This window comes from Cupressus sempervirens, chromosome 2 (assembly GCF_028749045.1).
Source record: "Cupressus sempervirens isolate cs-2001-9-10 chromosome 2, ASM2874904v1, whole genome shotgun sequence".
Lineage (NCBI taxonomy): Eukaryota > Viridiplantae > Streptophyta > Pinopsida > Cupressales > Cupressaceae > Cupressus > Cupressus sempervirens.
The window spans coordinates 654,439,102-654,511,190 of NC_143119.1; the positions used below are offsets into that span (position 1 = coordinate 654,439,102).

A 72,089-nucleotide genomic window follows, 5' to 3' on the forward strand; every position below is an offset into this window, starting at 1 on the left:
AAAACAACTAATAATAAAGAGCCCACTTAGCTGTTACGCCCATTTTCATAATAAAACGTTTTTCACCGCGTTTCTCTCTCCATGAGTGAAGTAATCCCAGGAACACGTTTTCAACGTACATGTTTACACCACAATTTGCTCTCTCAATATTTTATTTGAGCACAAGAAAAGAAGGGAAAAGAAAAGAAAGGAGCCCAGCGGCAGCCATGGAAGCCGAGCTGAAGCTTTACAACATCATATTTTCATTCGCACAGCCGATGGCTCTGAAAGCCGCCGTCTTGCTGAAGATTCCGGCCATTCTTTCCAATTCCGACGAGCCTCTCTCCATTCCCCAAATTGCCTCCCTCATTTCTTCCTCCACCGGAAAATCTCCCATTAACTCCGACTACCTCGCCAGAATTCTCAGATTCCTCTCCTCTCATGGAGTCTTCTCCCAAACTCCAATCCTCTCCAAGAGCGGACAAGATGTGGAAAATGCATACAAATACGGATCGACGGGAATCTCAAAATTATTGGTGCAAGAGAAAGGGAGAAATTACGGAAAATCAAAATCGAAATCTTCTGCGGCGCTTCTGATGATGGAGACGAACCGCGATTTCCTGGAAGCGTGGCATCATTTGTACGACTGCACTGTCCATGGCGGATCTCCGTTCGAGAGGGCTCACGGATCTCATATTTGGGATTTTGCCAATTCAAACCCTGATTTCAGTGCCATCATCAACGACGCCATGGCCAGCAACTCCCCACTGATAATGAACGTCTTCTTTGCAAATTATGACGGATTTGAGGGCGTCAAATCTCTGGTGGACGTCGGGGGAGGCGTTGGATCGGCGGCTTCCATGATTGTTCACAAATTTCCTCACATTCGTGCCATTAATTTCGATTTGCCGCATGTCATTGCTTCCGCTCCGAAAGACATTCCTGGTATGAAAAATCCAAACTTTTTAAATTTTCAACAATCTACAGACATTTTAGTTTCCATATAAGTGATCAATCATGAAATTGTTGCAGGGGTTGAACATGTTGCTGGTGACATGTTTGAGAGTGTGCCTTCTGCTGATGTGATTCTTCTCAAGGTAAAATAATGTGTGTGAAAAGATTATCTATAGCTAATATAATGAATTTAATTGATTAATTATGGTTTCTTTGGTTTATGGTTTATGGTGAAATGCAGTGGGTTTTACATGATTGGAGTGATGAGGAGTTTGTGAGATTGTTGAAGAATTGTTACAAGGCGATTCCGGAGAAGGGGAAGGTGATAATTGTGGATGCAGTTGTGGAAGAGAATGGATGTTTGGGGTTGGCTTTTGATCTGTTCATGATGGCTCACACTCATGGTGGGAAGGAAAGATCTGAACATGAGTATAAGATTTTATCTCAAGCTGCTGGATTTAAACGTTATAATATTATTAAATTGCCATTTGTTCAGGCTGTTGTAGAACTCTTTAAGTTCTGACTGACTTGGGAAACTTTCTCAACAAGATGGTATTGTAAAATATTATATATGAATAAAGAATTAGTAAGATGCACAATCTAAATAAGTTCATTGAGAAAGTCGAATTTTATTGATTCTTAAATTTCTTAGTTTAGATTCATAAAAAAGAATCAACATTAAAAACATTTTTAAGTTGAGAGGCTTTCTACAGTGTCTACAATTGTCTTCAATTTAAACATTTGTCACTTATGTAAAAAATGACAGTTGTTTCAACAATTTAAACATTTGTCACTTATGTAAAAAATGGATTGTTGTTTCAAAATTTTAAAATGAGTGTAATTTGAGAAATGTTTGTAATGTTTTGAAAAATAAATCGATACACTTAGAAATGTTTTATACATTTTATTACAACATAATAAAATGGAGCACCATAGTTACCAAGCGTTACTCCATTTATTCACCTCTGTCCCCACATATTCAAGAGGAAACTTCTTCACACTCATCATCTCCTGCAACAAATGAAGTGAAAATTAATAACAAGTGCCACGTAGTGGCTTCTATTTGCCGTAGATTATAATAGTTTTAGTTAATTAGAATAATAATTTAAAAAATTAAAAATATTAAATATAATTTTATTACTAATTGATTAATATTTGATATATATTTTAGATAAAACTTTAATATAAAAAATGTAAGTTTCACATAAATGCAACGATACTATTATAACTACTTAATTGTATTTTAGTATATCTGTATATTAATACATTAATATTATTTTTTACTATAGATAACTAAACATTTATAAAATGAATAGTATTAAGATTAGAGATTTTGGCCCTAGATAATCATCAAATAATTGTAGTAGATTTTATTCTAATAACAAAGTATTTTAAGAAAGATATAATTATTTATATTATATTTTTACCTTTTCCCTATCAATAGCATTTTCATTCATTACATGTTTTATATAAGATAGAAAGGAAAGAAGGTCACATATTTTCTATGGCCATCATCAAATTAGAAGGTATCCTTCTTTTAGATAATTTAGATTTGATTTTTGTTTGCATTTAAGGCTTTTGAATATGAAATGGACATGATTATTCCATTCCACCAGTGCAAAAAAATTAACTTTGCAGTATAGAGTTCATATTCACATAACATTTGTTAGATGCTAGGTTCGTCATGTACAAATCACAACTATATTCTTAGTGCCTAGCTCAAATCATATTTTTTAACTGTGTATAAATGTAGTTTTAATTCATAACAGTTACAAATAATTTGAGAAAACAAATTTGGCCTTCCTCAATTTTTTGTTGATTGGGATATTATCCAAGAAAGGTATAAAATAAATCAAATAAACAACTTATATTTAGTGTTGGTAGATTAACAAATATATTATACCAATACAATTTGTAATAAGAGCTCAAAATGATTGAAATTTGCTATTGCAACGAATAAAGAGATATATTATTTCTATAGGCTATCTCCATGCTGTGTATAAATATATCATGTATACACTTAAAGTGTGTGTCTGAGTCAAACACTCTCCATCATTCATATCTTAACACACTGTGTCTTCATTTCTATTGTCAACTCTTAATACATTCTGGTTAATTGTATTTTTCTTTTGACTAAGTGTTTGATATTATCTCAATGTTCTTGCTAGCTGGTTGAAATCTACTAGCAACCACTGAAGTGCTTGTCATGGGAAGTGCCATACAGAATATTAAAGAGCATCTCCACCAGAAAACTCCAGCAATTTTGTTTGTTGCTTATTTCAAGTTTATAGCTTATTCATAGTTTAATATGGCTCACACTCATGGTGGGAAGGAAAGATCTGAACATGAGTATAAGATTCTATCTCAAGCTGTTGGATTTAAAAGTTATAATATTATTAAATTGCCCTTTGTTCAGGCTGTTGTAGAACTCTTTAAGTTCTGAATGACTTGGGAAACTTTCTCAACAAGATGGTATTGTAAAATATTATATATGAATAAAGAATTAATAAGATGCACAATCTAAATAAGTTATTTGAGAAAGTCAGATTTTACTGATTCTTAAATTTCTTAGTTTAGATTCATTAAAAAAAACCAACATTATGGTGGGAAGGAAAGATCTGAACATGAGTATAAGATTTTACTCATATATTTTAAAGAAATTTACATGCTAAAAATTCATATATAAAAAATCAAAAAAATTAAAATATAAGATTAATTATTTTGAAGACAAATAAGAAATATCAGATTTTTTTTTGTCTTTAATCAATCATTAGTTCTTTGAACCAATAATAAATTAGTAATTAGTTGCTTGGGTACATGATTATCTAGTTGTGTATGAATGCAATCCATTAGCTTCATTATAGCTATTTGTATAGAAAATTGTGGAGAATTTTTAAAGAATGTCCATGATCTGGCCAACCAAACGAGAAAAGTTACATATCCACAAAAAAAGGGTTGGGGGATACAAGTTTTTTATTTTCACAATTTTAATGAACGTAATATTTTGATAAATTATAATCATATGAAATTAAATTTTTTTAAATTATATTACTTAACTTTTGTAAAATAAAATCTCTCTCTCTCTCTCGCTCTCTCTCTCTCTCTCTCTCTCTCTCTCTCTCACACACACACACACACACACACACACACACACACACACACACACACACAATTTTAAAAATATAGCAAAAATCTAACTTTACACTTATAAGGAAACCATCAAACACACAATCCATATATTTAAAAATTGAATCCATTTAAATTTGCAGAGCAAACTAGCACATTAGATTTCATTTTTGGAAAAACAAGTGCTTGACTCTTCTCTTTTGCAAAAGGTAGGGACTCTAGCTCGAACAGAGCTCTTGTTAATAGAAGATTGGCAAGAAAAATTTGCTCAGCTTTATACCTTGTGGCATTACTAGACTTCTTCTACAGGTTTTTATTTTTCCATTGCCTCCATTTTTTTGAGCTTCAAACAGATTACAATTTTTTTCCCTATCAATAGCATTTTCATTCAGTACAAATTTTATATAAGATAGAAAGGAAAGAAGGTCACATATTTTCTACTGCCATCATCAAATTATAAGGTATGCTTCTTTTAGATAATTTAGATTTGATTTTTGTTTTCATTTAAGGCTTTTAAATATGAAATGGACATGATTATTCCATTCCACTAGTGGACAAAACTAACTCTGCAGTATAGAGTTCATATTCGCATAACATTTGTTAGATGCTAGGTTCATCATGTACAAATCACAACTATATTCTTAGTGCCTAGCTCAAATCATATTTTTTACTGTCTATAAATGTAGTTTTAATTCATAACAGTTACAAATAATTTGAGAAAACAAATTTGGCCTTCCTCATTTTTTTTTTGATTAGGACATTATCCAAGAAAGGTATAAAAATATTCAAATAAACAACTTATATTTAGTGTTGTTAGATTAACAAATATATTATAAAAATACAATTTGTAATAAGAGCTCAAAATGTTTGAAATTTTTTATTGCAACGAATAAAGAGATATATTATTTCTATAGGCTATCTCCATGCTTTGTATAAATATATCATGTATACGCTTAAAGTGTGTGTCTGAGTCAAAAACTCTTCATCATTCATATCTTCACACATTGTGTCTTCATTTCTATTTTCAACTCTTAATACATTTTGGTTAATAGTATTTTTCTTTTGACTAAGTGTTTGATATTTTCTCAATGTTCTTGCTAGCTGGTTGAAATCTACTAGCAACCATTGAATTGCTTGTCATGGGAAGTGCCATACAGAACACTAAAGAGCATCTCCACCAGAAAACTCCAGCAATTTTGTTTGTTGCTTATTTCAAGTTTATAGCTTATTCATAGTTTAATATTTTAAATTTTTAACAAAATACTTTTAAAAAAAGATCAAAGAATTAGTGTATCACTTTCTTTGTTGCTATGTCAAGAGTCATATATTTGGATAGCTAGGAGAATATTTTATTATTTTAAATTGTGTTAAAATAGAATAAGGTTTTCTATTAACAAATAAAATAATAAAATAATGAACTATTTTCTATTTTATCTTCAATAAAAATAAATAAATGAAAAATATTTTAAAGATGTTTTACAGAAAAATTTCTCATAGATTTTAGTTACAAAGAATATTAAAACCATATTTGAAAGTTGTGGTAACTATATTTTTGATCTTATTGTATTTGTTATAGGCAATATACTATTGCAACTAGTTTTGCATATCTAATGATTAATTTTTTCAATTCTAACTAATTAGATGTAAGAATTTTTATTTTTTATTTTATGTTTTGAGCTTTCTAATGTTTACATGTGAGATTTATAATTTCTTAAATCATTTAAATCATTTTACTCAAACTTGATTGGCTCATACAGTTTTGGTGTTATAGGAGTGGATTACAAGGAATCGTTACCCGATTTTTGAAGATGACTACATATAAAATACAAAGCATATAAAAATATCTCATAATTTTTCAAAATGGTTGTTCTATCAATCTCAACAATGATATGTAAGATGATAAAATTATGGTAAGTTTAAATTTTTAAGAAATCAAAATTTTCTAATAATTTCTTTTCTTTTCTTTTACCAAAAATATATTTTCTAACTACATTAGGAAAAAAAAATATGGACATAATGACATAAGATAATAAAATTTATAGTGAGTGACAAAATTTAACTAAGAACATTTTTTAAAAAAAACAATAATCAATAAATCCTAATATTACTAATATGTTGCATTAATTAAATCAAAGTGATAAGAAAATTTCATAGCATTAACATAAAAATATTAATAAAGTAAAGCTAATCAAACTAAAAATTGTAAACTAAATAAATATAAACTTCATGACTATAAAATGATATATAAAACAAACTATAATTATAGAACATGCAATCTCCTCAATTGAATATTATAAACTACATAGTTTGTCCACAACAATGTCTAATATAATTTCTATATTATACAAAACAAACATTTTTAAATACTTGCTCCATGTTAATACTATTGTATCAAGGAGCACTACTCGATATCGATATACTAGCTTAGATATCTTTATATGTCTATCTAAAACACACCGAGAGATATCGAGCTTGAGTCACCTATCTATTTTCAATAATATTTTTATTGAAATAGGTTCCTCGAGCTTGATATCTCTTGGTGTGTTTTAGATAGATGTATAAAGATATCTAAGCTAGTAGCATCTGCAATGCAACATGTAAAACTGAAATCTATTGAATTATTAATTATAATTATTCTTTTAAAGCGTGATGCTTATTATATCAATTATGTTTTATGGATATTGAAATATAGTATATACAATGCATACAATTAATCTTTTTCTAGAGATTTTAGTCGTTCCTCTTGTGCTTTCCTTTTCACAACTTGCTACCCTGTCTTCATCTTTTCATAACAATCATAAGAAAATGGTGGTCAAATTTGAAGTCCATCCAAAGACTTAACTTGTGATATAGAAAAAAATATTAGTCCTATCCTTTCTCTTGGTCTAATGTCAACTGTTGCCTTAGAAAGTGTTAATTCCTATTATTTATGGATAGTTAATTCCCAAGCCAAACGTAAAGGCAATTGACATGTGTGGCCTCTTTGTATTGGAGAAATAGTAATTACTTTTGGAGCTACATCTTCAAATGGCATTCCAGAGTAATTTTCAAATTCAACCATAACATATGTTAGTGGATCTGGTGGGGCATTTTTAGGTTTGTATATGATATTTCGAATGTATCCCAAAGCTCCATTGATAAGTCCTTCTTCAATCCATAAATTAGATGTTAACATGACCCTTCCATCCTTAGCAAGTAATAATTCAATATCTAGTTCATCATTTTCACCTCCCCCTAGATTAGTACATCCTTCTTTTGATGCAATGTTGCGGGCAACTAGTTTTTTCACTGAATGCAATTTCTTTCTATTATGGTTATGAACATTATCATTTGTTGAAAATAGATGAATATTATTATCAAATTCCTGCTTAACATTTTGGGGCAATGAAACATATGTCCTTGTCATTAGTAATTTCCAATCATCTATAGTTGGAGTTGCATCTCGTATATTAGTGAGTAATTGGAGAAACCTTTGTTGGTCTTCACTTTCACCTTTTCGTTTGAACACTTTATCCAAAGTAACAATAATCTTGAACTCTTCCCATGATAACTTTGTATGAACATTACTATCATAAGGTGGTTTGTCACTAATAGGAGGTAGTTCTCCCAAATCTCCTCCTAAAATAATCAATCTTCCTCCAAAATTCATGTTTGAATTTTTTGGAAAAGCTTGACATAATCTCAAATCTATATTTTGTAACAAATTTTGGCCAATATAACTCATTTCATCAATTAATATGTACCTAATATGTTGAATTTATTCTTGTAATATTGTGAGCCTTGTGCCCTATAAGTCATAAAATTTTGTAAGAGGAATTCTTAGAGTTAAATGAATTGTTGGTGCACCAATGTTAAAAGCTGCAATTCTAGTTGGTGCTAATAATAATAGGGGAGAAAATTGTGGTGTTGATGCATCATAAAGAGCTTGACGAATTTCTTGAATTAGATATGATTTCCCTCTTTGAGTTGTTCCTTGAATTATCATACATAATGGCATGACATGTTCACCTTGATTATACTATGTCATAATAATATAAGGTTCCTTCTTTTGCTTAGCACTTAAAGTTTCATATGATATACTCATCATCATATCTTTAGGTATAAGTAAATAATTTTGTTTCATAGCATTGATAAAATGCATTGCATTAATTGTGTATTCTTCTCATCGATATTTTGAACTCCATAGATTTTGTCTGTTGATATCTCTTCTTCCCAGCATATATATTTCTATTAGATCCATCATTTTTCCATGATGTAGTCTTGATATTATCTCTCACTCATGTTCAATTATATTTTGATTATTTGGTAATTCATTTTCATCTTCAGAATCATCATGAGCTTCAACATTGTTTTTAGATTCATTTTCAATAGTCTACCTATCCACATGCCATGGATTATAATTAAGGGACTCTCAATTGGATACAATTGTAGTATCATTTATTCCAATATCTCTTTGTATATTAAAAAATGGTTTGTACAATAATAACTTTGACTAACAAAAATCAACCCATTTTTGTGAGTTTTGTGAAGGAATATTTGTAAATCTTGGAAACACTTTCACAATAGCTACCATTGTCCTTCCTTGCCATTTATTATCTCATTTTCTTCTAGAGTTATAAGTCCAAGATCTAGTTGAGTCTATTAGTGTGAAACTTTCCATTGCATATGGTCTATCCATATATCCTTCAATGAAATGTTTTAGGTGAGCTTCATCATCATTTTCTTCACTCTTTATCACTGGTTTGAACACCTCTCTTGAAACATTTAATATAACAAATACTCTGCTAGATCCTACTAATGGAAACTTTAATAACATATGACTCATTTCTTGTGCACCAATGTCTCTTTCAATTAGGGTTTCATCTAGTAGTCTCTTATATGCCTTTGATGCTGCTTCATTTGGATTTTCAATATTTGCAAGTCTTACCAACATTTGATGATATGTCTCAAAACTCTTTTTTGCTTTTGCTACATACTTCGCAATATAATTCATTACAACATGTCTTGAGAGAACAAGTTGCCAATCTATATTTTCTCTCCATAATTTAAGTATCGTACGATTATGTGTGTTTACTAGATCATCATTTCTTTCTGGTTCATATATTTCATCTCTTGTTGTTGGATCTTCAAATAATCTTGATCCATCCAGATGTAATGGCCATGATGCATTGTGCCTAAAAAATAAAGAAAACTATTAGCTTGTACACTATTTTTTCATTTCTTAGTAAAAAAAATGTATGAATCTATATAATTGTCTCACCTACAAACCATTTTCCCTCTTTTTTTAATGAAGGCAAGCACCCTCTTTGCATATTCTATGGCATTGAACACAATTGAGCAACTCTTCATAATCATGTTCGAAGTCTACTTGGTTTAGTTGTTGTCTATTTTGAAGACATGGATGTTGTGTAAAATTTTGTAGGACCTATTATTTAAGATATAACATATTTTATTAAGTAAAATAAATAAATAAGTATAATTTCTGTTGAATAGCTATAGAAGAATTGGTACCATACCTATATGTTTTGTTTATGTGGATCTCCCCTTGGATTCCATGCATATATAATAGAATTAAAATATTTTTTAACTATCTTGATTTCATCATAATTTCTCCAATTAAGGCTGTCTATGTTAGGCGATCCCTCTAACCATATGAATACATGCACATGTGGTGATATCCTATGTTGTTATTCATATCTTGACCAAAAATCTTTTAGTACTTCCTTTTAAAACATTGTATATCTTAGATGCCTATAATATGCAACAATATGTGGCTAGTCAATAATATTTTGTTCTTGTCATTTTTATGCTTCTTATAGATTAGATGATTTTGATCCAAGCATTAATGCATGTAAGTCGGGCCAATACATGTCTGTTGCACTCAAAGTAAAGAAAATTGTTGGTGTTCTAATTTGATGCAAGAGATCACTTAATTCAGCTTGACATTTTGCCCAATAAGACCTTGTATCGCTTAGAGTTGTACCAAAATGCATGAAGCGATCCACTAGATGTGAGTGAGGGACATTTTGTATATGCTCTTGTAACTCATTGATTGTGATTTGCATATCTTGCAAGCTCTTTTTGGCAAATACTACAGATGAATTTTGTGCACGATGTCACATGATCATATCCATCATATAATACGTAAATCGTGGGCATCGTGCAAAGAGATGATCTGTATATAGAAGTAAATTCTTAACAAATTCATGAAGATAAACTCTTCTCAATCTTGGTTTGATCCAATCACATTGTTCATCCGAAAATAGTGTTGGAAAAGCCATATCAAGTAATCCTTCTATGACATACTCATTCACTAGAGATGTTCCAATTCCTAGCCAAGCAATTAGTGATCTAGGACCTACATTTGGGTTATTTATCCATGCATGAATTAGTTCCATTTCTCTTCATGCATTTGGTAGTTTAAAGGCCATTGATGTAGTATGATTAATAATATTTCCTTGATCCATCTCCATTATTGGACCCACTAATACATATTCATTTGCATCCAAATCAAATTCCATATAAACTGAGTTTATCTTATCAAAGATGTTATCATCTAAATTGGATGTAAGCTCACTAAGTGCCTTTTCATCAATTTGAACATCCCTATATAACTTATCATGATTTATTTTAAATTGAAGTGCTCTGTAAACCCTCTCTATATTGACTATAAAATTATAACTTGTTCCACGTTGATCCTTCTTATGAACAATGATAATAGGTAAATATTTTATGTGACGTGGTAAGATTTTTGATATTTCTCTTATTTCTTGTGGAAAAATTATGGTATGCCCTTTATATTTAAATTGACCTCCAGTTCTGTGTGTAACTTGAAGAATGGGGTTGATACGTGCTATCAACATTTCTTCTATTTATGTTAGATTAGAAAGTTGTAATGGTTGTAGACTGGGATCTATGATGTTTGATGCTAAAAATCAATGTTCATAAATTTCTTGTTGACATCAATGACAAATAGGGCCTTTAGTAACCCGTGCAACGTTAACCGAAAGATAACTTTCTTGAAAAATGTAGCACATACCGGGCATAGCAAGTTTATCTAGTCCATTTCAAAATATTATTTGTAATTTCCTCAAGTCAATCCCATTATTTTGAATAGTATTGATTGTCCCCCTGTCCATTCTTTTTTGTGTTCTTTTCAATTGTCTTTGTCTTCTTATTTGTGATGTGAACTCCTGTTGTAAATTATAATTAGCCAAATCAACATTCATAAGATCCTCTACTCAATCAGTCTGTGTTTGTAGAACACAATCTATTGTCATAGAACTCATCCCGTCAGAACTAAACCTACCATTTTCATGAGATTGAGCTTGTCCTTGATTTGAGTCACATTTACATAGTTGTATTTGTTGTATTTCTCTTTCATTCAACTCGTCTAGGCTCATAGACCTTTTTGTTCGTCTTCTCACTATATTTTTGTTATCTTGAGATGTTTTTATATGATGTGCTCTCAACTTATCTACATGTTGTCTCATTTCTTCTTCAATCTCTTCCAGTGTCATAGTTGCCCTACACTTGATATTTCTTTCTCTAGAAAGTTGGTTTTGATGATTCCTTTCTTCTTCTCTTTTTGCATTAGGCATTTGTTCACATCATTGTCTCATATAATGTCATGCATATTCTTTGTGTTGTATTTTGTCCTTATCATTTCTAAGACTTTTAGCTTCCTCTCTTTGAGCATTATTCATTTGTTTACATTGCCGTCTCATATAATTCCGAGCATATTCTCTTTGATACTATCTTCGTTGCTCTTCATTCTTAAAATTTTGTTTTGGATGAGGCATTCTAGAAAATCTAAATGTGATAACATTAAAAGTAATAGGGCTTAAATTAGTAATATTTCACAAACAAATAAAGCATAAAATATATTGAGCCATATATTATTAAAAATTATGGAAGTAAAGATTAATATATTTCATAAATAAATATAATTTTCTCATATTAAATTATGGACAAAACCTATCTTTGTATTATAATTATAGACAACTGAAATGGAGATTAATATAAATTTTAATCTAAATCTATCATTGTTTGAAAGACATAAATAATTTTAAGATACACAAAACCCTAAACTATACTCTAATTTTATTCTAAAATACTAACATTAACACTAATTCAACTAAAAAATAAAGCTTAACTTAAATAAGCTATAATTATACTTGGGGTAGTAAATTTAAGCTTTCTCACCCATAATCCTAAACTAATTAAACCCTAATAATTCCTGATAGAGTACTTGAAACGTACTCTTTAGCCTTTAATTATACACATCTTAGCAAGAGAAACTACTCTACCTTAGCACATTTTAGTCCATCACAGTCTACTCTTAGCTATCCATCAAGGCACCTATGCCATGATAGGAACATCTGAGAAGATTTTTGAAACTACAAAGGTCCAATTGTGATCCCAAAATTTAAAAAAGGCAAATAGAAAACTTGACTATTATAGGTATCATTTCTCTACTCATGGATTTGAAGCATATGCTTTGTAATAATAATAATGTTTTAGTTTTGTAGAGATTGCATGCAGACACTAGTGCACACAAAAGAAAAGATAGAAGTGGATCTGGGGTTCAATAACTATGGTAGTCACCATTGGCACAATAGTTTTACTCTAGTCGTACCTATCACAAAGTGAAAACAGGGATTATAGATCTCAATGGGCCACCAATACTGACAATCATGGAACTACATTTGATAATTTAGAGATCTGAACCACATTATGCTTCATATTATTTATTTAAAATTTTCCCCAAACTATTTTTTTTTGTTCAACAAAACTTGATGCTAATAGGCAGTTATTAGTGATTCAGTAATCTTTTAGATTTGAGCGGAGAGAGTATATAGAGTTGTATCATTGAGTGATAAATAAGAATTGTATCATTGAGTTGACATTTTGTTGAAAAGTTAAGATTAAAAGGTTATATTGTCAATTATGGTGTCAAATGATTGGGTAGAAATCTAAAATAGATGTATAGCAAAGAGAAAAGTAAAATTATTTGGAAAACTGAAAAATAATGTCTAGCATTGACATATAGAAACCTTCTATAAGTAATAAAGTTTTCCAGATTATGAGTCAACATGTCTTGTTTCCACCTACTCAAAGTGGGAAAGGATCCACCCTAGATAGAGAGAGACTAAAAACTATTGTACATGACTGAAAAAGTTGAAGTGAAGTTTCTTCATTAATCAACCTTCATATTCACAAAAGATAACTTTGGCAAAAGAAACAATGTAAAACCGATCTTGTTGGCATGAAAAATACTACAAATAAAAAATTAGCTCTGAAATACAACAAAATGTTACAGTGGAGACACACATGAGCATCAAGATTTTGGGTTGTTCCCTTTACAAAGAAATATTTATTCTTCAATGAACTCATGATGAAGCTATGGAATTTAAATGGCCTAAGTGAAATCGATAATTTTTCTTACAATAGTGATGAAGTGAATATAATCACAAGAAGCAACTTTTTGAGCCAAGCCTTTGAAGGAAGAAGAATTCAACTCACAAATTAAAGTAAAATTGAATGAAAGTTGGTAATTGTACAAGATATAGAAGGTATATTTATGTATTAATTTTACTTAGTCAGCTTTCAATTTTTAATATTAAAAATATAACATTAACACAGTCACACCACTTTAGATCCCCCATTCTACCACTGTAGGTTATGCCTCTCAGTACAATAAGAATATGAAATATGAAAGATATGATTAACGAAATAAGAAGATATCCAATGAATAAAAATAAAAATAGCTACACATGAATTTTTAGTAATTTACTTTTTAAAGAAAATATAATATTTAACATTATATTTATATATCAAAAACATTACATTTACATATTAAATTAGAAACTATTTTTTATCATAATTATCTTTCTACTAATCATATATTAATTAAATTATGTTAAATATTATCATGACAAGTAATTAATAAGTATTAAATATTTAATCTTTGTCATTATATCTCTATAAACTATTATAACTTAAGGCAAATACAAGCCACTATGTGGCACTTGTTTTTTCTATCAACTTGTATACTTGCAATTTTTTTCACATTATCATATCAATTTAAGGTTGTTTGTTCTAAATAATATTTTAAGGCTTGAATAGTATATGATATTCTATGTTTAATTAAATGAAGTGAACAAAATAGTAAACACTTTTTCTTTAATTAAATCTATTGGAGGAATAGATTTTATTATAACTTTTCAACTCAATATTAGTGTTTATAGATTTATTTATTTTTAAATCAATTTTTATATTGATTGTATTATATTTTTAACTTTTAATTTGAAATCTTATTTTTGTTTGTTAATTTATTCTATTTTTATATATTGACTATATTACACTTAAAAAATTTAAATCAAAATCCTGTTTAGTTTATGGATGTAGTCATGGTAAATATATATTTTTATTTGTCTAATATTTGTTTTTTAAAATAAAATACTTGTTTTTTTTACCTATATAGTTAATTTTAGTAAAAATATTGATGATATAATTTATTATTATTTTGTTTTAAAATTATTTGTGAATAATATTTTTATTTATTTTAATAAAAAATAATTTTTAATCTAAGAACTTTTTTCTATGTTTTCCAAATATTATTTTCTATCACTAAAAAAATTATTTTGTTATAAATCTTATTTTATTTTGTGCTCCTTAACGTTGCTACATTGATTATTATTTTGTTTATATTATGATTATTTTCTTTATGTTATGATGCTTTAGGCATTGATTCTACCAATAATTCATATGATTTGCTAAATGTTGCAAAAAATAAAGGTGTTTCAAAAATCATTCCTATTGTAGAATTGCATCCTTATAGAAGTGTATGGACAATCAAGGCTAGGGTTGTTGGAAGATTCTAGAGATGTGTGGTAATTTATACCACAAAAATATAAAATTATAAATTATTGCTAGTATCCTCTACATATTATTGGTAACCTAACATTCTAAAACATACTAGCAATAATTTATAATTTTATATTTATGTGGTAGAGATTACCACACATGTCTAGAATCTTCTAGCACTCCCCCCTGATTTCTACCACAATCTAAATCATTAATATTTATAATTCCCAATGCTTCTCTTAAAATCTCAAACTGTTCCTATGCTGAAGCTTCGATGAAAATTTTTGCAAGTTGCTCGTCTGATCTGGCCCACAATTCACATATACGCTTTTGGTGCCCACTGTAATTTTTCTAGCGTCATATACACCTTAGACACTCTTTGTTCATTCCCATTTGAAAAGAGTATAGGCTTGCCTCCTTTAGATATGAAGACAACTTTACACCAAATATTCTTGAAGCGAAAACACTTGATATCTTTATTGATAACGTCCTACCTGATTTTGTATATAGAGTTCAACTTCAAGGTCCATGCACCTTCGAAGACATGGTCACACAAGCTATCCATATAGAGGAATTCATGGTAAGAAAGGATGAACTAACCCTTCAAAAGGAAAAAAAACAAGGATCCACCTCTAACAAGGACAAACCCAAGCATGTGAACAAAAACTGAGAGGTAGTGCATGATGGAGTTGTTGACAATATTACTCCTAAACTTGCTAAGGCAACCTTCAATCTTACAAACAATCTCAAAGCCTCCAAGAATGTTGAGAAACCTCCTTCTAACAATAAGATGTTTGGAAAAAAATCGAAGAACACCTCTTGGATCTCATGCCCAAAATGAGAATATACAACTCTTGGTGAACCTTTGGATGTGGTCTGTAAGACCTTGCTACAAAAAAACCTCGTTTCTCCATTAGATAACTCTCATCCTTATGATCCAAAACCATGATCACCATGGTGGAACAAAACTACAATTTGCAAATATCACGAGAACAAAGGTCACAAAACCATCAATTGCATCAACTTGCATCACAACTATATTCTTAGTGCCTAGCTCAAATCATATGATTTAACTATGTATAAATGCAGTTTTAATTCATAACAGTTACAAATAATTTGAGAAAAAAAATTTGGCCTTCTTTATATTTTTGTTGATTGGGATATTATCCAAGAAAGGTATAAAAATAATCAAATAAACAACTTATATTTAGTGTTTGATATTATCTAACTAGATTAGGGCAAGAATATATGGACATAATGACATAAGATAATAAAATTTATAGTGAGTTACAAAATTTAACTAAGAACATTTTAAAAAAAAAAAAATCAATAAAACCTAATATTACTAATATGTTGCATTAATTAAATCAAAGTGATAAGAAAATATCATAGCATTAACATAAAAATATTAATAAAATAAAGCTAATCAAACTTAAAATTGTAAACTAAATAAATATAAACTTCATGACTATAAAATAGTATATAAAACAAACTATAATTATAGAACATGCAATCTCCTCAATTGAATATTATAAACTACATAGCTTGTCCACAACAATGTCTAATATAATTTCTATATTATACAAAACTAACATTTTTAAATACTTTCTCTATGTTAATACTATTGTATCAAGGAGCACTACTCGATATCTATATACTAGCTTAGATATCTTTATATATCTATCTAAAACACACCAAGAGATATCGAGCTTGAGGAACCTATCTATTTTCAATAATATTTTTATTGAAATAGGTGCCTCGAGCTTGATATCTCTTGGTGTGTTTTAGATAGATGTATAAAGATATCTAAGCTAGTAGCATCTGCAATGCAACATCTAAAACTAAAATTTATTAAATTATTAATTATAATTATTCTTTTTAAAGCATGATTCTTATCATATCAATTATGTTTTATGGATATTGAAATATAGTATATACAATGCATACAATTAATCTCTTTCTAGAGATTTTAGTTATTCCTCTTGTGCTTTCCTTTTCACAACTTGCTTCCCCGTCTTCATCTTTTCATAACAATCATAAGAAAATGGTGGTGAAATTTGAAGTCCATCCAAAGACTTAACTCATGATATAGCAAAAAATATTAGTCCTATACTTTCTCTTGGTCTAATGTCAACTGTTGCCTTAGAAAGTGTTAATCCCTATTATTTATGGATAGTTAATTTCCAAGCCAAATGTAAACGCAATTGGCATGTGTGGCCTCTTTGTATTGGAGAAATGGTAATTAATTTTGGAGCTACATCTTCAAATGGAATTCTAGAGTAATTTTCAAATTCAACCATAACATATGTTGGTGGATCTGGTGGGGCATTTCTAGGTTTGTATATGATATTTCGAATGTATCCCAAATCTCCATTGACAAGTCATTCTTCAATCCATAAATTAGATGTTAACATGACCCTTCCATCCTTAGCAATAAATAATTCAATATCTCGTTCATCATTTTGACCTCCCCCTAGATTAGTACTTCCTTCTTTTGATGCAATGCTGCAGGGAACTGGTTTTTTCAATGAATGCAATTTCTTTCTATTATGGTTATGAACATGATCATTTGTTGAAAAGAGATGAATATTATTATCAAATTCCTCCTTAACATTTTTGGGCAATGAAACATCTGTCCTTATCATTAGTAATTTCCAATAATCTATAGTTGGAGTTGCATCTTGTATATTAATGAGTAATTGGAGAAATCTTTTTTGGTCTTCACTTTCACCTTTTTGTTTGAACACTTTATCCAAAGTAACATAAATCTTGAACTCTTCCCATAATAACTTTCCATGAACATTACTATCATAAGGTGGTTTGTCACAAATAGGAGGTAGTTGTCCCAAATCTCCTACTAAAATAATCAATCTTCCTCCAAAATTCAGGTTTGATTTTTTTGGAAAAGCTTGACATAATATTGAATCTTTATTTTGTAACAACTTTTGACCAATAGAACTCATTTCATCAATTAATATGTACCTAATATGTTGAATTTCTTCTTGTAATGTTGTGAGCCTTGTGCCCTATAACTTAGAAAAATCTATAAGAGGAATTCTTAGAGTTGAATGAATTGTTGATGCACCAATGTTAAAAGCTGCAATTCTTGTTGGTGGTAATAATAATAGGGGAGAACATTGTGGTATTGATGCATCAAAAAGAACTTGACGAATTTCTTGAATTAGATATAATTTCCCTATTTGAGTTGTTCCTTGAATTATCATACATAATGGCATGACATGTTCACCTTGATGATACTATGTCATAATAATATCAAGTTCTTTCTTTTGCTTAGCACCTAAATTTTCATGTGATATACTCATAATCATATCTTTAGGTATAAGTAAATCATTTTTTTTCATAGCATTGATTAAATTTATTGCATTATTTGTGTATTCTTCTCATCGATATTTTGCACTCCATAGATTCTGTCTGTCGATATCTCTTCTTCCATGCATATCTATTTCTATTAGATCCATCATTTGTCCATGATGTAGTCTTGATATTATCTCACTCATGTTCAATTATATTTTGATTATTTGGTATTTCATTTTCATCTTTAGAATCATCATGAGTTTCAACATTGTTTTTAAATTCATTTTCAATAGTCTACCTATCCACATGCCATGGATTATAATAAAGGGACTCCCAATTGGATACAATTGTAGTATCATTTATTCCAATATCTCTTTGTATATTACAAAATGGTTTGTACAATAATAACTTTGACCAATAAAAATAAACCCATTTTTGTGAGTTTTGTTAAGGAATATTTGTAAATCTTGGAAACACTTTCACAATAGCTACCATTGTCCTTCCTTGCCATTTATTATCTCATTTTCATCTAGAGTTATAAGTCCAAGATCTAGCTGCATCTATTAGTGTGACACTTTCCATTGCATATGGTCTATCCATATATCCTTGAATGAAATTTTTTAGGTGAGCTTCATCATCATTTTCTTCATTCTTTATCACTGGCTTGAACACCTCTCTTGAAACATTTAATATAACAAATACTCTGCTACTTTCTACTAATGGCAAATTTAATAACATATGACACATTTCTTGTGCACCAATGTCTCTTTCAATTAGGGTTTCAGCTAGTAGTCTCTTATATGCCTTTGATGCTGCTTCATTTGGATTTTCAATATTTGAAAATCTTACCAACATTTGATGATATGTCTCAGAACTCATTTCTGCTTTTGCTGCATAAATTAGAGAAGTAAAGATTAATATATCTCACAAATAAATATGACTTTTTTATATTAAATTATTGAAAAAACCTATCTTTTTATAAAAATTATAGACAATCTAAATGGAGATTAATATAAATCTTAATCTAAGTCTATCATTGTTTGAAAGATATAAATAAATCTAATATACACAAAACCCTAAACTATACTCTAATTTTATTCTAAAATACTAATGTTAACAATAATTCAACTAAGATCTAAAGCCCAACTTAAATAAGCTATAATTATACTTAGGGATATAATTTAACCTTACTCACCCATAACCCTAAACTAATTAAACCTTAATCATTCCTAAAAGAGTACTTGAAACGTACTCTTTAGCTTGTAATTATACACATCTTAGTAAGAGCAACTACTCTATCTTAGCACATTTTAGTCCATCATAGTCTACTCTTAGCTATCCATCAAGGCACCTGTGCCATGATAGGAACATATGAGAAGATTATTGAAACTACAAAGGTCCAATTGTGATCCCAAAATTAAAAAAAGGCAAAGAGAAAACTTGACTATTACAGGTATCATTTCTCTACTCATGGATTTGAAGCATATGCTTTGTAATAATAATAAAGTTTCAGTTTTGCAGAGATTGCACATAGACACTGGTGCACACAAAAGAAAGGACAAAAGTGGATCTAGGGCTCAATAACTGTGGTAGTCACCATTGGTACAATAGTTTTAGTCCAGTCGTACCTACCACAAAGTGAAAAAAGGGATTGTATATCTCTATGGGCCACTAATATTGACAATCATTGAACTACATTTGATAATTTACAGATATGAACCACATTATGCTTCATATTATTTATTTAAAATTGTCCCCAAACTATTGTGTTTTGTTCAACAAAACTTGAAGCTAATAGGCAATTATTAGTGATTCAGTAAACTTGTAGATTTGAGTGGAGAGAGTATATAGAGTTGTATCATTGAGTGATAAATAAAAATTGCATTAAATAACATTTTGTTTAATGCTTGACCTATATTAGTGATGTAGGAATTTATTAGAGCAGTTAATAAAAGATGTAGAAAGAGTTGGTATCTCAAAGTTGAGTTGACATTTTGTTTAAAAGTTAATATTACAAGGTTATATTGTCAATTCTGGTGTCAAAAGATTGGGTAGAAATCTAAAATAGATGTATAGCAAAGAGAAAGGTAAAATTATTTGGAAAACTGAAAAATAGTGTTTAGCAATGACATATAGGAACCTTCTATAAGGAATAAAGTTTCCTAGATTATGAGTCAACATGTCTTGTTTCCACCAACTTATAGTGGGAAAGGATCCACCCTAGATAGAGAGAGACTAAAAACTACTGTACATGATTGAAAGAGTTGAAGTGAAGTTTCTTCATTAATCAACTTTCATATTCACAAAAGATAACTTTGGCAAAAGAAACAATGTAAAATTGATTTCGTTGGCATGAAAAATACTAAAAACAAAAAATCATCTCTAAAATACAACTAAATGTTAATGTGGAGACACACATGAGTATCAAGATTTTGGGTTTTTCCCTTTACAAAGAAATATTTATTCTTCAATGAGCTCATGATGAAGCTATTGAATCTAAATGGCCTAAGTGAAATCGATAATTTTTCTTACAATAGTGATGAAGTGAATATAATTAGAGGAAGCAGCTTTTTGAGCCAAACCATTGAGGGAAGAAGAATTCAAGTCACGAATTAAACTAAAATTAAATGAAAGTTTTTAATTTTACAGGATATAGAAGTTATATTTATGTATTAATTTTACTTAGTCAGCTTTCAATTTTTAATATTAAAAATATAACATTAACACAGTCACACCACTTTAGATCCCCCATTCTGCCACTGTAGGTTATGCCTCTCGGTATAATAAGAATATGGAATATGAAAGATATGATTAATGAAATAAGAAGATATCCAATGAATAAAAATAAAAATATCTACACATGAATTTTTAGTAATTTAGTTTTTAAAGAAAATATAATATTTAACATTACATATATATATCAAAAACATTACATTTACATATTAAATTAGAAACTATTTCTGATCATAAATATCTTTCTACTAATCATATATTAATTAAATAATGTTAAATATTATCATGACAAGTAATTAATAAGTATTAAATATTTAATCTTTGTCATTATATCTCTATAAACTATTATAATTTAAGGCAAATACAAGCCACTACGTGGCACTTGTTTTTTCTATCTACTTGTGTACTTGCCATTTTTTTCACATTATCATATCAGTTTAAAGTTGTTAGTTATAAATAATATTTTAAGGCTTGAACAGTATATGATATTTTATGTTTAATTAAATCAAGTGAACAAAATATTAAACACTTTTTCTTTAATTAAATCTATTGGAGGAATAGATTTTATTATAACTTTTCAACTCAATATTAGTGTTTATAGATTTATTTATTTTTAAATCAATTTTTATATTGATTGTATTATATTTTTAATTTTTAATTTGAAATTTTATTTTTGTTTGTTAATTTAGTCTATTTTTATATATTGATTATATTACATTTACAAATTTTAATTCAAAATCTTGTTTTGTTTATGGATTTAGTCATGGTAAATATATATTTTTATTTGTCTAATTTAAAAAATATATCAATAATTAAAAAAAAGATATATTAAATAAATAAATTGTATGTAAAGTTATATATTTAGTGAAGTTTAAAATTTCATTTAGATATATAATTTGATTTTGTACAAAATTAACTAGTTATTTTTAGAAATATTAGATTTAGTTTATATTTTAGATTTATTTTGTTGATTTAATATAGCTATACTTATCATTTACATTATTTAAATATGAAAAGTTTAGATTTGCTTTGGATTTTTATTTAAATAATTCTTATATAAAATGTTTTTGTATCTTTTAATTTATAATATGAAACAATAACTTTTTAAAATAAACTAATTGTTTTTTGTACTTATATAGTTAATTTTAGTAAAAATATTGATGATATAATTTATCATTACTTTGTTTAAAATTATTTGTGAATAATATTTTTATTTATTTTTATAAAAAATAATTTTTAATCTATAGAATTTTTTTCTATGTTTTCCAAATATGATTTTCTATCATTAAAAAAATTATTTTGTAATAAATCTTATTTTATTTTAAGTTTCTTAATGTTGCTACATTGATTATTATTTTGTTTATATTATGAATTTTTTTTTTAATGTGATGATGCTGTAGGCATTGATTCTACCAACAATTCATATGATCAGCTTAATATTAAAAAAATAAAGTTATTTCAAAAATCATTCCTATTGCAGAATTGCATCCTTATATAAGTGTATGGACAATCAAGGCTAGGGTTGTTGGAGGATTCTAGAGATGTGTGGTAATTTGTACCACAAAAATATAAAATTATAAATTATTACTAGTATCCTCTAGATATTAATGGTAACCTAACATTCTTAAACATACTAGCAATAATTTATAATTTTATATTTCTGTGGTAGAGATTACAAAACATGTCTAGAATCTTCTAGCACTCCCCCCTAATTTCTACCACAATCTACATCATTAATATTTATAATTCCCAATGCTTCTCTTAAAATCTCAAACTATTCCTATGCTAAAGCCTTGGTGAAGATATCTGCAAGTTGCTCGTTTGATCTAACCCACAATTCAAATATACACTTTTGGTGCCCATTGTAATTTTTCTAGTGTCATGTACTCTACTTTCAATTCTTTTAATGGTTATGTCACATTTGTCCCTACAGATTTCTAGATTTCCACATGAGAAATGTTGAAGATTTTGCCCCTTTCATTGCACTTTCTTGTGCAAAAAAGTGCATAATTGCATAGTTTCTCGTGTGATGCAAAACATTTTCTCACATGGGCCTATGTAGGATTTAGGGCAAAATTTTGCAACAACATGGAAATTAAAATTTTCCAAAATTTAGTTTATTATTATGTTCAACTAATCTAAAGCATTTTCTTTCGGATTTCTAGTTTTTTGCAGCATAATAGTGGTTTTCAGGATGCTTGACAAAGATACCTTTATCAAAACAACTTGAAACACATATTGACTATGTGATTGTAGGGTGATTTCCAAAGAAACACATGTTGAAGACCAATTTCAAACCCACTTTAAATGTCACGTCTTCTTTTTTCTTTCCACACATAGTATAATTAGGGCTTGTGAACTTCATAGGGTGCAAGAGACGAGAATAGGGGAGTATGCTCTTTACAACTTGGAAGTCACGACTAAGGGTAAATTAGAAACCTAGAAGCCTCTAAAAGATGACCTCCAAGGGAGGAAAGCAAGTTAGTTGTTCTCTAGTACGAGTCCAATTCTATGAAGGGATGATGATTTCCTTCTAGGGAATCAAAATATTGAGAAAGGGCAAGTGTAGATTGATTAAGCTAACTTGGTGATTAACATGTCTTGTGTGTTTTGGCAAGGTGATGGGGTAGAGGACTATGCTCTTTCCCCTTGAGGGAAATTAGAAACTTGGACCGTTAGATCTGAACCACTAGTCTAAGTCAACCCATAGAGGGTCTACCAGAGCAATCCAATCTCTGGGAATAATCCAAGTGAGCACATTCCTTTTGCCAAAGATTCCAACTCACTATAATAAATAAGCTTTGTAGAGAGAAAGACTCCAAAGCCATGTTAATTTCTTCCTCTTGATTCTTGATATAGCATATCAAAAGGAGGCTTTGTTTGTTGCACTGGCCAGTGTTGGCCCTAGTCTTGCTAGTCAAGTGTATACACTTTAAGATGTTGATGTGGGCTGCTAGTCTTAACTTTTCTTTTGAAGCCACCAGGGATCAATATGAATGGAAGCCAAGTGAAAACTTCTTAGTTAGTTGCTACCTAGTTCACCTCCAAAAGGGGACATAAATTTTGTGCAGGGAGGGGGAAGAATCTCTCCTATAGAACTTAGAATGGGCATGTACTTGGGTGTTGGAAGGTGGTATATGTGCTTGACCTTTGCCATGAGGCTGTTCATTCAGCATATATGTTATTGATTCATTAGAATACACCAAAAAGATGGGCACCCTTTAGTGGGGTGACATAGCTGTGCGAGGTGAATGTGTGCACATAAGTTGTGGGACAAAGATTTTGCTTCCTCTACCATTTTTCCTTTTAGGGATAAAAGCATGTTTTTTATTGAGTCTTAAAATTTTCTAAGCCTATCAAAACAAATTGGAAGTCAAAACTCCCCCATACCTCAAAGTTGTTCTTTTCTCAGTTGGATTGTTTGCAACTACTGTTGGCTTCCTATGTCTTTCTGAAAAATAACTATCTTGTTCAAAACCAAAATGCTCTTTTGAAAACCATCTTGCTATCCATCTAAAATATATCAAAACAACCAACAATCTATCCAGAACTATCTAAACCTTCTAAATCTCTTCAAAATTCAATCTCAGTTATTAGTGTAGTCTTTGTTTTCATGCCCAATTTGGCAAAATTTTGCATGCAAGTACCTTTTTGGCCATCACTTCTTTGCACAACCCTGTCCAAGTTTTTGCGTGGTCCTACGCAAATCTCCATGAAAAATCATTAAAATTGTGTCCTTTTTGTCAGAATCTTATATTCTAGTCACTCTAGCACATCCTTGTGTGACCCTATATAAGTCCTTGCATGAGAAACTTGGTCTGAGATTGTTGTTCTGAGTCTTCTCTTGCTTTATTGCACCTTTCTACGTGGCTCTTTGAGAATCTTTGTGCAAAATCTTGTCTTAAAACTATTAAAATATTCTGTCAGAGCTATCTACCCTTTAAATCTAGTCTATTGCCTCCGATATTTTTCCACTTTTCTATTTGCAAAAAGTTCCAAATAGTGGCATTTTGCTTAGCTAATAACTTGTGATCTATACTAAACCTAGTCTTCTCTCTTGGTTATCTTGTTCTTGTTCTTTAGTGCTTATCATACTCTATGTCATTATAGTCATAATGTTTGGCTATTCTAGCCATTACTCAGATGACTCATACCTTAGTATACAACACTCTTATCTTGTTTCTTTAAGATTGCATTCTAGTGTGGTCCTTGTCTAGGTTTTTACGTCTTGTCCTTGTCTATGGCTATAGAAACAAGAAGTAGAAATGTGTTTTATCTTCTTAGACTTAGATGAGGTAGAGCTAGGGGTTGTAATCATGCTAGGGGTCACTTTCCAATTCATACATGGTATGTCTATTTCCTCTAGTGAGGATTCTTCACTATCTCCTTCACCTATTAGATCACCTCATGTTTAGAGAATGTTCTCTATTAACTTACAACAAACTAGGAACCCCTTGTATCAAGAGGATCCCAAAACTAGAAAATGTTATACATCTCCTAACAACACAACAAAATTCTTATTTAGAGGACCTTTCCAATCAAAACATACTGAAACCATTCATATTCCTAGAATGGCTAATCAAGGACCTAAATAGGGAGAACATAGTAGAGACCAAGATCAAAATAGAAATGAAAAACATAAGGAACTTCTTCTTTCTAATGAGAATGAGGAAGAGGTAGAAACACTCCCTGAACACATCAAAAAGTGCATAAGGACAAAAACTTCTAGAAAGTTATGGAAATCTTGCTTAATGAAGAGAGAGAAATAATTTCTCAAACTTTCCCAAGAGGGAGCTAAGCTACCTCATCACTTTAATGTTGAAACTATCATTACACCTAAAGAAGAAACTAAATCATCCAAATTGCAAAAATAGTTGAAGATTATGCAAGACCAACTAGCCCAAATGATGCGTGATAAAGTAAAACATACAAAAACATACACCTTAGACACTCTTTGTCCATTCCCATTTGACGCGAGTATAGCCATGCCTGCTTTTCCAAGAGGATTTGAATTACCTAAGTACGATAAATACTTTGGAACTAGCAATCCCCAAGATCATTTGTGGGAATTTGGGGCCTTGTCTATGAAATTTATGCATAATTAGACATATCTCATGTGTCTATTCCCAACAAGTCTAGGTGATCAGGCTATGGAGTGGTTCTCACACTTTCAAACTAGTATCAAAATATCCAATGATATTGCTAACATATTTTTTGAACAGTACTCTCACAACATCCAACACCTGATTAACATTCAAGACTTGTGTAACCTTAGATAGAATGTTGGGGAACCATTCCTCACATTCCTTCAGAGATGGAGACAACTTTACACCAAATATTCATGAAATATTCTTGAAGTAGAAAAGCTTGTTATCTTCACTGATAACCTCCTACCTGATTTTGGGTACAGAGTTCATAATCAAGGTCCATGTACCTTCAAAGACATGGTCACACAAGCTGTCCATATAGAGGAATTCATGGTAAAAAAGGGTGAACTAACCCTTCAAAAGGACAAAAAACAAGGATCCACCTCTAACAAGGACAAAACCAAGCATGTGAACAAACATTAAGAGGCAATGCATGATGGAGTTGTTGACAACATTACTCCTAAACCTACTAAGGAAACCTTCAATCTTATAGACAATCTCAAAGCCTCCAAGAATGTTGAGAAACCTCCTTCTAACAATAAGATGTCTAGAAAGAAACCAAAGACCACCTCTTGGATCTTAAGCCCAAAATGAGAATATATACCTCTTGGTGAACCTTTGGATGTGGTCTATAAGACCTTGCTACAAAAACACTCATTTCTCCATTAGATAACTCTCATCCTTGTGATCCAAAACCATGACCACCATGGTGGAACAAAATTGCATTTTACAAATATCACCAGAACAAAGGTCACAAAACAATCAATTGCATCAACTTGCATCATAAGGTCCAAGACTTAATTGATGATGGTGATATTGTTTTTGATAGACATAACAAGAACACAAATCACAAGGCTTTCAAAGAGCCATTCTAGTCTAATGAAAAGGAGAAACCTCAAAACAAAAATCTCATAACAAGATCAACTATACATACTCTAATGATGATGATGAGATATTCCACATGGTTTAACCCATGGATGTTGATTAGTATAGTTTTATCACCATCAAGAGAAAACAAGAAAAAATTAAAACTAAGACACCATTTGTCTTAAGGGGCCCTTCTTACAATACATTTGACAACAAACCATTGCAATCTTGTGCCAACACTATTACACATTCTCATGCCAGTTTGGTACTCAAAGACCTTGCACCTTCTGCTCTCAATCTCAAACAACATAAAGACAAACCTCTTGCTAGTCCTTCTAGCAAAGGAACAACACTTGCGACAACTTTTTTGGCTACTAGCTATAGTATCCTTGATCAATTATAATGAACTGATGGTCAAATCACAATCTTTGAGCTGCTCAAAATATCACATGCTCATAGGCATATTCTCGACAAATCCCTCACTGAGGAAAATGTACCTTAAGATCTTAATCTTGAGAGATTCCAATCTATGATAGGTCATCTAACCTCACTTTACTATATGTCCTTCTCTGAGGAGGATGACAATTTGCAGAGTCACCCACACAATCAACCTCTACACATTGAGGACGTGCTACACTAGAAATGTGTCTGTGATGTGCTTATTGATAATGGAGTTGGTTTAAACATTGTTTCTAGTACTTTTCTTAGGAAATTGAACAATTCTAAAGAATCCAGTGATTCCCATTGTAAGATAACTATCAAAGCATATGATGCAGTTGAGCATAAATCTTTAGATCTTGTGTTATTTCCTCTCTGTGTTGGTCCTATAGAAAGGGATGTCACTTGTTAGGTCCTTGACATTCCTTTAGCTTACAATATTCTTCTAGGAAGATCATGGATACATGAGATATCAGTTGTGCCATCTACTTATCATCAATGCATAAAATTCTCATTTCATTGCTCTAAAGTCATAATACCTACAACTACTAGCTATAATTGTAACATGCTAAAAACTTCTGAAAATTTTGTACCTACTAACAAGGAATCTATAGACCATCATAATAACAAGCTGAAGCAAATTGAATAGTCACTGAAGATGAAAGAAATTGGAATGAGTGAATATCACATAAAACCAGTTCTATCTTTGACATCTCTTCTCGAGTCTCCTTGTCATTATGCGAGACCCTCTAAAGTGAAGAGACCTTTTGTGTTGACACTTGAAACTAAGTATGATGGTACTTTTTTTGAAGCTACTATTCATCTCAAGTAGGAAGCTAAAAATAGAGTTATTGCTACATGGATCTACAAAGAGGAAACTCCATTTGACCTCATTGAATAGTCTTGTGAAATTACTCCTAAGAAGTATGGTTACGGTATCAGACTCATGAAACACTCTGGCTACAAAGGGACTAGCCCTATTGGATGCAATAATTTTTTTCTAATTGATCCTATCAAAGACATAGCTAGAAGGAATTGAGACACATCTTTTCTAGGCTTCAAGAAGATTCCCTTCCATCTAGGTAGTAACAAATTCATACTAGAACTTGAGAGTTCATCTAAAAATGAATCACAAGCTGAGTCTGATGAACATGAAGACAATGTAGAACTAGATGAATTTGTACCATGTGTCAATGCCATGGATAGCGATACTGATTCTTTTGAGGATACTACTAGTTCACATCATACCCAACAAGAATAGGGAGAGTCTAGTCATGCCTTACACATTGAGTACCTTGTTAAAAATCTAGATGATGAAGGAGAATTTGTTCTTATCACTATTGTGGAATTCTATAGTCTATGTCCATTTAGTATGGATTCTCAAGAGTATGAATTTGACTCTCTCTCAGAAGTAACTAAAAATAAAGATAGAGATCCAATTCATGTCTATGGAAACATCCTTGAAGTAGGTGAATCATCTAGGATTAGGTTGGGTGAGTCCTATCCAACTAGTGTCCTTAAGTCTTTGATTAATGATGTTAGTGCTCAAAGGCATTCGAACATGCTTGTGGATGAAGCCACTCTAGGTCTCAAATTTCTCATCCAAGCATTTAATGATTATATTGTGAATGTAATTGAACCACCACATCTCTTTCACTCACCAATCCTAAGCTCATAGATTGGAATTCCAATGCATCTATGAAGTTCTCACATTCTAGAATGACTATGCTCTTGCTTGCTACTTAATCATTATCGAACCAAGAACTTCCTTCACCAACAAACATAGCATTAACATGACTAAAGCTGACATCAAATATCTCAGTTATACAATCAATAAGAAAAGAAATAAAAGGTCTGATTGTGAAAACCATTGTGGTAGTAACAAAACCTAAAAAAGTAAAAATAAAAGATATATCCAAGTGCGAAAACCTCTCTAAGGTGCCCGTGGATGAGATGTTTGATGCACTTCCTAGTCTTTTTTAGGAAAGATCATCAATGTTAATAGAACCAACATAGTTAATCAACTTGGGAATAGCGAAACAACCTCACATGATACATCTTGCACAATCACTATCTCTAGAAGAAAAAGAGGAATTCATTGCTTTCTTCCAAGAGAAAAAGATAAAATTTGCATGGACATACTCAAACATGCCAGGATTAGATCCTGATCTCAGTATGCATCACTTGTCTATTGCACCAAGAGTTAAATTAGTCAAACAGATTCTTAGGAAAATGCATCCTCGTGTTGCATTGCTTGTCAAAGCTGAACTGGAGAAGCTTTTGAAAGTTGGTTTCATCTGTGCTATTGATCACATTGAATGGATATCAAACATTGTTCTAGTCTCCAAGCATGACAAATCTATTAGAGTCTATATAGATTTTTGAGATCTAAACTTAGCATGTCCAAACGATGATTTTCCACTCCCTAAAATTGATATGATAGTGCACATGACAACATCATATGAGATGTACTCACTCATGGACATATTTTCTAGTTATAATTAGATCAAAACTACAACAAAAGATTAGGAAAAGACTGCTTTCACTTCTGTGTGGGGAACTATCTTTTGGAATGTGATACTATTTGGCTTGAAAAATGATGGTACTACGTATTAGAGGGTAGTTACTACAATTTTTCTTGAAATGATGCATAAAATAATGGAAGACTATGTCAATGATACTCTGTTTAAGAGCACAAAATAGAACACTCACCTTCAAGATTTGGGACCTATCCTAGATCACACGGAGAAATTTAGTCTAAGACTTAATCCTAAAAAATGTGTGTTTGGTGTAACATCTAGGAAATTACTTGGATATATCATGTCGACAAAAGGAATAGAGGTTGATCGAGAGAAAGCTCAAGAAATGATGGACATGCCTTTGCCTTGAAATATTAGTTTAATAAGGGTCTTACAAGGATTACTTCAATCCATTCACAAATTTATCTCACAACTAGCAGATAGGTCATAACCTTTTACCAAGACTCTGCATAAAGGTGTCAAATATAATTGAAGCCAAGATTGTGATCAGAATCTAACATAGATAAAGAAATACCTTGCTAATCCATCGTTCTTGATGCCTTCTAGTCCATACTAATGACAAAATGTAGCTTGGAACTCGGTAACCATTGGTGAAGGATTGTTCAAGATTGCTCAAAATTGTAGATAGCTCTACCTGGTTTATAGCAATGTGCTGAGCAATGTGCTCAAGCACCTAATTATCAAACTTCTTCTTTGCCTTCTCTATGAGCTTTTCTTGGCCAAAGGTATCCTAATTGAAATTATTTAAAACTTCTTCCAATTATAACAAAATGTGTTTAGATGAGTCAACATCAACACCTATAGCCTCAGTTATTATATTTTTGGCATTTTAAATTATGGTGAACTCTTTATCTCTCTCATTTCTTAATTATCTCTACCTTGCCTTTTTCTCTAAAAGCTAACTGACCAATACAATTAGAGAACTGGCAGCTATGCATACTGCTGAAGTACATTGCTTAGGAGCTGATGAAGAGGGTTGTATCTCATTAGACAAGGTGGCTGACACTTCCATTGTAGATACTTGGAGCTATGAGCTAGCAATTGCAGATGATATATTTGAAGTGGTGGAAATCATACTTGCTGAAGCTATCTCCAACCTCGATGATGTAGCAGTTTTAGGTGGAGAATGAGGAAGCGACGTAATGACTTCTATTGCTATTTTCATAGGATAATCTTCTTCATCTTCTTCCTTGTCTTCCTCTTTCACTTCTTCCTCCTTCTTTTCATCATCAACCATTAATGTCTGATAAACTTGAACATCAAAAGTAACACATGCTGTGTTATTCTCTTCATCATCATCACTGTCACCATCATCATCCTTCATTTCCACTGGATCATCACTAGGCTTATGTAGATGAACATCTTTTCTCCACACAACATAACCTTTAGATGGGAAAAAACTTTGCACATAAAAGAAAAGACATGTCAAAAAAGAACCAAATTTGCAAGGGTTGTTCTTTGAAGTCCTAATACTGTCCATATTCTTGTTCAATTATTTTAGCAACTTAACTCTGACAAGTCAAATTGCATGTTTTTCTTTACAACCTTAAATGCTAAGTCCGATGCCTCACATTGAACATTGTTCAATCGACTAGAGCTACAAATCTTTTCAAAAATTACATAAATACCAAATCTCAATTCCACATTAGAAACAATGCTAATTTTAAAACCTCTTCCATCCCAATCAGCAAGGGTTTTCCTCTGGAGTTCATCCCAACTTGGGGGTTTGGTAGATTTTGCTTTGTTTAGCATGGGGAGACCAGTACTCTTATGAATCATCTTCTTGGTTATTAACACAGGCTACTCTAACCATAATTGACCATTGTGCACATGACTAAGAATGTATCTAATCCACTTAATTTGAAAACTTCTTGGCAGGTGTGTGATATGAGTTAACCCTTTTGTTTCTAGGTGCTTATGCTCGAGTTTTAATGAACCATGAATACACATCTCACCTAAAGCACTATCCATTTCTAGGGTTCCAATTTCCTAAATAGAGCACTTAAAATGAGTAAGAATGTTGTTAATTAATAGTACCTTTTGTGGAATTTGAGATTGTGCACCATTAGGGTCGAGTGCTTTCGTAGCTGCTGGAACTAGCTTGAAGTTTGGTGCTTTCCACTCCACACCCTTAACCAACATTTCTAAACCTCTTTTTTCCTTGCTAATGCTAGTGCTTCTAGATGCCATCATTACATGGTAAGTGAAAGATTTTTTTTGAACAAATTGTTAACTGGAAATTCTAAAATTGTGGTGAAAAATGAAGTCAAATTTTTCCCTTTATGATGAAAATTCACCATTAATGCTAGGTACCATAATGACATAGTGCATGAGAGACTGTCATCCACTCACTAGCTAAGTAGAAACTTATGATTTGGTGATCAAACAAACTTTCATTACTCCCGACCTCACTCGGTAAAACCTGATTTCATGTGATTCCTTTGTATGTGAAATACTGATTTGGATCTTCTGCTTTTGTCCATTTGGAACTACTCGAGATATAGCTTGAAAATATAGTTCTAGTTCCTCCTTCATGAGTCTAATTGGAAATGGTGGAGTCACCCACTTTTTGAGTGACATGGCCATCATTTGAACTGTTCTGCTAGGTAGATTTGGGAATCCACTACTGTCTCATCTACTTCCTGATGTTATCCATTTTAAGTTTCTTGACATCTTCAATTCTTCCTATATTCATGTAGTTTTTAGCTATATGACCAATTCCAGTGCACGTATAGCATCTTACTGTTGAATCTCTCTTTCTCAAGTGATGCCTTGTATAGTCTATGCCAATGTGTCTGTATTCTCCGCAATAGTGACATCTACACCAAGTATTGTAGTCCCATCCAAAAATTGCCTTGACTATTTGTTTAGTTGGATTAAATGTTTTAGATCTACATTGAGATGCCTTGTGACCTTGTTTCTTGCATTTGTGACATTTACCTTCAAATTTTGGTTTCTCCTAGCATTCATTATCTTTATGACCATATTTACTGCAATTGTAAAAAAAATTATTGAATTTTGCCTTTCCATTGCTCCAACATTTGTTTGATGTATGATCTAACTTACCATAGTGATTGCAAGTAGGTCTTTGATTCCTTTGGGCACCTTGTTTGATTCCTTTCATTGATTTTCTTTTCAGAGATTAGATCAGCGTTCAATCTTTCATTGATTTGTCTTTCAGTGATTAGATCACTCCTTAAACTTTCATTTTTAGATCTCAGATTCATGATTTTCTCATTTGCATTGGAGAGCTGATTGATAAGACTTTCTTCTTGAAGGGATTGACTTTGATTTGCATTGTTCCTTGCCTCCAAGTCTTCACTAGCCTTATTCCTTTGTTCCAAAATAACACACATTCTTATTGACTGAACTTCTTGTTCTCTTTTCATTGTTCTTACCTCTTCTTGCAAAGAACTGTTCTTTTCTAGGAGTTCTTTGATTGCTTCATTTGATTCATCTAAATTGCTTGAAGGGAAATATTCATCAATCTTTTCTTCAACATACTGGTGGTCATTCATTCTTTCAAGTTCCTTCCTTCTTTCCAGGGATTGGGAATGATGTTCGTTTGCTTACTTGAGATGAGCTATGGCCATTTCCAGATCTAGCTGCTCATTATCAATAGCTTTATCAAGTCTCAATATCTCTATTGTCCTTGATCTTTGCTCAAGCTGTCAAGCTTTATCCTAAGAACCACTTTGCTTTGATACCAATTGTTGGAAATAATCAAGACTATCTAGGTTACTAAGAGGGGAGGGATGAGTCAGTAACCTCAAAAAGTTTAAATCAATTCAGTACTTAACCATATAAATCATTTACCATTTATTCATTCATCTAATCTACTACATACATGAGAAAATATAAACATTCATAACACATGAACATAGTATTTTGGTGACCCAAAATCCTTCAAAACAGAAAGTAAAACTGGGGTGGGGATGATACCCAAAAAACTTCACTATTGCACTATAAAGTTGGCATGTTAGGGCTTACATTGACCACTTCTGATGATTTGCCCCATTAAGAGCAATTTGGACTGCTAGATCCACCTTGTTAGAGGTTTTACAAACATACAATGAAGTATGCACTCTGTTAAGAGATTTATACAAAGACTGTTAAGTCTAGCCTATTAAAGGATTCAGAAAATCGATTCACCTATCAGGATGAAATAGTATATCTAACTTACAACTTGATTGCTGATTAGATCTTTGAAGTACAGATCACCTTTTGTGACTGATATATCTTTGTTTCTCCTTAATGACCTTGTTGTAAACTCTTCTTTGCTGCTGATTCACATTCACTCTTCTCAAAACATTAGATATCATTCCTTGATATTCTCATCCATATATTGCAAATGATACAATACATTACATATATACCATTCCATCAATTACTGTTACAAGGTCACCTAAATCACAAGTAAACAAAACATTACTGAGTTAGCCAATCAGTAGAAAACTCGAGCTCTTCATGCTGACTTGGTGACCTTCTGATACTCAACGTCCATTACATTACTCAACATCATCATGCACTTGGTAGAAGTGAAAGCTCGGTCCATACTAATCATACATCAGAGCTTGGAACTCGATAACCATTTAAGACTTGGTAGATATAGTGTCACTCAGTAGATACTGAATCCTTCGATTACCTTGCTATCACTCGATAAACACTACACATCCATCATTTGGTAGAAACTTTCTTTACATCACACAAATTGATAAATCAGTAGACACTATGAAGCTCGATAAACACTATTGAACTGCACACTCACTCGATAGCTTTAGGAATGCTCAGTATGAACTTCTTAAGTGATGATGAACTTACAAGGTAACCATTGAATGCTCGATATAAACTGTAGACTAAGTGATGAGCTCGGTAGCCATTCAGAATTGAATAAGTGTTATCACTAAAAAAAATACAAAACAATGCCAATAGTCTCCCCCTTTGGCATTAGTGACAAAAACACTTTTGAGCCTTATGTACACTGACATACTGATTTTGGATTTTTCAAAATTGATCTTTGTAAAGCTGTTGTATATACATATGTTACATATCTCACATATCTCCCCCATACGTATTGTATAGTACATACATAGCTTATTATTGTACATATATCAATCTATTTTCTCCCTTATTTTCTCCACAAGTCTCTTATCATTTCTTACTCCCATGTCTCCTACTATCTCTTACTCCCCCTTTTTGATAATAATGCCACAGAGTATATGCAATATTTTCAAATAGAGACAACAAAATGTGAGAGAAATTTAGAGTGTACCTTGAGAATAAGAGCCAATGTCGTATCCCAATTATCTTGGAAAATTTTGTAGGTGGAGAGTGCCACTAAAACTTTTGCAGAAAGTTCCATCATATGATCTGCTATGGAAAAATTGTTATCCTAAACCAATGTTTTTGAATATAAAATGTGTTTCTACATTGAGTCCATAACTAGAAGGATCATATTTTGTATATCAATCAGTGTGGATCTGATCTTGGCTTCCTCTCTTAGTAATTCTACCTACATTTTTGACAAAAAATTTCACCTTCATGTGATGTGATGAGCTTGAACTAGGGTCAAGATGTAGCGTTTGAGCACTTGCCTTCATATCAGTCTTATTTAATTTATCATTTATCTCCTTATTATAGTTGGTAACATCACAAAGCTTGCCAAGAACTAATGTTAGATTGGTGAAGGCTTGTTCAAGATTGCTCAAAATTGTAGATAGCTCTACCTCGTTTATGGCAATGTGCTCGAGCATGTTATTCTCAAACTTATTCTCTACCTTCTCTATGACCTTTTCTTGGCCATAGGTATCCTCATTGAACTTATTTATAGCTTCTTCCAAGTGCAACTAAATGTGTTGATATGAGTCAACATCAACACCTATAGCCTCAGTTATTATATTTTTGGCATTTTCAATTATGGTGAACTCTCTATCTATCTCATCTCTTAATTGTGGCATTCTCATTTCATCAACTGTGGCATTGTCCAAATCCAACTTAGGAATTACAATTTCTTTGTCCAAGTCAATGTCTTCATCAATAGCTTTTGTAGTAAGCATAAGTTTTAGAGGAGTCTTTGGTTTTACTTTTGAGCTTACTTCCTTGGACTTAAAAATAGAAACAATAATAGAAATAGTTGGACTTGCAGAAAAGACTTGCATAAGTCCAGTTGAAGGAAAACTAAAAGAAGTACTAACTGTGTCCAAAACTGATGTACTATTAAAAAATGAAGTACCAATAGGTGGCATAGACATTGAAATACTTACAACTAAAGAACTGGTTGGAACAAAAATTGGTGTAGTTAAAGCTGAAGTTGACAAAACTATAGAACATACTAGAAAACTTACTATGCATGGTGCGGAAGAAATTCACACAATTGGAGAATTGGCAACTATGCGTACTACTGAAGTAGATTTCTCAAGAGCTGATGAAGAGGGCTACAACTTGGTAGATGAAGTGGCTGATAGTTCCATTGTAGATACCTGGACCTGTGAAGTAGCAAGTGAAGATGATATATCTGAGGTGGTGGCAATTATACTTGCTAAAGCTATCTCCAACCCTAATGATGTAGCAATTTTAGGTGGAGAATGAGGAAGGGAAGCAATGACTTCTACTGTTATTTTCATAGGATCATCTTCTTCATCTTCTTCCTTGTCTTCCTTTTCAACTTCTTCCTCCTTCTTTTCATCATCAACCCTTAATGCCTGATAATCTTGAACATCAAAAGTAACACATGGTGCGTTATCCTCTTCATCATCATCCTTGATTTCCACTGGATCATCATTAAGTTTATGTAGATGATAGATGTTCTTCCACATGTTTGTTTTATCTCTAACAACATTATCAATATCTTTGATTAAAATCAAACATTTGTGGAATCTAATCATCATTTTACCTTCATTTTCTTTCATGGCTACATTGACTTCTACATCTGTAAGATTTGGCAGTAACCTCCTCAGAGATTATTCATAAATATCTTTTTCTTTCTATAGAGAAAATTCCTACCTTGGTTGCAATCTTACTAACATTTTTTTTGAGAATTGAGGAGCAATCTGATCTGGGGAATACTTCCATTTTCCCATTTTGGTGAGTTCCAATTCCTCAATTTTCATCTTTTCAGCATCAATCCTTGTCTCAAACTTGAGAGCCTTGATGTTTGTGATACCTAATCCTTCCATCTATTTCAATCATTCCTAGAAGGTAAATGGGGGCTTGCTAAGCACAACTTCACCTTTTCCTTTTCCTTTTCCTTTTCCTTTTGATCTGCTAGTGAAAATAGTTGTGGGGGCTATTGGTGACTTGGTAATGATTATCCTGGCCTTCTTCTTTGCTAGCTCTGCCTCCTTCTCAACTTCTTCTTCTTCTTCTTCTTCTTCTTCTTCTTCTTCTTCTTCTTCATCCTCTCCTTTACCCTTGGTAAGCATTAGAGGACCAGTGGTAGTTTTTAGCTTAGTTATCTTCCTCTTTCCTTTCCTAATTGCCTAGGGTAGCTTGATTTCAAGCTCAATTCTTGCTTTTCCCTCATCATATGTACCAAAAATTGGTTTCTTGGGATCTATAGGTTCATTTATAAAGGCTTCAATAATATCCCTAGTTTCATCAATATTTACCTCATATGGGAGAGGTTTTACCCATGCAACTCAGGGCCTGACTGCCTAAATGTACACTTTATCACAATCATCCACGAAGCACACATCATCTTTATAATCTTCAACAAGCTTAGGAGGAATTTTGAACCTATTTTTCATCCTTTCCTTGAAATCTTCAAAGTAATTATCCATAATGTTGTCAAGGTTTACACCCATTTTTGCAATAAACTCATTTATTTGATAAAGGATAGGAACATCTTTTCTCCGCACAATAGAACCTGTAGATGGGAAGAAAATTTGCACATAAAAGAAAACACATGTCAACAAAGAACCGAATTTGGAAGGGTTGTTCTTTGAAGTCCTAATACTATCCATATTCTTGTTCAATTGTTTTAGCAGTAACTTCGACAAGTCAAATTCCATGTTTTTCTTTACAACCTTAAATGCTAAGTCCACTGCCTCACATGGCATGCTGCTCAAATGACTAGAGCTGTAAATCTTGTGGGCAATTACAAGATTACCAAATTTCAATTCCACATAAAAAATAATGCTAATTTTCAAACCTTTAGGGTCCCAACTCGGCTAGGGTTTTCTTCTGCAGTTCATCTCGACCTAGGTTTTTTGTAGATTTTGCTTTGTTTAGCATCAGGAGACTAGTAATCTTATGAATCATCTTCCTCATTATTAACATGGGCTTCTCTAACCATAATTGACCATTGTTCACATGACTAAGAATGTATCTAATCCGCTTAATTTAAAAACTTTTTTGCAGGTGTGTGCTATGAGTTAACCCTTTTGTTTCTAGGTGCTTATGCTCGTGTTTTAATGAACCATCAACACACATCTCCCCTAAAGCACTATCCATTTCTAGGGCTCTAATTTCCTAAATAGAACACTTAAAATGAGTACAAATTTTGTTAATTAATAGTACTTTTGGTGAAATTTGAGATTGTGCACCATTAGGGTCGAGTGCTTCTGCAACTGCTAGAACTAGCTTGAATTATGGGGCTTTCCACTCCACACCCTTAACCAACATTTTTGAACCTCTTTTTTCCTTGCTACTGCTAGTGCTTTCAGATGCCATTATTTCTCGGTAAGTGAAATAAATTTTTTGAACAAATTCTTCACTGGAAATTCGCTCAAAATCACCTAGATGCACCTGGAAATCTCTTAGCTCTGTGAATTCTGAAATTGCCATGAAAAATGAAGTCAAATTCTACCCTTTATGATGAAAATTCACCATTAATTCTAGGGACAATAATGACATAGTGCATGATAGACTGTCATCCACTCACTAGCTCGGTTGAAACTTGTGATTCAGTGATCAAACAAACTTTCATTACTCCTGACCTTTCTCGGTAAAACCTGATCTCATGTGATCCCTTTATATCTGAAATACTAATTTGGATCTTCTGCTTTCTTCCATCTAGAATTGCTCGAGATATAGCTTGAAAATATAGTTCCAGTTCCTCCTTCACGAGTCTAATTGGAAATGGTGGAGTCACCCACATTTTGAGTGACATGGCTATCATTTGAATTGTTCTGCACGGTAGATTTGGGAATCCACTATTGTCTCATCTACTTCCTAATGTTTTCATCTTTAGCTTTCTTCTCATCTTCAATTCTTCCTATATTCATGTAGTTTTTAACTATATGACCAATTTTACTACACGTATAGTTTCTTACTATTGAATTTCCCTTTCTCAAGTGATGCCCTCTATAGTCTATGCCAATATGTCCATATTATCCACAATAGTGACATCTACACCAAGTATTGTAGTCCCATACAAATATTTCCTTGACTATTTGTTCATCTAGATTGAATGATTTGGATCTACATTCAGATGCCTTGTGACCTTGTTTCTTGCATTTGTGACATTTAACTTCAAATTTTGGTTTCTCCTTGCATTCATTAGCTTTATGACCATGTTTATTGCAATTGTAACATTTTTTGTTAAATTTTTCCTTTCCATTGCTCCAACATTTGTTTGATGTATGACCTAACTTACCATAGTGATTGCAAGTAGGTCTTTGATTCCTTTGGGCACCTTGTTTGAAGGATTCACCTTCTTCTTTGTAACCAAGTCCTGCTTTACCTTTTTGCCTATGAAGGTTCTGCTCACTTTGTTGACTCAATTGATCCATGTTTTCTTGAGATTTCATCATCCTTTCATTGAGTTTCTTTTCTGAGATTAGATCAGCTTTCAATCTTTCAGTGATCAAATCATTCCTTAGACTTTCATTTTCAAATCTCAAATTAATGATTTCCTCATTTGCATTGGAGAGTTGATTGATAAGACTTTCTTGCTGAAGGGATTGACTTTGATTTGCATTGTTCCTTGACTCCAAGTCTTCACTGGCTTTATTCCTTTGTTCCAAAATTTCACACATTCTTATTGATTGAACTTCTTGTTCTCTTTTCAATTTTCTTACCTCTTCTTGCAGAGATCCATTCTTTGCTAGGAGTTATTTGATTGCTTCATTTGCTTCATCTGAACTACTTGAAAGGAAAAAGTCTTTAATCTTTTCTTCAACATATTGGTGGTCATTCAATTGTCTTGCAAGTTCCTTCCTTCTTTTTAGGGATTGGGAAAATGTTCTTTTGCTTCCTTGAGTTGAGCTATGGCCATTTCTAGATCTAGCTTCTCATTGTCAATAGCTTTATCAAGTCTAAATATATCCATTATCCTTGATCTTTGCTCAAGTTGTCAAGCTTTATCCTGAGAACCACTTTTCTCTGATAACAATTGTTGGAAATAATCAAGACTAGCTAGGTTACTAAGAGGGGAGGGGTGAATCAGCAACCTCAAAATCTTTATATCAATTCAGCACTTAACCATATAAATCATCCACCATTCATTCATTCATCTAATCTACTGCATGCATGAGAAAACATAAACATTCATAACACATGAACACAGTATTTTGGTGACCTAGAAACCTTCCAAATAGAAAGTAAAACTAGGGTGGGGATGATACCCACAAAACTTCACTACTGCACTATAAAGTTGGCCTGTTAGGGCTTACATTGACCACTTCTGATGATCCCCCCCATTAAGAGCAATTTGGACTACTAGATCAGCCTTGTTAGAGGTTTTACAAACATTCAATGAAATATGCACTCTGTTAAGAGATTTATACAAAGACTGTTAAGTCTATGAGTTGTTAAAGGATTTAGAAAACTAATTCACCTATCAGGATGAAACAATAGATCTGACTTAAAACTTGATACCTGATTAGATCTTTGAAGTACATATCAACTTTTGTGACTTATATATATTTGCTGCTCCTTAATGACCTTGCTGTAAACTCTGCTCTACTGCTAATTCACATTCAATATTATCAAACTATTACATATCATTCCTTTATATTCTCATCCATATATTGCAAATGATACAATACATTACATATATAACATTCCAACAATTATAATTACAAGGTCAGCTAAAACACAAGTAAACAAAACATTATGAGTCAGCCAATCAGTAGAAAACTTGGATTCTTCAAGCTGACTTGGTGACCTTCGGATACTCAACGTCCACTGCATTACTTAGCATCATCATGCCCTCGATAGAAGTAGAAGCTCGGTCCATACTAATCACAAACCATAGCTTGGAACTCGGTAACCACTAGAGACTCGGTAGATATAGTGTCACTTGGTAGATACTAAATGCTTTGATTACCTTGCTATCACTCGGTAGAAACTAGCTTTACATGACACAAACTGATAACTCGATAGACACTATGAAGCTCGCTAACCACTACTTGTTCAATGAACACTATATGCTCGACAAACACTGCTAAACTACACACTCACTCAGTAGCTTCAAGAATGCTTGGTATGGACCGCTTTAGTGATGAACTTACAAGGTAACCAATGAATGCTTTGTATAAACTATAGACTGAGTGATGCACTTGGTAGCCATTAAGAATCGAATAAGTGTTATCACTAATGACAAATACAACTTAATGCCAACAAAAGGTTCCTCTATGCACCTTGGGACCTAAATACTCCCTGTTGACCAAGAAAAGTTGCCATATAAATTAAATTATTCTTAGCCTAAGAGGGATAAATTTAGGCAATATATGGTGTGGCCGGGGAAAACCATAAACTCTCATGATAGAAAATGTGGGAAATAAGAAAATATCTCTCCAATTATGGTCAAGTCTCTTTCCCTCAGGAAGTAGGGCTGGTCTCAAAAGGCCCTTCAATATATCAAGAGTCCTAAAATATCCTGGATCTAACATTTTCATAATTGTAACACTAAAATTATGGAAAAATGATACAAAATTATAAAAATGATATGTGCTATCCCATAACCATGTTCATAACTGCATTGGTAGACTTCCATTTATATTAGAAGTTTGATCGATGAAATCATAACTTATGTACCCTATATTCTTGTATAGAGTCAGATGCATCAGTAGTGAATAGTTAAGGAAGGTGAAATCCTTTAATTCCCCACTCCGAGCCTTGGCAATATTCTTTTTCTTTAATTCTAGAATATTATTGACATAATCATATTCCCCACTATGGTAAGCATCTTGTACATCTCTTGCAATTATGAATTCTGCCCATAAACCATATCGGTCCCATCCTTACCCACCATCTTATGAACACCATTTACAATTTTAACAAAATAATTCTTGAATTTTTTCAGTGGCATCATCTTGTCGACCTTCTTAGTGTAATCACCCACTTCTTTCAGGTCCATGGGAATATGTGGTAGCATTGATCTCCTAGTGTATGCCTTGGTGTTTGCTTCAAATATCATCCAACAGTACACAATCATCTTCTTTCTTCTCATGTTGCTACAACAGATCTTTGTATAACAATTTCTCATTGAATATGACATCCCTTCTTCTTAGAATTTTATAATTTTTAAAATCCCAAAGCCTATAACCAAATTCATTAATAACAAGATATTTCTCATGAAGCATTTATTTAATATGAAAATGCCATAAGGTGGATCTATTGCAAATCATTTAAATGAGTATAATACTATTACTAGTCAATTATCTTCTGTGGGTATCAATTTTGATGAAGAAATTAGTGATCTCTTGATTTAATGTATATGAACATATTCTTGATCATCCTCTAGAAACTTCTCTAGAATTCTTCTGTTAGGTCTATATCTAATCATCACCTTGAATTTAATGATCCAACTGAATAATCTTATCATCAACACATTTTATATCTCCTAAGAAATCAACTATGTTGGCTTGATCTTACAATTTCTTTGGATTTGATCTTTTACTATCACTCGACAGTCACTTAATTTTGTTACTAAGTCAATAATGAAATACTCGAGCATTGTTTAAGCTTTTTGGCTTAGTATCAACTAAATTTCTCGGTTGATACTAATGCTTGGCCAACACTAGATTTGATCGGCACTAATTGTGGCTCAGTTGACACTAGCATTACTTAGCACCCCTTAGTATTTTACTTTTTTGTTCAGCTAGGCTTAGCCTTCTTGACATAAATAATTACTTTACTTTGTCAAAGTCTATCTAATCACATGTCCATTGCAACATTAACCGAAATATAACTTTCTTGACAAATGTAGCACATACCGGGCATAGCAAGTTTATCTAGTCCATTTCAAAATATTATTTGTAATTTCCTCAAGTCAATCCCATTATTTTGAATAGTATTGATTGTCCCCCTGTCCATTCTTTTTTGTGTTCTTTTCAATTGTCTTTGTCTTCTTATTTGTGATGTGAACTCCTGTTGTAAATTATAATTAGCCAAATCAACATTCATAAGATGCTCTACTCAATCAGTCTGTGTTTGTAGAACACAATCTATTGTCATAGAACTCATCCCATCAGAACTAAACCCACCATTTTCATGAGATTGAGCTTGTCCTTGATTTGAGTCACATTTACATAGTTGTATTTGTTGTATTTCTCTTTCATTCAACTCGTCTAGGCTCATAGACCTTTTTGTTCGTCTTCTCACTATATTTTTGTTATCTTGAGATGTTTGTATATGATGTGCTCTCAACTTATCTACATGTTGTCTCATTTCTTCTTCAATCTCTTCCAGTGTCATAGTTGCCCTACACTTGATATGTCTTTCTCTATAAAGTTGGTTTTGATGATTCCTTTCTTCTTCCCTTTTTGCATTAGGCATTTGTTAACATCATTGTCTCATATAATTTCATGCATATTATTTGTGTTTTATTTGGTCCTTCTCATTTCTAAGACTTTTAGCTTCCTCTCTTTGAGCATTATTCATTTGTTTACATTGTCGTCTCATATAATTCTGAGCATATTCTCTTTGATACTATCTTTGTTGCTCTTCATTCTTCAAATTTTTTTTTGGATGAGGCATTCTAGAAAATCTAAATGTGATAACATTAAAAGTAATAGGGCTTAAATTAGTAATATTTCACAAACAAATAAAGCATAAAATATATTGAGCCATATATTATTAAAAATTATGGAAGTAAAGATTAATATATTTCATAAATAAATATAAGTTTCTCATATTAAATTATGGACAAAACCTATCTTTGTATTATAATTATAGACAATTGAAATGGAGATTAATATAAATCTTAATATAAATCTTAATCTAAATCTATCGTTGTTTGAAAGACATAAATAATTTTAATATACACAAAACCCTAAACTATACTCTAATTTTATTCTAAAATACTAACGTTAACACTAATTCAACTAAAAAATAAAGCCCAACTTAAATAAGCTATAATTATACTTGGGGCACTAAATTTAACCTTTCTCACCCATAATCCTAAACTAATTAAACCCTAATCATTCCTGAAAGAGTACTTGAAACGTACTCTTTAGCATTTAATTATACACATCTTAGCAAGAGCAACTACTCTATCTTAGCACATTTTAGTCCATCACAATCTACTCTTAGCTATCCATCAAGGCACCTATTCCATGATAGGAACATCTGAGAAGATTTTTGAAACTACAAAGGTCCAATTGTGATCCCAAAATTTAAAAAAGGCAAAGAGAAAACTTGACTATTACAGGTATCATTTCTCTACTCATGGATTTGAAGCATATGCTTTGTAATAATAATAATGTTTGAGTTTTGTAGAGAGTGCATGCAGACACTAGTGCACACAAAAGAAAAGATAGAAGTGGATATGGGGTTCAATAACTATGGTAGTCACCATTGGCACAATAGTTTTACTCTAGTCGTACCTACCACAAAGTGAAAACAGGGATTATAGATCTCAATGGGCCACCAATACTGACAATCATGGAACTAAATTTGATAATTTAGAGATCTGAACCACATTATGCTTCATATTATTTATTTAAAATTGTCCCCAAACTATTTTGTTTTGTTCAACAAAACTTGATGCTAATAGGCAGTTATTAGTGATTCAGTAATCTATTAGATTTGAGCAGAGAGAGTATATAGAGTTGTATCATTGAGTGATAAATAAGAATTGCATTAAATAACATTTTTGTTTAATTCTTGACCTATATTAATGATTTAGGTATTTATTAGAGCATTTAATAAAACATGTATAAAGAGTTGGTATCTCAAAGTTGAGTTGACATTTTGTTGAAAAGTTAAGATTACAAGGTTATATTGTCAATTATGCTGTCAAATGATTGGGTAGAAATCTAAAATAGATGTATAGCAAAGAGAAAAGTAAAATTATTTGGAAAACTGAAAAATAACGTTTAGCAATGACATATAGAAACCTTCTATAAGTAATAAAGTTTTCCAGATTATGAGTCAACATGTCTTGTTTCCACCTACTCAAAGTGGGAAAGGATCCACCCTAGATAGAGAGAGACTAAAAACTATTGTACATGACTGAAAAAGTTGAAGTGAAGTTTCTTCATTAATCAACCTTCATATTCACAAAAGATAACTTTGGCAAAAGCAACAATGTAAAACCAATCTTGTTGGCATGAAAAATACTACAAATAAAAAATTAGCTCTGAAATACAACTAAATGTTACAGTGGAGACACACATGAGCATCAAGATTTTGGGTTGTTCCCTTTACAAAGAAATATTTATTCTTCAATGAACTCATGATGAAGCTATGGAATCTAAATGGCCTAAGTAAAATCGATAATTTTTCTTACAATAGTGATGAAGTGAATATAATCATAGGAAGCAACTTTTTGAGCCAAGCCTTTGAGGGAAGAAGAATTCAACTCACAAATTAAAGTAAAATTGAATGAGAGTTGGTAATTGTACAAGATATAGAAGGTATATTTATGTATTAATTTTATTTAGTCAGCTTTCAATTTTTAATATTAAAAATATAACATTAACACAGTCACACCACTTTAGATCCCCCATTCTACCACTGTAGGTTATGCCTCTCAGTACAATAAGAATATGAAATATGAAAGATATGATTAACGAAATAAGAAGATATCCAATGAATAAAAATAAAAATAGCGGCACATGAATTTTTAGTAATTTACTTTTTAAAGAAAATATAATATTTAACATTATATTTATATATCAAAAACATTACATTTACATATTAAATTAGAAACTATTTTTTATCATAAATATCTTTATACTAATCATATATTAATTAAATTATGTTAAATATTATCATGACAAGTAATTAATAAGTATTAAATATTTAATCTTTGTCATTATATCTCTATAAACTATTATAACTTAAGGCAAATACAAGCCACTATGTGGCACTTGTTTTTTCTATCAACTTGTGTACTTGCAATTTTTTTCACATTATCATATCAATTTAAGGTTGTTTGTTCTAAATAATATTTTAAGGCTTGAATAGTATATGATATTTTATGTTTAATTAAATGAAGTGAACAAAATATTAAACACTTTTTCTTTAATTAAATCTATTGGAGGAATAGATTTTATTATAACTTTTCAACTCAATATTAGTGTTTATAGATTTATTTATTTTTAAATCAATTTTTATATTGATTGTATTATATTTTTAACTTTTAATTTGAAATCTTATTTTTGTTTGTTAATTTATTCTATTTTTATATATTGACTATATTACACTTAAAAAATTTAAATCAAAATCTTGTTTAGTTTATGGATTTAGTCATGGTAAATATATATTTTTATTTGTCTAATTTATAAAATCTATCAATAATATAAAAAAATATTTATTAAATAAATAAATTGTATGTAAATTTATATATTTAGTGAAGTTTAAAATTTCATTTAGATATATAATTTGATTTTCATAAAATTAACTAGTTATTTTTAGAAATATTAGATTTAGTTTATATTTTAGATTTATTTTATTGATTTAATATAGCTATACTTATCATTTACATTATTTAAATATGAAAAGTTTAGATTTGAATTGGATTTTTATTTAAACAATTCTTATATAAAATATTTTTATATCTTTTAATTTATAATATGAAACAATAATTTTTAAAAATAAAATACTTGTTTTTTTTACTTATATAGTTAATTTTAGTAAAAATATTGATGATATACTTTATTATTCCTTTGTTTTAAAATTATTTTTGAATAATATTTTTATTTATTTTAATAAAAAATAATTTTTAATCTAAAATTTTTTTTCTATGTTACTAAAAAAATTATTTTGTTATAAATCTTATTTTATTTTGTGCTCCTTAATGTTGCTACATTGATTATTATTTTGTTTATGTTATGATGCTTTAGGCATTGATTCTACCAACAATTCATATGATTTGCTAAATGTTGCAAAAAATAAAGTTGTTTCAAAAAACTTTCCTATTGTAGAATTGCATCCTTATAGAAGTGTGTGGACAATCAAGGCTAGGGTTGTTGGAAGATTCTAGAGATGTGTGGTAATTTATACCACAAAAATATAAAATTATAAATTATTGCTAGTATCCTCTACATATTATTGGTAACCTGACATTCTAAAACATACTAGCAATAATTTATAATTTTATATTTATGTGGTAGAGATTATCACACATGTCTAGAGTCTTCTAGCACTCCCCCCTGATTTCTACCACAATCCACATCATTAATATTTATAATTCCCAATGCTTCTCTTAAAATCTCAAACTGTTCCTATGCTGAAGCTTCAGTGAAAATTTTTGCAAGTTGCTCGTCTGATCTGGCCCACAATTCACAGGTACACTTTTGGTGCCCACTGTAATTTTTCTAGCGTCATATACAGCTTAGACACTCTTTGTTCATTCCCATTTGACAAGAGTATAGGAATGCCTCCTTTGGAGATGAAGACAACTTTACACCAAATATTCTTGAAGCGAAAACACTTGATCTCTTGATTGATAACGTCCTACCTGATTTTGCATATAGAGTTCAACTTCAAGGTCCATGCACCTTCGAAGACATGGTCACACAAGCTATCCATATAGAGGAATTCATGGTAAGAAAGGATGAACTAACCCTTCAAAAGGAAAAAAAACAAGGATCCACCTCTAACAAGGACAAACCCAAGCATGTGAACAAAAACTGAGAGGTAGTGCATGATGGAGTTGTTGAAAATATTACTCCTAAACTTACTAAGGCAACCTTCAATCTTACAAACAATCTCAAAGCCTCCAAGAATGTTGAGAAACCTCCTTCTAACAATAAGATGTCTGGAAAAAAATTGAAGAACACCTCTTGGATCTCATGCCCAAAATGAGAATATATAACTCTTGGTGAACCTTTGGATGTGGTCTGTAAGACCTTGCTACAAAAAAACCTCATTTCTCCATTGGATAACTCTCATCCTTATGATCCAAAACCATGACCACCATGGTGGAACAAAACTACAATTTGCAAATATCACGAGAACAAAGGTCACAAAACCATCAATTGCAACAACTTGCATCACAACTATATTCTTAGTGCCTAGATCAAATCATATGTTTTAACTATGTATAAATGTAGTTTTAATTCATAACAGTTACAAATAATTTGAGAAAAAAAATTTGGCCTTCTTTATTTTTTTGTTGATTGGGATATTATCCAAGAAAGGTATAAAAATAATCAAATAAACAACTTATATTTAGTGTTTGATATTATCTAACTAGATTAGGGAAATAATATATGGACATAATGACATAAGATAATAAAATCTATAGTGAGTTACAAAATTTAACTAAGAACATTTTTAAAAAATAATAATAATCAATAAAACCTAATATTACTAATATGTTCCATTAGTTAAATCAAAGTGATAAGAAAATATCATAGCATTAACATAAAAATATTAATAAAATAAAGCTAATCAAACTAAAAATTGTAAACTAAATAAATATAAACTTCATGACTATAAAATAGTATATAAAACAAACTATAATTATAGAACATGCAATCTCCTCAATTGAATATTATAAACTACATAGCTTGTCCACAACAATGTCTAATATAATTTCTATATTATACAAAACTAACATTTTTAAATACTTTCTCTATGTTAATACTATTGTATCAAGGAGCACTACTCGATATCTATATACTAGCTTAGATATCTTTATATATCTATCTAAAACACACCAAGAGATATCGAGCTTGAGGAACCTATCTATTTTCAATAATATTTTTATTGAAATAGGTGCCTCGAGCTTGATATATCTTGGTGTGTTTTAGATAGATGTATAAAGATATCTAACCTAGTAGCATCTGCAATGCAACATCTAAAACTGAAATCTATTAAATTATTAATTATAATTATTCTTTTTAAAGCCTGATGCTTATCATATCAATTATGTTTTATGGATATTGAAATATAATATATACAATGCATACAATTAATCTCTTTCTAGAGATTTTAGTCGTTCCTCTTGTGCTTTCCTTTTCACAACTTGCTTCCCCGTCTTCATCTTTTCATAACAATCATAAGAAAATGGTGGTGAAATTTGAAGTCCATCCAAATACTTAACTCATGATATAGCAAAAAATATTAGTCCTATCCTTTCTCTTGGTCTAATGTCAACTGTTGCCTTAGAAAGTGTTAATCCCTATTATTTATCAATAGTTAATTTCCAAGCCAAATGTAAAGGCAATTGGCATGTGTGGCCCCTTTGTATTGGAGAAATGGTAATTAATTTTGGAGCTACATCTTCAAATGGAATTCTAGAGTAATTCTCAAATTCAACCATAACATATGTTGGTGGATCTGGTGGGGCATTTCTAGGTTTGTATATGATATTTCGAATGTATCCCAAATCTCCACTGACAAGTCCTTCTTCAATCCATAAATTAGATGTTAACATGACCCTTCCATCCTTAGCAAGTAATAATTCGATATCTAGTTCATCATTTTCACCTCCCCTTAGATTAGTACTTCCTTCTTTTGATGCAATGCTGCGGGCAACTGGTTTTTTCAATGAATGCAATTTCTTTCTATTATGGTTATGAACATTATCATTTGTTGAAAAGAGATGAATATTATTATCAAATTCCTCCTTAACATTTTGGGGCAATGAAACATCTGTCCTTATCATTAGTAATTTCCAATCATCTATAGTTGGAGTTGCATCTTGTATATTAGTGAGTAATTGGAGAAACCTTTTTTGGTCTTCACTTTCACCTTTTTGTTTGAACACTTTATCCAAAGTAACAATAATCTTGAACTCTTCCCATAATAACTTTGCATGAACATTACTATCATAAGGTGGTTTTTCACAAATAGGAGGTAGTTGTCCCAAATCTCCTACTAAAATAATCAATCTTCCTCCAAAATTCATGTTTGAATTTTTTGGAAAAGCTTGACATAATCTTGAATCTTTATTTTGTAACAAATTTTGACCAATAGAACTCATTTCATCAATTAATATGTACCTAATATGTTGAATTTTGTCTTGTAATGTTGTGAGCCTTGTGCCCTATAACTCAGAAAAATCTGTAAGAGGAATTCTTAGAGTTGAATGAATTGTTGATGCACCAATGTTAAAAGCTGCAATTCTAGTTGGTGGTAATAATAATAGGGGAGAACATTGTGGTGTTGATTCATCATAAAGAGCTTGATGAATGGCTTGAATTAGATATAATTTCCCTATTTGAGTTGTTCCTTGAATTATCATACATAATGGCATGACATGTTCACCTTGATGATACTATGTCATAATAATATCAAGTTCTTTCTTTTGCTTAGCTCCTAAATTTTCATGTGATATACTCATAATCATATCTTTAGGTATAAGTAAATCATTTTGTTTCATAGTATTGATAAAATTTATTGCATTATTTGTGTATTCTTCTCACCGATATTTTGCACTCCCTAGATTTTTTCTGTCAATATCTCTTCTTCCATGCATATCTATTTCTATTAGATCCATCATTTGTCCATGATGTAGTCTTGATATTATCTCTCACTCATGTTCAATTATATTTTGATTATTTGGTATTTCATTTTCATCTTTAGAATCATCATGAGTTTCAACATTGTTTTTAGATTCATTTTCAATAGTCTACCTATCCACATGACATGGATTATAATAAAGGGACTCCCAATTGGATACAATTGTAGTATCATTTATTCCAATATCTCTTTGTATATTACAAAATGGTTTGTACAATAATAACTTTGACCAATAAAAATAAACCCATTTTTGTGAGTTTTGTTAAGGAATATTTGTAAATCTTGGAAACACTTTCACAATAGCTACCATTGTCCTTCCTTGCCATTTATTATCTCATTTTCTTCTAGAGTTATAAGTCCAAGATCTAGCTGCATCTATTAGTGTGACACTTTCCATTGCATATGGTCTATCCATATATCCTTGAATGAAATTTTTTAGGTGAGCTTCATCATCATTTTCTTCATTCTTTATCACTGGCTTGAACACCTCTCTTGAAACATTTAATATAACAAATACTCTGCTACTTTCTACTAATGGCAAATTTAATAACATATGACACATTTCTTGTGCACCAATGTCTCTTTCAATTAGGGTTTCAGCTAGTAGTCTCTTATATGCCTTTGATGCTACTTTATTTGGATTTTCAATATTTGCAAATCTTACCAACATTTGATGATATGTCTCAGAACTCATTTCTGCTTTTGCTGCATAAATTAGAGAAGTAAAGATTAATATATCTCATAAATAAATATGACTTTCTTATATTAAATTATTTTAAAAACCTATCTTTTTATAAAAATTATAGACAATCTAAATGGAGATTAATATAAATCTTAATCTAAGTCTATCGTTGTTTGAAAGATATAAATAAATTTAATATACACAAAACCCTAAACTATACTCTAATTTTATTCTAAAATACTAATGTTAACACTAATTCAACTAAGATCTAAAGCCCAACTTAAATAAGCTATAATTATACTTAGGGATATAATTTAACCTTACTCACCCATAACCCTAAACTAATTAAACCCTAATCATTCGTAAAAGAGTACTTGAAACGTACTCTTTAGCTTGTAATTATACACATCTTAGCAAGAGAAACTACTATATCTTAGCACATTTTAGTCCATCATAGTCTACTCTTAGCTATCCATCAAGGCACCTGTGCCATGATAGGAACATCTGAGAAGATTATTGAAACTACAAAGGTCCAATTGTGATCCCAAAATTAAAAAAAGGCAAAGAGAAAACTTGACTATTACAGGTATCGTTTCTCTACTCATGGATTTGAAGCATATGCTTTGTAATAATAATAAAGTTTCAATTTTGCAGAGATTGCACATAGACACTGGTGCACACAAAAGAAAGGACAAAAGTGGATCTAGGGTTGAATAACTGTGGTAGTCACCATTGGCACAATAGTTTTAGTCGAGTCGTACCTACCACAAAGTGAAAAAAGGGATTGTAGATCTCAATGGGCCACTAATATTGACAATCATTGAACTACATTTGATAATTTACAGATATGAACTACATTATTTTTCCTATTATTTATTTAAAATTGTCCCCAAACTATTGTGTTTTGTTCAACAAAACTTGAAGCTAATAGGCAATTATTAGTGATTCAGTAATCTTGTAGATTTGAGTGGAGAGAGTATATAGAGTTGTATCATTGAGTGATAAATAAAAATTGCATTAAATAACATTTTGTTTAATGCTTGACCTATATTAGTGATGTAGGAATTTATTAGTGCAGTTAATAAAAGATGTAGAAAGAGTTGGTATCTCAAAGTTGAGTTAACATTTTGTTTAAAAGTTAATATTACAAGGTTATATTGTCAATTCTGGTGTCAAAAGATTGGGTAGAAATCTAAAATAGATGTATAGAAAAGAGAAAGGTAAAATTATTTGGAAAACTGAAAAATAATGTTTAGCAATGACATATAGAAACCTTCTATAAGGAATTAAGTTTCCCAGATTATGAGTCAACATGTCTTGTTTCCACCAACTTATAGTGGGAAAGGAACCAACCTAGATAGAGAGAGACTAAAAACTACTGTACATGATTGAAAGAGTTGAAGTGAAGTTTCTTCATTAATCAACTTTCATATTCACAAAAGATAACTTTGGCAAAAGAAACAATGTAAAACTGATCTTGTTGGCATGAAAAATACTAAAAACAAAAAATCAGCTCTGAAATACAACTAAATGTTACTGTGGAGACACACATGAGCATAAAGATTTTGTGTTTTTCCCTTTACAAAGAAATATTTATTCTTCAATGAACTCATGATGAAGCTATTGAATATAAATGGCCTAAGTGAAATCGATAATTTTTTTTACAATAGTGATGAAGTCAATATAATTAAAGAAAGTAGCTTTTTGAGCCAAACCATTGAGGGAAGAAGAATTCAAGTCACGAATTAAACTAAAATTGAATGAAAGTTTGTAATTTTACAGGAAATAGAAGTTATATTTATGTATAAATTTTACTTAGTCAGCTTTCAATTTTTAATATTAAAAATATAACATTAACACAGTCACACCACTTTAGATCCCCCATTCTGCCACTGTAGGTTATGCCTCTCGGTATAATAAGAATATGGAATATGAAAGATATGATTAATGAAATAAGAAGATATCCAATGAATAAAAATAAAAATATCTACACATGAATTTTTAGTAATTTACTTTTTAAAGAAAATATAATATTTAACATTACATATATATATCAAAAACATTACATTTATATATTAAATTAGAAACTATTTTTGATCATAAATATCTTTCTACTAATCATATATTAATTAAATAATGTTAAATATTATCATGACAAGTAATTAATAAGTATTAAATATTTAATCTTTGTCATTATATCTCTATAAACTATTATAATTTAAGGCAAGTACAAGCCACTACATGGCACTTGTTTTTTCTATCTACTTGTGTACTTGCCATTTTTTTCACATTATCATATCAGTTTAAAGTTGTTAGTTATAAATAATATTTTAAGGCTTGAACAGTATATGATATTTTATGTTTAATTAAATCAAGTGAACAAAATATTAAACACTTTTTCTTTAATTAAATCTATTGGAGGAATAGATTTTATTATAACTTTTCAACTCAATATTAGTGTTTATCGATTTATTTATTTTTTAATCAATTTTTATATTGATTGTATTATATTTTTAATTTTTAATTTTTAATTTTATTTTTGTTTTTTAATTTAGTCTATTTTTATATATTGATTATATTACATTTACAAATTTTAATTCAAAATCTTGTTTTGTTTATGGATTTAGTCATGGTAAATATATATTTTTATTTGTCTAATTTAAAAAATATATCAATAATAAATAAATAAATTATTAAATAAATAAATTGTATGTAAAGTTATATATTTAGTGAAATTTAAAATTTCATTTAGATATATAATTTGATTTTTTACAAAATTAACTAGTTATTTTTAGAAATATTAGATTTAGTTTATATTTTAGATTTATTTTGTTGATTTAATATAGCTATACTTATCATTTACATTATTTAAATATGAAAAGTTTAGATTTGCTTTGGATTTTTATTTAAATAATTCTTATATAAAATGTTTTTGTATCTTTTAATTTATAATATGAAACAATAACTTTTTAAAATAAAATAATTGTTTTTTGTACTTATATAGTTAATTTTAGTAAAAATATTGATGACATAATTTATCATTACTTTGTTTAAAATTATTTGTGAATAATATTTTTATTTATTTTTATAAAAAATAATTTTTAATCTATAGAATTTTTTTCTATGTTTTCTAAATATGATTTTCTATCACTAAAAACATTATTTTGTAATAAATCTTATTTTATTTTATGTTTCTTAATGTTGCTACATTGATTATTATTTTGTTTATATTATGATTTTTTTTTTTTAATGTGATGATGTTGTAGGCATTGATTCTACCAACAATTCATATGATCAGCTAAATGATAAAAAGATAAAGTTATTTCAAAAATCATTCCTATTGCAGAATTGCATCCTTATATAAGTGTATGGACAATCAAGGCTAGGGTTGTTGGAGGATTCTAGAGATGTGTGGTAATTTGTACCACAAAAATATAAAATTATAAATTATTGCTAGTATCCTCTAGATATTAATGGTAACCTAACATTCTAAAACATACTAGCAATAATTTATAATTTTATATTTCTGTGGTAGAGATTACAAAACATGTCTAGAATCTTATAGCACTCCCCCCTAATTTCTACCACAATCTACATCATTAATATTTATAATTCCCAATGCTTCTCTTAAAATCTCAAACTATTCCTATGCTAAAGCCTTGGTGAAGATATCTGCAAGTTGCTCATCTGATCTAGCCCACAATTCAAATATACACTTTTGGTGCCCACTGTAATTTTTCTAGTGTCATCTACTCTACTTTCAATTCTTTTAATGGTTATGTCGCATTTGTCCCTATAGATTTCTAGATTTCTGTATGAGAAATGTTGAAGATTTTTCCCCTTTCATTGCACTTTCTTGCGCAAAAAAGTGCATAATTACATAGTTTCTCGCGTGATGCAAAACATTTTCTCACATGGGCCTATGTAGGATTTAGGGAAAAATTTTGCAACAACATGCAAATTAAAATTTTCCAAAATTTAGCTTATTATTATGTTCAACTAATCTAAAGCATTTTCTTTTGAATTTCTAGTTTTTTGTAGCATAATAGTGGTTTGCAGGATGCTTGACAAAGATAGCTTTATCAAAACAACTTGAAACACATATTGACTATGTGATTGTAGGGTGATTGCCAAAGAAACACATGTTGAAGACCAATTTCAAACCATCTTTAAATGTCACGTCTTCTTTTTTCTTTCCACACATAGTATAATTAGGGCTTGTGAACTTCATAGGGTGCAAGAGACGAGAATAGGGGAGTATGCTCTTTACCACTTGGAAGTCACGACTAAGGGTAAATTAGAAACCTAGAAGCCTCTAAAAGATGACATCCAAGGGAGGAAAGAAAGTTATTTGTTCTCTAGTACGAGTCCAATTCTATGAAGGGATGATGATTTCCTTTTAAGAAATCAAAATATTGAGAAAGGGCAAGTGTAGATTGATTAAGCTAACTTGGTGATTAACATGTCTTGTGTGTTTTGGAAAGGTGATGGGGTAGAGGACTATGCTCTTTCCCCTTGAGGGAAATTAGAAACTTGGACCCTTAGATATGAACCACTAGTCTAAGTCAACCCGTAGAGGGTCTACCGGAGCAATCCAATCTCTGGGAATAATCCAAGTGAGCACATTCCTTTTGCCAAAGATTCCAACTCACTATAATAAATAAGCTTTGTAGAGAGAAAGACTCCAAAGCCATGTTAATTTCTTCCTCTTGATTCTTGATATAGCATATCAAAAGGAGGCTTTGTTTGTTGCACTAGCCAGTGTTGGCCCTAGTCTTGCTAGTCAAGTGTATACACTTTAAGATGTTGATGTGGGCTGCTAGTCTTAACTTTTCTTGTGAAGCCACCAGGGATCAATATGAATGGAAGCCAAGTGAAAAATTCTCAGTTAGTTGCTACCCAGATCACCTCCAAAAGGGGGCATAAACTTTATGCAGGGAGGGGGAAGAATCTCTCCTATAGAACTTAGAATGGGCATGTACTTGGGTGTTGGAAGGTGGTATATGTGCTTGACCTTTGCCATGAGGCTGTTCATTCAGCATATATGTTATTGATTCATTAGAATACACCAAAAAGATGGGCACCCTTTAGTGGGGTGACATAGCTGTGCGAGGTGAATGTGTGCACATAAGTTGTGGGACAAAGATTATGCTTCCTCTACTATTTTTCATTTTAGGGATAAAAGCGTGTTTTTTATTGAGTCTTAAAATTGTCTAAGCCTATCAAAACAAATGGGAAGTCAAAACTCCCCAATACCTCAAAGTTGTTCTTTTCTTAGTTGGATTGTTTGCGACTACTGTTGGCTTCCTATGTCTTTCTGAAAAATAACTATCTTGTTCAAAACCAAAATGCTATTTTGAAAACTATCTTGCTATCCATCTAAAATATATCAAAACAACCAACAATCTATCCAGAACTATCTAAACCTTCTAAATCTCTTCAAAATTCAATCTCAGTTATTAGTGTAGTATTTGTTTTCATGCCCAATTTGGCAAAATTTTGCATGCAAGTACCTTTTTGGCCATCACTTCTTTGCACAACCTTGTCCAAGTTTTTGCGTGGTCCTACACAAATCTCCATGCAAAATCATTAAAATTGTGTCCTTTTTGTCAGAATCCTATATTCTTGTCACTCTATCACATCCTTGTGTGACCCTATATAAGTCCTTGCATGAGAAACTTGGTCCGAGATTGTTGTTCTGAGTCTTCTCTTACTTTATTGCACCTTTCTACGTGGCTCTTTGAGAATCTTTGTGCAAAATCTTGTCTCAAAACTATTAAAATATTCTGTCAGAGCTATCTACCCTTTAAATCTAGTCTATTGCCTCCGATATTTTACCACTTTTCTGTTTGCAAAAAGTTCCAAATAGTGGCATCTTGCTTAGCCAATAACTTGTGATCTATACTAAACCTAATCTTCTCTCTTGGTTATCTTGTTCTTGTTCTTTAGTGCTTATCATACTCTATGTCATTATAGTCATAATGTTTGGCTATTCTAGCCATTACTCAGATGACTCATACCTTAGTATACAACACTCTTATCTTGTTTCTTTAAGACTGCATTCTAGTGTGGTCCTTGTCTAGGTTTTTACTTCTTGTCCTTGTCTATGGCTATAGAAACAAGAAGTAGAAATGTGTTTTATCTCCTTAGACTTAGATGAGGTAGAGCTAGGGGATGTAATCATGGTAGGGGTCACTTTCCAATTCATACATGGAATGTCTATTTCCTCTAGTGAGGATTCTTCACTATCTCCTTCACCTATTAGATCACCTCATGTTTAGAGAATTTTCTCTATTAACTTACAACAAACTAGGAACCCCTTGTATCAAGAGGATCCCAAAACTAGAAAATGTTATACATCTCCTAACAACACAACAAAATTCTTATTTAGAGAACCTTTCCAATCAAAACATACTGAAACCATTCATATTCCTAGAATGGCTAATCAAGGACCTAAATAGGGAGAACATAGTAGAGACCAAGATCAAAATAGAAATGAAAAACATAAGGAACTTCTTCTTTCTAATGAGAATGAGGAAGAGGTAGAAACACTCCCTGAACACATCAAAAAGTGCATAAGGACAAAAACTTCTAGAAAGTTATGGAAATCCTGCTTAATGAAGAGAGAGAAATAATTTCTCAAACTTTCCCAAGAGGGAGCTAAGCTACCTCATCACTTTAATGTTGAAACTATCATTACACCTAAAGAAGAAACTAAATCATCCAAATTGCAAAAATAGTTGAAGATTATGCAAGACCAACTAGCCCAAATGATGCGTGATAAAGTAAAACATACAAAAACATACACCTTAGACACTCTTTGTCCATTCCCATTTGAAGCGAGTATAGCCATGCCTGCTTTTCCAAGAGGATTTGAATTACCTAAGTATGATAAATACTTTGGAACTACCAATCCCCAAGATCATTTGTGGGAATTTGGGGCCTTGTCTATGAAATTTATGCATAATCAGACATATCTCATGTGTCTATTCCCAACAAGTCTAGGTGATCAGCCTATGGAGTGGTTCTCACACTTTCAAACTAGTATCAAAATGTCCAATGATATTGCTAACCTATTTTTTGAATAGTACTCTCACAACATCCAACACCTGATTAACATTCAAGACTTGTGTAACCTTAGATAGAATGTTGGGGAACCGTTCCTCACATTCCTTCAGAGATGGAGACAACTTTACACCAAATATTCATGAAATATTCTTGAAGTAGAAAAGCTTGTTATCTTCACTGATAACCTCCTACCTGATTTTGGGTACAGAGTTCAACATCAAGGTCCATGTACCTTCAAAGACATGGTCACACAAGCTGTCCATATAGAGGAATTCATGGTCAAAAAGGGTGAACTAACCCTTCAAAAGGACAAAAAATAAGGATCCACCTCTAACAAGGACAAAACCAAGCATGTGAACAAAAATTAAGAGGTAGTGCATGATGGAGTTGTTGACAACATTACTCCTAAATCTACTAAGGCAATCTTCAATCTTATAGAGAATTTCAAAGCCTCCAAGAATGTTGAGAAACCTCCTTCTAACAATAAGATTTCTAGAAAGAATCCAAAGACCACCTCTTGGATCTTAAGCCCAAAATGAGAATATATACCTCTTGGTGAACCTTTGGATGTGGTCTATAAGACCTTGCTACAAAAAAACTCATTTCTCCATTAGATAACTCTCATCCTTATGATCCAAAACCATGACCACCATGGTGGAACAAAATTGCATTTTACAAATATCTCCAGAACAAAGGTCACAAAACAATCAATTGCATCAACTTGCATCATAAGGTCCAAGACTTAATTGATGATGGTGATATTGTTTTTGATAGACATAACAAGAACACAAATCACAAGGCTTTCAAAGAGCCATTCTAGTCTAATGAAAAGGAGAAACCTCAAAACAAAAATCTCATAACAAGATCAACTATACATACTCTAATGATGATGATGAGATAGTCCACATGGTTTAACCCATGGATGTTCATTACTATAGTGTTATCACCATCAAGAGAAAACAAGAAAAAATTAAAACTAAGACACCATTTGTCTTAAGGGGCCCTTCTTACAATACATTTGACAACAAACCATTGCAATCTTGTGCCAACACTATTACACATTCTCATGCCAGTTTGGTACTCAAAGACCTTGCACCTTCCGCTCTCAATCTCAAACAACATAAAGACAAACCTCTTGTTGGTCCTTCTAGCAAAGTAACAACACTTGCGACAACTTTTTTGGCTACTAGCTATAGTATCCTTGATCAGTTATAATGAACTGATGGTCAAATCACAATCTTTGAGCTGATCAAAATATCACATGCTCATAGGAATATTCTTGACAAAGCCCTCACTGAGGAAAATGTACCTTAAGATCTTAATCTTGAGAGATTCCAATCTATGATAGGTCATCTAACCTCACCTTACTATATGTCCTTCTCTGAGGAGGATGACAATTTGCAGAGTCACCCACACAATCAACCTCTACACATTGAGGTCGTGCTACACTAGAAATGTGTCTATGATGTGCTTATTGATAATGGAGTTGGTTTAAACATTGTTTCTAGTACTTTTCTTAGGAAATTGAACTATTCTAAAGAATCTAGTGATTCCCATTGTAAGATAACTATCAAAGCATATGATGCAGTTGAGCATAAATCTTTAGATCTTGTGTTATTTCCTCTCTGTGTTGGTCCTATAGAAAGGGATGTCACTTCTTAGGTCCTTGACATTCCCTTAGCTTACAATATTCTTCTAGGAAGATCGTGGATACATGAGATGTCAGTTGTGCCATCTACTTATCATCAATGCATAAAATTCTCATTTCATTACTCTAAAGTCATAATACCTGCAACTACTAGCTATAATTGTAACATGCTAAAAACTTCCAAAAATTTTGTACCTACTAACAAGGAATCTAAAGACCATCATAATAACAAGCTGAAGCAAATTGAATAGTCACTGAAGATGAAAGAAATTGGAACGAGTGAATATCACATAAAACCAGTTCTATCTTTGACATCTCTTCTCGAGTCTCCTTGTCATTATGGGAGACCCTCTAAAGTGAAGAGACCTTTTGTGTTGACACTTGAAACTAAGTATGATGGTACTTTTTTTGAAGCTACTATTCATCTCGAGTAGGAAGCTAAAAATAGAGTTATTGCTACATGGATCTACAAAGAAGAAACTCCATTTGACCTCATTGAACAATCTTGTGAAATTACTCCTAAGAAGTATGGTTACGGTATCAAACTCATGAAACACTCTGGCTACAAAGGGACTAGCCCTATTGGATGCAATATTTTTTTTCTAATTGATCCTATCAAAGACATAGCTAGAAGGAATTGAGACACATCTTTTCTAGGCTTCAAGAAGATTCCCTTCCATCTAGGTAGTAACAAATTCATACTAGAACTTGAGAGTTCATCTAAAAATGAATCACAAGCTGAATCTGATGAACATGAAGACAATGTAGAACTGGATGAATTTGTACCATGTGTCAATGCCATGGATAGCGATACTGATTCTTTTGAGGATACTACTAGTTCACATCATACCCAACAAGAATAGGGAGAGTCTAGTCATGCTTTACACATTGAGTACCTTTGTAAAAATCTAGATGATGAAGGATAATTTGTTCTTATCACTATTGTGGAATTCTATAGTCTATGTCCATTTAGTATGGATTCTCAAGAGTATGAATTTGACTCTCTCTCAAAAGTAACTACAAACAAAGATAGAGATCCAATTCATGTCTATGAAAACATCCTTGAAGTAGGTGAATCATCTAGGATTAGGTTGGGTGAGTCCTATCCAACTAGTATCCTTAAGTCTTTGATTAATGATGTTAGTGCTCAAAGGCATTCAAACATGCTTGTGGATGAAGCAACTCTAGGTCTCAAATTTCTCATCCAAGCATTTAATGATTATATTGTGAATGTATTGGAACCACCACATCTCTTTCACTCACCAATCCTAAGCTCATAGATTGGAATTCCAATGCATCTATGAAGTTCTCACATTCTAGAATGACTATGCTCTTGGTTGCTACTTAAACGTTATTGAACCAAGAACGTCCTTCACCAACAAACAAAGCATTAACATGACTAAAGCTGACATCAAATATCTCAGTTATACAATCAATAAGAAAAGAAATAAAAGGTCTGATTGTGAAAACCATTGTGGTAGTAACAAAACCTAAAAACATAAAAATAAAAGATATATCCAAGTGCGAAAACCTCTCTAAGGTGCCCGTGGATGAGATGTTTGATGCACTTCCTTGTCTTTTTTAGGAAAGATCATCAGTGTTAATAGAACCAACATAGTTGATCAACTTGGGAATAGCGGAACAACCTCACATGATACATCTTGCACAATCACTATCTCTAGAAGAAAAAGAGGAATTCATTGCTTTCTTCAAAGAGAAAAAGATAAAATTTGCATGGACATACTCAAACATGCCAGGATTAGATCTTGATCTCAGTATGCATCACTTGTCTATTGCACCAAGAGTTAAATTAGTCAAATAGATTCTTAGGAAAATGCATCCTCATGTTGCATTGCTTGTCAAAGCTGAACTGGAGAAGCTTCTGAAAGTTGGTTTCATCTGTGCTATTGATCACATTGAATGGATATCAAACATCATTCTAGTCTCCAAGCATGACAAATCTATTAGAGTCTATATAGATTTTTGAGATCTAAACTTAGCATGTCCAAAGGATGATTTTCCACTCCCTAAAATTGATATGATAGTCGACATGACAACATCATATGAGATGTACTCACTCATGGACATATTTTCTAGTTATTTTTAGATCAAAACTACAACAAAAGATTAGGAAAAGACTGCTTTCACTTCTGTGTGGGGAACTATCTTTTGGAATGTGATACTATTTGGTTTGCAAAATGATGGTACTACGTATTAGAGGGTAGTTACTACAATTTTTCATGACATGATGCATAAAATAATGGAAGACTATGCCAATGATACTCTGTTTAAGAGCACAAAACAAAACACTCACCTTCAAGATTTGGGACCTATCATAGATCACATGGAGAAATTTAGTCTAAGACTTAATCCTAAAAAATGTATGTTTGGTGTAACATCTAGGAAATTACTTGGATATATCATGTCGACAAAAGGAATAGAGGTTGATCGAGAGAAAGCTCAAGAAATGATGGACATGCCTTTGCCTTGAAATATTAGTTTAATAAGGGTCTTACAAGGATTACTTCAATCCATTCACAAATTTATCTCACAACTAGCAGACAGGTCATAACCTTTTACCAAGACTCTGCATAAAGGTGTCAAATATAATTGAAGCCAAGATTGTGATCAGAATCTAACATAGATAAAGCAATACCTTGCTAATCCATCGTTCTTGATGCCTCCTAGTCCATACTAATGACAAAATGTAGCTTGGAACTCGGTAACCATTGGAGGCTTAGTAGATATAATGTCACTTGGTAGATACTGAATCCTTTGATTAACTTGTTGTCACTCAGTAAACACTATGCATCCATCACTTAGTAGAAACTGGCTTTACATCACACAAATTGATAACTTGGTAGACACTATTCAGCTCGGTAACCAATACCTATTTTATGAACACTGTAATCTCAATAAACATTATTGAACTGCACACTCACTTGGTAGCTTCAAGAATGCTCGGTATGAATTGCTTAAGTGATGAACTTACAAGGTAACCATTGACTGATCGGTATAAACTATAGAATGAGTGATGATCTTGATAGCCATTCCAAATTGAATAAGTGTTATCACTAATGACAAATTCAACATAATGCCAACAATCTCCCCCTTTGGCATTAGTGACAAAAACACTTATGAGCCTTATGTACACTAACATACTGATTTTGGATTTTTAAAAATTGATCTTTGTAAAGCTATTTTATATACATATCTCACATATCTCCCACACACATATGGCATAGTATATACATAGCTTATCACTATACATATATCAATCTATGTTCTCCCTTATTTTCTCCACAAGTCTCTTATCATTTCTTACTCCCATGTCTCCTACTATCTCTTACTCCCCCTTTTTGAGAACAATGCTAAAGAGTATATGCAATATATTCAAATACAGACATCAAAATGTGAGAGAAATTTGGAGTGTACCTTGAGAATAAGAGCCAATGTCTTATCCCAATTATCTTGCAAAATTTTGTAGGTGGAGAGTGCCACTTGAACTTCTGAAGAAAGTTCAATCATATGATCTGCTACGGAAAAACTGTTATCCTGAACTAATGTTTTTGAATATGCAATGTGTTTCTACATTGAGTCCATAACTAGAAGGATCAAATTTTATATATCAATCAATGTGGACCTGATCCTAGCTTCCACTCATAGTAATTCTGCTTGCATTTTTGAAAAACATTTCACCTTCATGTGATGTGATGAGCTTGAACTAGGGTCAAGTTGTAGGCTTTGAGCACCTTCCTTCATATCAATATTACTTAGTTTATCCTTTATCTCCTTAGTATCCTTGGTAATATCATAAAGGTTGCCAAAAAGTGATGTTACATTGGTGAAGGATTGTTCAAGATTGCTCAAAATTGTAGATAGCTCTACCTGGTTTATAGCAATGTGCTGAGCAATGTGCTCAAGCACCTAATTATCAAACTTCTTCTTTGCCTTCTCTATGAGCTTTTCTTTGCCAAAGGTATCCTAATTGAACTTATTTAAAACTTCTTCCAATTACAACAAAATGTGTTTAGATGAGTCAACATCAACACCTATAGCCTCAGTTACTATATTTCTAGCATTTTCAATTATGGTGAACTCTCTATCTCTCTCATTTCTTAATTATCTCTGCCTTGCCTTTTTCTCTAAAAGCTAACTGACCAATACAATTGGAGAACTGGCAGCTATGCATACTCCTGAAGTACATTGCTTACGAGCTGATGAAGAGGGTTGTATCTCATTAGATGAGGTGGCTGACACTTCCATTGTAGATAATTGGAGCTATGAGCTAGCAATTGCAGATGATATATTTGAGGTGGTGGCAATCATACTTGCTGAAGCTATCTCCAACCCCGATGATGTAGCAGTTTTAGGTGGAGAATGAGGAAGGGAAGTAATGACTTCTATTGCTATTTTCATAGGATCATCTTCTTCATCTTCTTCCTTGTCTTCCTCTTTCACTTCTTCCTCCTTCTTTTCATCATCAACCATTAATGTCTGATAAACTTGAACATCAAAAGTAACACATGTTGTGTTATCCTCTTCATCATCATCACTGTCACCATCATCATCCTTCATTTCCATTGGATCATCACTAGGCTTATGTAGATGATAGATGTTCTTCCACATTTTTTTTTCATGTCTAACAACATGCTCAATATCTTTGATTAAAATCAAAAATTTGTGGAATCTAATCATCATTTTACCTTCATTGTCTTTCATGGCTGCCTCGACTTCTGCATCTGTAAGATTTGGCAGTAACCTCCTCAGAGATTGTTCATAAATATCTTTTCCTATCTGTAAAACAAATTCCTACCTTGGTTGCAATCTTACTAACAATTCTTTTGAGATTTTAGGAGCAATTTGATCCAGGGAATACTTCCATTTTCCCATTTTGGTGAGCACCAATTCCTCAATTTTCATCTTTTCAGCATTAGGCCTTTGTCTCAAACTTGAGAGCCTTGAAGTTTGTTATGCCTGCTATTTCTTCCATTTGTTTCAATATTCCTTGGAAGGTAAGTGGGGCCTTGCTAAGCACAACTTCACCTTTTCCTTTTCCTTTTGATCTCCTAGTGAAAATAGTTGTGGAGGCCATTGGTGGCTTGGTAATGATTACCCTAGCCTTTTTCTTTGTTGGCTCTACCTCCTTCTCAACTTCTTGTTCTTCTCCTTCTTCTTCTTCTTCATCCTCTCCTTTGCCCTCACATTAGAGGACTAGTGGAAACTTTTCATCTTAGCTATCTTCCTCTTTCCTTTGCTAGTTACTTGGGGTAGCTTTATTTTAAGCTCAATTCTTTCTTTGGCCTCATCATATGTAAAAAAAATTGGTTGCTTGGGATCTATAGGTTCATTTACAAAGGCTTCAATATTATCCTTGGTTTCATCAATATTTACCTCATATGAGAGAGGTTTTACCCATGCAAATCAGCACTTGATTGCCTGAATGTACACTTTATCACAGTCAATCATGAAGCACACATCATCTTTATAATGTTCAACAAGTTTAGGAGGAATCCTGAACCTGTTGTTCATCCTTTCCTTGAAATCTTCAAAGTAATTATCCATAATGCAATTAAAGTTTACACCCATTTATCCAATGAACTCATTTATCTGTTACAAGATAGGAACATCTTTTCTACACACAACATAACCTTTAGATGGGAAAAAATTTTCCACATAAAAGAAAAGACATGTCAACAAAGAACCAAATTTGCAAGGGTTGTTCTTTGAAGTCCTAATACTGTCCATATTCTTGTTCAATTATTTTAGCAACTTAACTCTGACAAGATAAATTGCATGTTTTTCTTTACAACCTTAAATGCTAAGTCCACTGCCTCACATGGAACATTGTTCAATCGACTAGAGCTACAAATCTTTTGGGAAATTACATAAATACCAAATCTCAATTCCACATTAGAAACAATGCTAATTTTAAAACCTCTACCAGCCCACTCAGTAAGGGTTTTCCTCTGGAGTTCATCCCAACTTGGGGGTTTGGTAGATTTTGCTTTGTTCAGCATGGGGAGACCAGTACTCTTATGAATCATCTTCTTGGTTATTAACACAGGCTACTCTAACCATAATTGACCATTGTGCACACGACTAAGAATGTATCTAATCCACTTAATTTTAAAACTTCTTGGCAGGTGTGTGATATGAGTTAACCCTTTTGTTTCTAGGTGCTTATGCTCGAGTTTTAATGAACCATGAACACACATCTCACCTAAAGCACTATCCATTTCTAGGGTTCCAATTTCCTAAATAGAGCACTTAAAATTAGTAAGAATGTCGTTAATTAATAGTACCTTTTGTGGAATTTGAGATTGTGCACCATTAGGGTCGAGTGCTTTCGTAGCTGCTGGAACTAGCTTGAAGTTTGGTGCTTTCCACTCCACACCCTTAACCAACATTTCTAAACCTCTTTTTTCCTTGCTAATGCTAGTGCTTCTAGATGCCATCATTACATGCTAAGTGAAATATTTTTTTTGAACAAATTGTTAACTGGAAATTCTAAAATTGTGGTGAAAAATGAAGTCAAATTTTTCCCTTTATGATGAAAATTCACCATTAATGCTAGGTACCATAATGACATAGTGCATGACAGACTTTCATCCACTCACTAGCTGAGTAGAAACTTATGATTTGGTGATCAAACAAACTTTCATTACTCCCAACCTCACTCGGTAAAACCTGATTTCATGTGATTCCTTTGTATGTGAAATACTGATTTGGATCTTCTGCTTTTGTCCATTTGGAACTACTCGAGATATAGCTTGAAAATATAGTTCTAGTTCCTCCTTCATGAGTCTAATTGGAAATGGTGGAGTCACCCACTTTTTGAGTGACATGGCCATCATTTGAACTGTTCTGCTAGGTAGATTTGGGAATCCACTATTGTCTCATCTGCTTCCTGATGTTATCCATTTTAGGTTTCTTGACATCTTACATTCTTCCTATATTCATGTAGTTTTTAGCTATATGACCAATTTCAGTGCACACATAGCATCTTACTGTTGAATCTCTCTTTGTCAAGTGATGCCTTGTATAGTCTATGCCAATGTGTCTGTATTCTCCACAATATTGACATCTACACCAAGTATTGTAGTCCCATCCAAACATTGCCTTGACTATTTGTTTAGTTGGATTAAATGTTTTAGATCTACATTAAGATGCCTTGTGACCTTGTTTCTTGAATTTGTGACATTTACCTTCAAATTTTGGTTTCTCCTTGCATTCATTATCTTTATGATCATATTTACTGATTTTGTTAAAAAAATTATTGAATTTTGCCTTTCCATTGCTCCAACATTTGTTTGATGTATGATCTAACTTACCATAGTGATTGCAAGTAGGTCTTTGATTCCTTTGGGAACCTTGTTTGATTCCTTTCATTGATTTTCTTTTCAAAGATTAGATCACTGTTTAATCTTTCATTGAGTTGTCTTTCAGTGATTAGATCATTCCTTAAACTTTCATTTTTAGATCTTAGATTCACGATTTCCTCATTTGCATTTTAGAGCTGATTGATAAGACTTTCTTCTTGAAGGGATTGACTTTGATTTGCATTGTTCCTTGCCTCCAAGTCTTCACTGGCCTTATTCCTTTGTTCCAAAATAACACACATTCTTATTGACTGAACTTCTTGTTCTCTTTTCATTGTTCTTAGCTCTTCTTGCAAAGAACCATTCTTTTCTAGGAGTTCTTTGATTGCTTCATTTGATTCATCTAAATTGCTTGAAGGGAAAAATTCATCAATCTTTTCTTCAACATACTGGTGATCATTCATTTGTCTTGCAAGTTCCTTCCTTCTTTCCAGCGATTGGGAATGATGTTCTTTTGCTTCCTTGAGATGAGCTATGGCCATTTCCAGATCTAGTTGCTCATTATCAATAGCTTTATCAAGTCTCAATACCTCTATTGTCCTTGATCTTTGCTCAAGCTATCAAGCTTTATCCTAAGAACCACTTTGGTTTGATACCAATTGTTGGAAATAATCAAGACTAGCTAGCTTACTAAGAGGGGATTGATGAATCAGTAACCTCAAAAAGTTTAAATCAATTTAGTACTTAACCATATAAATCATTTTCTATTTATTCATTCATCTAATCTACTACATGCATGAGAAAAGATAAACATTCATAACACATGAACATAGTATTTTCGTGACCCAAAATCCTTCAAAACAGAAAGTAAAACTGGGGTGGGGATGATACCCAAAAAACTTCACTATTGCACTATAAAGTTGGCATGTTAGGGCTTACATTGACCACTTCTGATGATCTGCCCCATTAAGAGCAATTTGGACTGCTAGATCCACCTTGTTAGAGGTTTTACAAACATATAATGAAGTATGCACTCTGTTAAGAGATTTATACAAAGACTGTTAAGTCTAACCTGTTAAAGGATTCAGAAAATCGATTCACCTATCAGGATGAAATAGTATATCTAACTTACAACTTGATTGCTGATTAGATCTATGAAGTACATATCACCTTTTGTGACTGATATATCTTTGTTGCTCCTTAATGACCTTGCTGTAAACTCTTCTTTGTTGCTGATTCACATTCACTCTTCTCAAAACATTACATATCATTCCTTGATATTCTCATCCATATATAGCAAATGATACAATACATTACATATATACCATTCCAACAATTACAGTTACAAGGTCACCTAAATCACAAGTAAACAAAACATTACTGAGTCAGCCAATCGGTAGAAAACTCGGGCTCTTCATGTTGACTTGGTGACCTTCTGATACTCAACGTCCATTACATTACTCAACATCATCATGAACTTGGTAGAAGTGAAAGCTCGGTCCATACTAATCATACATCATAGCTTGGAACTCGGTAACCATTCGAGACTTGGTAGATATAGTGTCACTTAGTAGATACTGAATCCTTCGATTACTTTGCTATCACTCGATAAACACTACACATCCATCATTTGGTAGAAACTTTCTTTACATCACACAAATTGATAACTCAGTAGACACTATGAAGCTCGATAAACACTGTTGAACTGCACACTCACTCGATAGCTTTAGGATTGCTCAATATGAACTTCTTAAGTGATGATGAACTTACAAGGTAACCATTGAATGCTCAATATAAACTGTAGACTAAGTGATGAGCTAGGTAGCCATTCATAATTGAATAAGTGTTATCACTAAAAAAAAATACAAAATAATGCCAATAGTCTCCCCCTTTGGCATTAGTGACAAAAATACTTATGAGCCTTATGTACACTGACATACTGATTTCGGATTTTTCAAAATTGATCTTTGTAAAGCTATTGTATATACATATCTTACATATCTCACATATCTCCCCCATACATATTGTATAGTACATACATAGCTTATTATTGTACATATATCAATCTATTTTCTCCCTTATTTTCTCCACAAGTCTCTTATCATTTTTTACTCCCATGTCTCCTACTATCTCTTACTCCCCCTTTTTGATAATAATGCCAAAGAGTATATGCAATATATTCAAATAGAGACAACAAAATGTGAGAGAAATTTAGAGTGTACCTTGAGAATAAGAGCCAATGCCTTATCCCAATTATCTTGGAAAATTTTTTAGGTGGAGAGTGCCACTAAAACTTTTGCAAAAAGTTTCATCATATGATCTGCTATGGAAAAATTGTTATCCTAAACCAATGTTTTTGAATATGCAATGTGTTTCTACATTGAGTCCATAACTAGAAGGATCATATTTTGTATATCAATTAGTGTGGATCTGATCTTGGCTTCCTCTCTTAGTAATTCTACCTACATTTTTGACAAAAAATTTCACCTTCATGTGATGTGATGAGCTTGAACTAGGGTCAAGATGTAGCGTTTGAGCACTTGCCTTCATATCAGTCTTATTTAATTTATCATTTATCTCCTTAGTATACTCGGTAACATCACAAAGCTTGCCAAGAAGTGATGTTAGAATTTTGAAGTCTTGTTCAAGATTGCTCAAAATTGTAGATAGCTCTACCTCGTTTATGGCAATGTGCTCGAGCACGTTATTATCAAACTTCTTCTCTACCTTCTCTATGAGCTTTTCTTGGCCATAGGTATCCTCATTGAACTTATTTATAGCTTCTTCCAAGTGCAACTAAATGTGTTGATATAAGTCAACATCAACACCTATAGCCTCAGTTATTATATTTTTTCCATTTTCAATTATGGTGAACTCTCTATCCATCTCATCTCTGAATTGTGGCATTCTCATTTCATCAACCGTGGCATTGTCCAAATCCAACTTAGGAATTACAATTTCTTTGTCCAAGTCAATGTCTTCATCAATAGCTTTTGTAGTAAGCATAAGTTTTAGAGGAGTCTTTGGTTTTACTTTTGAGCTTACTTCCTTGGACTTAGAAATAGAAACAATAATAGAAATAGTTGGACTTGCAGAAAAGACTTGCATAAGTCCAGTTGAAGGAAAACTAAAAGAAGTACTAACTGTGTCCAAAACTGATGTACTATTCAAAAATGAAGTACCAATAGGTGGCATAGACATTGAAATACTTACAACTGAAGAACTGGTTGGAACAAAAATTGGTGCAGTTAAAGCTGAAGTTGACAAAACTATAGAACATACTAGAAAACTTACTATACATGGTGCTGAAGAAATTCACACAATTGGAGAATTGGCAACTAAAGCGTACTACTGAAGTAGATTGCTCAGGAGCTGATGAAGAGGGCTACAACTTGGTAGATTAAGTGGCTGACAGTTCCATTGTAGATACCTTGACCTGTGAAGTAGCAAGTGCAGATGATATATCTGAGGTGGTGGCAATTATACTTGCTGAAGCTATCTCCAACCCTAATGATGTAGCAATTTTAGGTGGAGAATGAGGAAGGGAAGCAATGACTTCTCCTGTTATTTTCATAGGATCATCTTCTTCATCTTCTTCCTTGTCTTCCTTTTCAACTTCTTCCTCCTTCTTTTCATCATCAACCCTTAATGCCTGATAATCTTGAACATCAAAAGTAACACATGGTGCGTTATCCTCTTCATCATCATCCTTGATTTCCACTGGATCATCATTAAGTTTATGTAGATGATAGATGTTCTTCCACATGTTTGTTTTATCTCTAACAACATTATCAATATCTTTGATTAAAATCAAACATTTGTGGAATCTAATCATCATTTTACCTTCATTGTCTTTCATGGCTACCTTGACTTCTACATCTGTAAGATTTGGCAATAACCTCCTCAAAGATTATTCATAAATATCTTTTTCTTTCTGTATAGAAAATTCCCACCTTGGTTGGAATCTTACTAACATTTTTTTTGAGATTTGAGGAGCAATCTGATTTGGGGAATACTTCCATTTTCCCATTTTGGTGAGTACTAGTTCCTCAATTTGCATCTTTTCAGCATCAGTCCTTGTCTCAAACTTGAGAGCCTTGAATTTTTTGATACCTACTCCTTCCATCTATTTCAATCTTTCCTAGAAGGTAAATGGGGGCTTGCTGAGCACAACTTCACCATTTCCTTTTCCTTTTCCTTTTGATCTGCTAGTGAAAATAGTTGTGGAGGCTATTGGTGACTTGGTAATGATTATCCTGGCCTTCTTCTTCTTCTTCTTCTTTTTCTTCTTCTTCTTCATCCTCTCCTTTACCCTTATTAAGCATTAGAGGACCACTGGTAGTTTTCATCTTAGCTATCTTCCTCTTTCCTTTCCTAATTGCCTAGGGTAGCTTGATTTCAAGCTCAATTCTTGCTTTTCCCTCATCATATGTACCAAAAATTGGTTTCTTGGGATCTATAGGTTCATTTATGAAGGCTTCAATAATATCCCTAGTTTCATCAATATTTACCTCATATGGGAGAGGTTTTAGCCATGCA

General features: G+C 31.8%; 1 protein-coding gene across 1 annotated transcript; it reads left to right on the plus strand.

Annotated features, from left to right (window-relative positions):
* The first annotated feature begins 138 nt into the window (after positions 1-138).
* Positions 139-1,541, plus strand: LOC149575074 ((R,S)-reticuline 7-O-methyltransferase-like). Its single transcript, XM_089812161.1, has 3 exons — positions 139-924; positions 1,012-1,076; positions 1,175-1,541. The coding sequence occupies exons 1-3, from the start codon at positions 207-209 to the stop codon at positions 1,454-1,456; spliced, it is 1,065 nt and encodes a 354-aa protein (XP_089668287.1). The 5' UTR covers positions 139-206; the 3' UTR covers positions 1,457-1,541.
* Positions 1,542-72,089: the final 70,548 nt, after the last annotated feature.

Excerpts from the sequence above, each read along its gene's own strand:
- LOC149575074 (XM_089812161.1), top strand. The coding sequence starts at position 207 with ATGGAAGCCGAGCTGAAGCTTTACAACATCATATTTTCATTCGCACAG. Across the intron at positions 925-1,011 it reads CGCTCCGAAAGACATTCCTG|GGGTTGAACATGTTGCTGGT; the intron begins GTATGAAAAATC and ends AAATTGTTGCAG. Across the intron at positions 1,077-1,174 it reads CTGATGTGATTCTTCTCAAG|TGGGTTTTACATGATTGGAG; the intron begins GTAAAATAATGT and ends GGTGAAATGCAG.